This window comes from Rutilus rutilus (genome assembly GCF_951802725.1).
Source record: "Rutilus rutilus genome assembly, chromosome: 2".
In the NCBI taxonomy this organism is placed as follows: Eukaryota; Metazoa; Chordata; class Actinopteri; order Cypriniformes; family Leuciscidae; genus Rutilus; species Rutilus rutilus.
The window spans coordinates 45516218-45588306 of record NC_140210.1 but is presented as its reverse complement, the minus strand read 5'-3'; the positions used below and the strand labels follow the sequence as shown (position 1 = coordinate 45588306).

General features: G+C 37.8%; 3 protein-coding genes across 4 annotated transcripts; all 3 read right to left on the bottom strand.

The window, feature by feature from the left end:
- Positions 1 to 10812: 10812 nt before the first annotated feature.
- LOC311286594 (B-cell receptor CD22-like) lies at positions 10813 to 16696 on the bottom strand. Its single transcript, XM_084402825.1, has 12 exons — positions 16570 to 16696; positions 15890 to 15974; positions 15405 to 15450; positions 15209 to 15289; positions 13982 to 14891; positions 13094 to 13432; positions 12777 to 13010; positions 12364 to 12627; positions 12136 to 12232; positions 11945 to 11990; positions 11418 to 11560; positions 10813 to 11194 (listed from the first exon to the last, which is right to left on the bottom strand). Exons 5-12 carry the CDS (start codon positions 14022 to 14024, stop codon positions 11140 to 11142), a joined length of 1221 nt encoding a protein of 406 aa, XP_084258951.1. The 5' UTR covers positions 14025 to 14891; positions 15209 to 15289; positions 15405 to 15450; positions 15890 to 15974; positions 16570 to 16696; the 3' UTR covers positions 10813 to 11139.
- A 16121-nt stretch (positions 16697 to 32817) lies between these two features.
- On the bottom strand, positions 32818 to 35323 carry LOC311286665 (B-cell receptor CD22-like). The gene is made up of 7 exons (XM_084402928.1): positions 35047 to 35323; positions 34730 to 34963; positions 34346 to 34609; positions 34165 to 34267; positions 33973 to 34018; positions 33521 to 33762; positions 32818 to 33389 (listed from the first exon to the last, which is right to left on the bottom strand). The coding sequence occupies exons 1-7, from the start codon at positions 35309 to 35311 to the stop codon at positions 33356 to 33358; spliced, it is 1188 nt and encodes a 395-aa protein (XP_084259054.1). The 5' UTR covers positions 35312 to 35323; the 3' UTR covers positions 32818 to 33355.
- Positions 35324 to 40363: 5040 nt separating this feature from the next.
- Positions 40364 to 67582, bottom strand: LOC311286586 (sialoadhesin-like). Of its 2 annotated transcripts, none has more exons than XM_084402817.1 (14): positions 67226 to 67582; positions 66850 to 66912; positions 66324 to 66671; positions 55423 to 55668; positions 54909 to 55253; positions 46017 to 46268; positions 44861 to 45202; positions 44227 to 44472; positions 42172 to 42429; positions 41829 to 42092; positions 41655 to 41751; positions 41457 to 41502; positions 41005 to 41246; positions 40364 to 40873 (listed from the first exon to the last, which is right to left on the bottom strand). In XM_084402817.1, the coding sequence occupies exons 2-14, from the start codon at positions 66902 to 66904 to the stop codon at positions 40840 to 40842; spliced, it is 2775 nt and encodes a 924-aa protein (XP_084258943.1). In that variant the 5' UTR covers positions 66905 to 66912; positions 67226 to 67582; the 3' UTR covers positions 40364 to 40839. The 2 variants fall into 2 exon arrangements, with proteins under 2 accessions (XP_084258943.1, XP_084258942.1); XM_084402816.1 differs by having other exon boundaries at positions 66850 to 66926; positions 67226 to 67581.
- Between the last annotated feature and the right edge of the window lie 4507 nt (positions 67583 to 72089).

The following is a 72089-nucleotide window of genomic DNA, read 5'->3' as shown; positions in this document are numbered from 1 at the left end:
TTTCACTTGCCCCTTCAAAAAATCCACTTGTCCCGGACAAGCGTAAATGTTGAGCCTGTAATATTACATATTACATATTTTAAATATAATGTACTAATTTAATTATAGCACTCATCAGCCTGCAGCATCCAAGACGATGTTTACTGTAAACAACACAGAGACAGAACAGCACAAACAAACTATAGGGTCATAGCAGAACTCGTGTCTCCATTTGTGTTTAAAATAGTTACAGTTTATAGACTTTAAAGGGACTGTGTGTAGCTTTTTAGGTATTTTATTATCTAAAATCAATATTTTTATTAATAAATATGCCCTCAATGGTGTACAAATACCTATGCCAATGATCAGACTAATCCTCGCAAACGAAGAATTTATTATCTTTATATACATGGGACGGGTAGGTCCACGGAGGCTTCCATGTAGTTCCGCCATCTTGAAAAACTATAATAGCAGAGAGGGACAAAAAGTACTAGGCCAACGCATTTCCACAACGTGTTTTCGTTCAGAGCCAGCGTCACGTGACTGAAGCCAGCAGAAGCGGAGGCGCAGAGCAGTGAGAGGCGCTTGTCACTGCCCCGGCAAGTTTAAAAGGCTGCACTGCACGGTTATTTATACACCGTTCATTCATACATATGCTGAGTCACAGGATAAGGAGTCCTCGTCGTCGAAAAAGTCCAAAATAGACCGTAAAAGGAAATGTGACCGGAGATTACAAAAACAAGGATTAATGTCGGGATAGCTAATGCAGGAGAAAGCTTTCAAAAGAGACCCTGAAGTTGCCTGCTTTCTTCTCGACAGGTAGGCTAAGTCAATGTTACGGTCTTAATTACAAGCTTTTTTTTCATTGCTTGGTTGTGTACTTTATTATATAGACAGTAGAACATTTATAGTTAAAAGTTAAACAGGCTCTTTGATGTAGGGCTGCAGCTATCGATTCTTTTTGTAATCGATTAATCTAGCACTTAATTGATCGATTAATTGAGTAATCGGATAAAAAACAAATTGTGTGTTTTTAAACAACCAAAACAAATAATGCAAAACGAAAATGATGTGGCTGTAAAATGATCAAGCATTTGGCTTTTATTTCTCAAAAAAAACAAAAAAAAAAACAGAGGTATTTATTCCAACTCCAACATTTGGCTCCAAAACTAAGCCTATTTATTGCAATCTTTACCCATTTAGTGTTTATAAGTGCCAGTGCCAACAATTATATATAACAATACAGTTAAGTCAACTTACTGTTAAACATGTATAACATGTAAAACTATGAATACAAACTTAAATAGTAAAGGCCATTTGGCCTTAGTTTTGTCTTCTTAATACAACATTACAAAAAAAGGATTGCACCTTCTGCAAATTACCCACCGGAGAACAAAAATAAATGAAATGAATATAAAATATCAAGCCAAACAGGTGCACAATGTATACAATTTATAAAAAAAATAAGTGTAGCTTTGAAAAGGGGAATGTTTTATTGCAAATATGCATTTTGTTAAATAGAAAAAGAACAGCATTTTGTTTTTCACTTAGGCTAGTTGAAGTATATTAGCACGTTTTGTAGTATTATTTTTTTTGTTAATTGAAAATGTTCTATGCTCAATTACTTTGGTAGCCGATTATGTCTTCCCCAAAAGTACGAGTGGATTTGGAGAAGCAGGCTGGTGGGGAGTTTCATTTTTTGTTGTTGTCTGTAACTATTTGGCAGACGTGACATAGTGGTGTGTATACAGTGAATGCATGCTGAAATTATTGTTGCGTGGCTACATAAAAGTTTAAGCATATGTGATGCATTGCCGCAATTGGTCTGACTGGCGCGTGAGAGAGACGAGGGTGCGTGTGTGTGTGTGTGTGAAGGGGTTCTTTTTTTTAGGCTATACTCTCTTGCAATTGAACGTGAATACTTTTACTACTTAAAAACATCATATCTAGTCAAACCGCATCACGACATCACTACAAATACAGTATGGGATTAAAATCAGCGAACATCAATGTACAGGCTTAGGCATGGGCGGAAATATTGGCGCTGGATCAAAAAAAAAAAAAAAAATGCGGGAGAACAGAATCGTTAACGTTACCTTGTTTCAGCGACGCTGAAAGGAAGCGATCCCAAACTTTAGACATTCTCTGCCGTTTATGGACGTCTTTACTCTCGCGCCAACTAAATTCAAAATGTATCACGCGCTATGGTGTGCTTCCTGAACATTGAACAACGGTCTGTGTGAAACAATCAGATCCCTGCGCGTATAGTGCGCGTATATTTCACACGGACCGCGTCATAGGAATTTAACGAGGCTTCGAGGCAGAGTTTTTGCCTCGAGGAATTTTTGTAATCGAGTTAATCGAGTAACTCGATGAATCGTTTCAGCCCTACTTCGATGAATAGCAGCTATTGAGTAAAGTAACGTTAGAGAAGGCTCTGATGATGATGATATCTAACAATGCACGTACTTCAAAAAATATAACGAATAAAGAAGGCATTACTACTAATTACCATAGTTAATGTTTTCCACAGTCAGTAATTCATACTGTAACATTCTTTTTTTTGTTGTTTCAAGTTTCAGTTTGTTTTAAATAACAAACCTGTTCACCCGAAGAAAAACTCGAAGTGCTATTATAAGACATCCTGTCATAGCTTTTTAGTACATAACGGCTACCGTAGATGCAACGCGCAATTGAAAAAGTGAGAGCATTATTCGTTTGAATGCAAAATACAATTTCACCACTAGATGGGAGAAATTCCTACACACAGATAAAACATTTATCACCACTTGTGATTCACAAAGTGAAAAGAATTTTAAGAAGTTTGTTTCTATCCAGTTGGCAATTGGCTTTTACTGATAAAACAGACACTTTACTCTTGTTCTGAGGACATAGTTTAATCTGCTGTCTTATTTGACTTTTAATTTGTTTACACAACAGCTCTGAAAAAAAAAAAAAGTGATAATAAAAGGTTTTGGGTTGAACACCAAATTACAAAAACATTATTATGTGAAAGTGAATAAAGTTCTGTGTGTGTGTTCAGTTATAAATATAGCCTATATGCTGTGTAAGTTATATACTTTTGAAAATGATAGGCCAATAACTTAAACAGAAGGGGAAGGCTGTCTCCAAGCAGAGGTTAGCCCACTGGCTAGTGAATGCTATCGTCCGGGCTTATGAGTCCCAGGACGTGCCTTGCCCACCTAGGTTGAGGGCACACTCTACTAGGAGTGTTGCCTCCTCCTGGGCATTGGCTCAAGATGCCTCGCTGACAGTTGGGGATATTTTGGGGATATATAATTTTAATTTTATCAATCAATAAATTCCACTAGAGACAAACCTTGTTGTATTATTTTATTTTAATACTGTGAAGCTGCTTTGATACAATCTGTATTTTGAAAAGCGCTATACAAATATACTTGACTTGACAGACATCTGCGTTCGCTAGGTTTTATAGTCTTGGTTACCATCGTTTTTAAGTCCAAATAAATGCAGTTTCAAAAGTCTTTGAAGTGTTTAAACGGGCTGTACGCGATCACAGCTGAAGAAGAGGTTGTTATCTAGCGAAACGATAGGTCATTTGAAAAATATATATATAATTTATAGATTTTTTACCTTCAATAGTTCGGATTGAGCTGATCAACAAACGGACAGGGAACTATGTCATCACGTTGAAAGGTCATTCATTTAAGGGTCATTATAGAATACCATATACCATGAAACCATGATATTTTCTGAGACGATTATCATACCGTGAAAAATCTCATACCGTTACAACCCTAGTTCACACTGCACGATTTTAGGCCCGATTTTCACTCGCTGACAGGTTTTGCGAAACTGACAAATTTCTGACAAATGCCCGAAATCATAGGCAAATCTGTGCTCGTTCACGCAAGTGAAATATCATGCAGTGGGAATTATCAAAGACGCGATCTGAGAGAATCGCAGACTCAAAGTCCTGCTGTATGAATGTGTTCTGAATGAAAATGACATAGGTGATGACCGACAGCCAATGAGAGAGCAAGATACAGGACAGCGGGGAGTTCGGGGAGGAGTTATAGACCACAATATCAGTATTTTAATAGATATATTTACAATTATGTCAAACAGAAATAAAGCACAAACATTTGCTTGACCAGCAGCAACAGCAGAACATTACAAAATTATTTATTTACCATGAACTCTCTTTGCAGAACACACAATCCTGGCTCGCGTCTCCCCAACCATTTCCTCCTGCATAAACGGTTTTTCTTTTTCTCCTTTTCGCTGCAAATCAGCGCACAGACAGTTTGAATCGCAAGCTTCTTGCAGGCTATACATTTTAATAACAATTTCAGTCTCACACGCGTGATCCTGCGTTATTTCCTTATCACTTCTCGCGTGTTTGGTTGTGAAACGTAGTTTGCAGACAGAAGTTGTAGGTGATTCTTTGTTTTGTAAAGTCATGCAGTGTAAAACCTCCTGTCGCCAATCCATCGTGCAGTATGAACACACCAGCAGCTGAATGTTACCCCAGACAGTCATGCAGTGTGAAAAGAAACAGTGACCCGACTACTTTGAAAATCGTGCAGTGTGAACTCGGCATTACAGAACACACAATCCTTGCTCCCCACGTCTCCCCAACCATTTCCTCCTCCATATTTTTTTCTTTTTCTCCTTTTCGCTACAAATGAGCTCACAGACAATTTGGATCATAAGCTTAATGCAGGCTATCATTTTTAATAACAATTTCGGTCTCACGCACGCATGATCTTGCGGTATTTTTTTATTTTTTATTTATCACTTCTCACGTGTGTTTGGTTGTGAAACGTAGTTTGCGGACCAGACAGAGTTGTCGGCGACCCTTTTGTTTTGAGATTTTTTATTGTTTTGATGTAGTTTTACATGTTTGTTATTTAATCACCTCTATCTTTATTTTTTTTTATAGTGCAATCAATAAATTAATTGTACATTTTGAAAAAAAATTTTTTTTTTTTTATAAATCAGGGTTTATACTAAGTAAGCAAGGACTGATGTTTTTAAAATTAGGGTTAGGGTTACGCGTGCACAGTGATGTTTTACAGAGTCTCACTCCAGCCAAAGTCCCAAAGTTGGCAACCCTGCACAAAGACACCCAGCATATATTGCAGCATAAAGCTTTTGATCATCACCATTGTTGAGATTCATACACTGATTCTTGATTTCTCTTTGTGTATAAATGGCATAGGCTAGTAGTTCAAATGTTTGTGTGTTATTATCAAATTCCTCCATAAATGATCTTAACCCTGCTGGATCTCATAATGTCTACTCACCGGGCTATTATAATTTAAAATATAAAATTAATAACATACAACAAAAACTGCAAGATAAATCTAGATGATGATTATGTTGTTATTATCGATATCAAACCAACATCGCCTGGGTACATTCTCTTTGTGTTTGTGTTGTTTGATTTTTTTGCAATGTTCAGAATTTATCTTTATTATTATTATTATTATTAATATTAGTTGAGTGTCACCATTTTAGTGTTTTGTATGTCGAGTATTGGTGTCTGTGCATCATTAGCTGATGAAAAAAAAAAATCTTAAGTTGCAAGATCTCATCTTTCAAAGATGAATGTCAGTAGCTGTTTCTCTAGTGTGAAACATCCATCTACAAACAATTATGAATTTGAAATAAGATATATGTAAATTTTCATGCTGAAGAAAAGCTAATAATATTATAGTTACATACTTATAATCATCCAATAAGCTTATTTTATATTTTCGCTTGTCATTATTTTAACAAATGTTTCCATTTGTCACTCTCCTGACTAAATCACAAATATGAATATGAATTAACAAGGTCCAAGATCCCAAGTTAATGAAACAATAATGTAACAATAATCACCATTATGGTGACTTCAAATCAATTACAAATTGTTACATTGTCAGTCTGTTTTGATTTCTGTCTTTGTGTTCTGTCAATTAGTTCAGCCTGTTTGTTTCCATAGTTACTTATTGATTAGTTAGTTCAGTTCAGGTGTGTCTTGTTAATTTGCCTCTTTAGTTCTGTCTATTTATACTCTGTGTTCTGTCTTGTTCTTTGTCAGTTATTTTACGTTGCATGTATAGGTTGTTCTGGTTTTTGTTCTGAGTTTATTTTGTTTAGTTTGAGACTGTTTATTAAATATTACTGCTGCACTTAGATCCTGCTTCAATCGAAATTGTAACACAAATCAATTAAACAATATTATTTCTTACAGTGGCATGGATAAAGACAACTGGATCATGGGATTTCACAGTAAAACTAGAGCAGTAAATTACTGTGATGTCAGCATAATTTTTCTGTTGATTCTGTAATTTGACCAAAAGTTTGTAAAATGACCCAGCATGCATTAATTTCACTGTAAATTTGACTACATTAATTTATCGTAAAATAATACTCTTTAATCCTGTAAATTCCTGCCAATCTTTTACAGTGTACTTGAGTACATCAACAAGTCAATGCTCCTTTAATTGGAGGAAATAATCCAGATAATGACTATCTGAATGACTTTAATGACACAAAAATATCTTTCTATCTCTTCCTCAGCATCCTCGAACACTACAGTATACATACAATATGCTGTCGTTGGTCTGGTCATAGCAGTGATCATACTTGTGGTTGGATTGATCGCTGTTCGCAAGACATCAGCAAGTAAAGGTATAAATAAACAAGCCATGTCTACTATCAGCTTAATTAAAACAATAGAAAGATCTTGTTTTGATATTTCCATAGGCAGTGTGACGCCTGTCAACAAGCAAAATGAAGGCAGAGATGAACAGATGAGTGATGCCAAAGATTTTGTAAGTCACTGAATGACCTTAAAAAATAACCTAAAAACCCAACTTATTATTCTGTATGCAATGACCCAGCAGACATATTACTAGTGCACTTTTGTTTTCTTGATGCAGGAAGAGAGTGTGTACGAGAATGACACTCCTAACACAGACAAGAGCACTAAAGTGACACCTATCAACAGACCTGAAGTCCCAAAGAGACAAGTACATGCAGTCTATGGGAATGTACATCTCAGTGTGGGCCAGTCACATGAACTCTATGAGAACCTCTGATCCTTGTATTAAAGGGGTCATGAATATTAAAGGGTGTATTTTTAATGTTCAATGAAGTCCACTCGTAATGTTATCAAGATTTTAACACCACAACACATCCTAATGTAGAAGTATAATCTATTTTCTATTCTGTTTTTGACCTTCTCTTTGAAACACTCTTTAAGGCGCGCCGCAGTCAAGACTTGGAAGTAAACGGCCACTGCTATAATTGGGTAACAGTTTTGCATATTAAAATATTTTTCAACATTCCCGCTAAATGTGTAAATACTACAAATATTTAGTTAAAAATAAAGTTAATCTACGCTTACTTAATTTTAGGATCACAAGGATGGCAATGCAAAGACGTCTTGTAATCCTCAGAGGCGTCTCTATGGTTTTGTTGCAGGAGTAATCCTGTGTTAACATCTCTCGTATTTACTACTACATGACATGCGTGAATCAGTGGGCGGGGCTAAAGAGGCAATGATGTAGAAGTAGGAGTTGATTTTCTTCTGCAGAGGCGGTCTTTCGTCACACTTTTACATCATAATGTCACAAATTCCAAACCGAGTCGTTTTCTGAGCTTGGTTTCAATAAAAATGTACAGGATGTTTTTAATGACCTGGAATGATTGTCAATTAATTATATGTCAAAAGATTATGGAAAATTAGATTTCTCAATTCATGACCCCTTTAAGCAAGGATATTAAACAACCAGTGAAAACCTGATATGTATAAGATCAAAAGTGACAAGTATTTGTAACTTCCTCATATGACCACAAGGGGTGCCAGGTTGGATTTTGTTTATCTTCTTTTATATTAATTTTGCTATTTTTGTTGTTGTTTTTTTGTATCTTGGACAATGTCACTACTCCTAGACATCAGTTCAACCTTTATCAGTATGCAAACATTGCCAATATGCCACTGAAATTGTAAGGATGTATTTCCACTAAGACTGAATTTGAGAATCCTAACCTGTAATAAAACAGTAAAGCTTGCTAATCTGAATCTAATCCATCTGGCTCGTTCTTATCTCTTCTTCCCGAACTGAGCCTCGTCTCCCCACTCTCTCTTCCCTCAGGTCTCTTTCTACGTCAGAAGGGGAGTGAAATCTGATCGCCTTATTTTTTGACATGCTTGCAGAGAAAGGCTTACCAAAACAAAGTTACTGGGTTGTCACTTTTCACATTTTCTGGGTTGGTAGATGCACCGGGGACCCAATTATAGCACTTAAACACGGAAAAAGATTTTCATATGTCACCTTTAAAGGGGTGGTATGATGACCCTTTTTACAACATGTAAAATAAGTCTCCGCAGAGGTCTGCTACCTGACCCGAGCTTGACGGGTCCCGAAAAACTCACGGGTTTCGGGTCGAGTTCGGGTTAATGTTTAGTAAATAGTCTCGGGTTCGGGTCGTGTTTGGGTTTGTAAAAGAAAAACTATATAGGCTATACATAGCAAGCAGGCAATCACATGGCACGCAAACTGTGTTGTGACCGTAGCGCACACGAGAGAGAAAGTATGTGCGCATTATGAGAAAGTATGTGCACACACACACACACATATATATACATACATACATACATATATATATATATATATATATATATATATATAAATATAAATATATACATATAAATGAGTAAGTGACATGACATGTGCATATTTTTTGTGTCCAAGTGCATTATTTCCTTTTAACATAATTTGATAAATTCATGACATATAACTGTAAACCCTATTTAGTTTGAATTTACTTTTAGTACATTTAAATATTATATATTATTTTCTGTTTGGTTATCTTAAAGGCACAATATGTCTTTTTTTTTGCTTTAAAAATATTTAAAAAAATCACTATATCTATGTTATATATTTTTTAAAGTTGTGTATTTACATTATCCCGACAGTTCCAATTAACTTCTAAATCCAGATAAATTAATATTTTAATTCGAAGACACGGACCGTGTCTTTATTTCCGTTTTGTCGCCGTCAATGCCGTCATATCCGTGTTGTCTCTGGTTTCCGCTCGTGCTGCCATGGCAACCAGAGCTATGAACCAGAGCCCTCTGATAGTAACCAAACTGACGCGGACAACTGTGTAGTTCGCAATGTCTATTTGCACGCTGTTGTTGTTTCGTTCAAACATTATGGACCATGGCAAACAGACTTTGGATAAAAAAGGAGAACTAAACCGAGAATCAATATCAGCGCGGTGTTTTCGAGATGCCGAGAGCTCCCATAGACAGTATATAAACGAGAGCTCCACGTCCGAGACTTCGACAACTCCTACATGTACTTTATTAAACAGGTGAGCACATTAACATAAAACTAATCAATGTTATATAGTTCAACTATGATAAAATGTTAGAATATAATCTGTATGTTATTCTAATGTTCAGCTTACTGCTTACAGCTTACTGCTAGTCTCATACAGACAAACTAATGTTAACACATACATTTCAACACATTCAAATGCAGTTTAGAGTGATAGTGTAATGTTAGACCAAGTGAAACAGCGCTGCGTTACCTCACAAGTTTAATTTGTCTAATAAACTGACCTGTGAGTAGTAATTCTGCGTGTATTCGGTAGAACGAAATGTCCATATTCCTTTTATATCCGTGGGACTCGCATCGCGTTTGGAGCTGATAGCTGTCTCTTAGCAATCCCGAACTGCTTCATATCACAGTAATGATAAAGCATCGATGTATTCAGTAATCCATATACATTATTAGATCGGTCGGCTTGACGTTGACAACAAAATCCATAATTCTTAGCAAATGTTGCGTCATCAAACTACGCCTTTGTTATTGTAAATAGGTTAGCGACCCCTAGTGGAGAAAAATCCCATACTGTACGTTTAAACCTCCAAAATGGGGTTTAAAAACTAAATGTATACTATGGCATCATTTTAGGTTTAAAATTGTAGTCTCCACTATGGTTTTCAGTGCTGCATAAGGATGATCCAGTCGCTCAGAGAAAGCAGTATGAATGTATAGGCTATTTTTGTCTCACTGTCAGCCATTTCCTCTGTAAATCCCACATGTCCAATTACCGTAGGCAATTAGGATTGTAAAATTGTATTTTATTTTATTTTATTTTATTAAATTTTATTTATGTATTTTCCTTTTTTCAGTGATTTAAAAAAATATTATGTATTTAGTTTATTTTGGGAAAGTTAATTTGTTGTTGTTTTTATTATCTTAAAATGTATAAATAAATAAAATACACAAAGGCGCCATTTTGCCTCGTCCTCCTGACAGACGATCAACTTACCTCAATATTAACACTCGAAGTAACGTTCAAACTACTGACCCTTCCGTAGTCAAACTCAAGAAACCTAAACTTGAACATGATGTTAAATCAGCTCTGAAGCTTTACTTCGTTTTAAGGAGTTCACTATCATTTTAACCGGAAAAACTCGAACTGCAAATCCCAGTGAGTTGTGGAGGAGTGAAGCCGCGCGCGCTCTCAGTCAGCTGCTGTCACGCGCTCGGACGGTTTCAGCTCCCTCTAGTGGTTGAGTTTAACAAAACAGCAGTTTACCAACAAAGTAAAAAGAAATCGCTTATTATTATATAAGAGAATATGGGTTATGATCACATGACTAAATCAATTATGAAATACAATTAATTATTAATAAATCAAAGAACAAATCGCTCTTTCTTCATAGACGAGAATGGATTTAGCTTTTACACTTTTTATTTAGGTATTTCTCACGGTAGGCTAGGTTCATTTTTGACATGTTTTTAGTAATTTACTAAAGACTCAGTCACACAAGAAGTACCTGATATTAATCTTTTATTTAAAATGTATTAGCACAGGAAATGGCAAATACATTCTGTAAAGAGAGCTTTGCAGGACAGGTGGAGCCTCCTTTGCACCGCTATCAGGTTGTAACTTGTGTTTGCTTGTTTGGCTTTGGTTTACAAGAGATGCAAATGCATTATAGATTTAACTAATTTGGAGCAGCAAAGGCATAATAAACATTGTACACTCAAAATATAATCATGATTAAAAGAAACACAAATGCTAAAGCAAGAAAAGTTCTTATTATAGTCTGGTTTAGATATGTTTTCAGATGCTGTTTTAAAGAAAATATGTAAGTCTGCATTATCTGACGCTGCTGTAAATCACAGACAAATCCTTGTCTTGGCTTGCAGTAGATCTGCAAAAATGACAAATACATAATTAACTGAGAATGAGATCAACACATGCTGTAAAACATGCTGAAGCCGAAAATATATTTTTAAAGGTGCTGTGCAAGGTTCGGCTTTTAATACTTGTATCTACTTTATTAATGTGCAATTTTCTGTAAAGACATTGTGAAAAATAGGCTACTTTGCGAATAAAACTGACTTATAAAGCAGAATAATTCAGTTTTTGCTCACTTGGCTTCAGTAGCAGGATGGTGAACTGTAATGCTGGCATACTGAATCTCATCCTCCTCAGGTTTCTTTGTGTCTTTATCTCTGCAATCTTGAGCAGAAGCATTTTCACCAGCACCAGATTCAGAGGTCTTTTCTGTAGACGGCTGTAATATAATCATGTGGCATACATTTAAACTTACAGCAACCTGTAAACATTCATCCCTCCACATTTAATGATAATATGTACGATAAGTGAATCATAAGTGTATGATAATTAACATGCAACTCTACAGAACGTCATTAAATTCATGAGCTGATGTTACCATTCATGCATGTGAATTAATATTTTATACATTTTGATTGGCTAGTAAAAAACAAACAATATTCAAAGTATATCAATGTAAAGTTTTAGAGACATCAATGATCTATTGTCCATGTTGTACAAAGTTTACACAATCTTTTAGAAAGGGACAAAAAATGTCAGCAGAAAAGTCTGTGATACATGATCAATGAAATATGAAGTGATTTAACATCAGCTAGAATCTCACCTTTTTTTGGTCAAGGTCTTTAGGGTCATTATTTCTTCTCTTAACCCTGTTGTTAAATAGGATGCATGCATATATGAAAGTTAAAACCGTAACAGACTGCTTTTGCTGCAAAAAAAATGGCTTGCCAAAAAATATTCACATTTGTAGATAAACTATAAAGGCATATGCTTAAATAAATATTTCTCACTAACCATATGAACACAATGATGAGAAACAAGAGCCCAATCCCAGCTGCAATTGCAAAAGTGGCACAAATAGCAATGACATGCCAACCCGATCCCTGAACACCTAAGAGGAAAGACAATGTCAAGATCATTTATTTTCAGTAAAGTCTATGAACATGTAATGATAAATTAGGGGGTGAATGAACTTCACCCTTATACATTTAAACATGATGAGCACAGAAGTGTCTTGAATACCTTTAACAGTGAGTGAAACAGACGCTGATCTCTGAGATCCATGTTTATTCTGAGCCTCACAGTAGAAGCGTCCACTGAAACTGGAGTTAAAGCTGGAGATGCTGAAACTCTGTCCAGATCCAACAGCTGAGGTTTCATTCTCCTTAAACCAGCTGAAGTTCAGAGCAGGAGGGTTTGAGTCACTGATGCAGTTCAGAGTCACTGAATCTCCCTCCACTATTACACCAGACGGACTGACCGACACTGACGTATTTTGGGGGGGATCTAGACGTAAAACAACATGGTCTCTTTATTCATGTCATTTTGTGGACACCAACTACTGCTTGATATATAATGAATGTATGTATTTGTGATAAGAACTCCATCCATGATATTTGTAATCAGTTGTCTGATATAAATGAATATCTACTCACACATGACACTGATGCTGACAGCAGGAGAAGGCAGATGTTCATGTCCTCTGACGGCACAGCTGTATCTGCCAGAATCACTGCGGACTGACTGAAACTGAAGGATGTCGCTGGTTAAGTTTAAAGCCTGTCCATTTTTGTACCAGATGAATCTGTCTGTCAGATTGCAGGTGGTTCTACATGTCAGATTGAGCGTTTCTTTCTCCAGCACCAGCTGTGGAGCCTGAACCTGAAGGCCTGGAGGAAACACATCTTTCTGTCCTAAAAATAATCACTTTTTGTTAAATAAATAATGGAAATAAAGGATGAAAGTGGATTACCAGAAACATGAAGTTGAATTCCTGGTTTACCAATCCATTTTTCTTTATCAGTTGCAGTTACTAATCTGAAAAAATACTTATCCTCATCGGTTTCAGTGACGTTGTGCAGTCTGAGGACGGCAGTTTTGTTTTGTCTGTCTTCAATGTATTCAACCCTGTCTTTATACTCTGGATATTCTTTTAAACTTTTGATATCTTCTGTGTTATTGATCCAAAATGTATATGTGAGATTATGCTCCTGAGGGAATCTATATGTGCAAGACATGTTTACTGAGGATCCTTTGAGAGCACATATTGATTTAGTTTCATAAATCACACTCCAGTCTTCTCCAAAAACTCCTGAAACACAAAATACAGAAAATCAGTAAACTACTGCAACACACACACACACACACACACACACAGACACACAAACATGTGTTTTTGCACAAGTTAAAAAATATCAATCAGTTTTTGTGAAGTGAGTGAGTGTTTTAAAATGTCCTGCACACGACTATGAAGAGTTGATCATTACGACACAGAAAGGTAAAAACTGAAAAGAGCCACATCAACATGAAAGCCAAAATATGAACTCCAACTAAGACTCCACTATAATCAAAGGAGGAAAGAGAATAATCTTTAAATTTGTAAATGTCAACTGTTCTGCTAACTCCCACCATTACACTAACTTTAGCCACACCCCTTCTCTTAAGCCCCGCCTTCTAAAGACATGTAAGCCAATCTGATGTCAGCAGGCATTATAACACACAGTGATTGACAGGCTGAGAGAAATTCTGATTGGCTGAAAATGTCAAGCTCCCCAAGTGAGCTGCTGGAATAAGGGACATTTTATGTGTGCTATTACACAAAACAATATATAATAATAAAGTGTTGTAATCAGGGACTCACCAGAATTCATGAGTAGAAAGATGAGAAGAAGAGCAAGAGCCATTCTGGCCTTCACCACCACACCAAACTTCACAGACGATAACTTAGTTATTAAGTACAGTATAACAATCACTATGTTAGTATAGTTATGCACATTAGTATAATAATAGTAGGTAAACTCAACTCATTTATTTGTTGAAATGAATCTGTTGTCCAACAAACAGAGGCTTATGTGTTTGTCTGTTAAAGAGTTTTATTATATCAGAGATTCAATGACCTCTTCATGAATAACAGTGATCATATTTAATCCTGTACTGTGACTCTGTTGTGTTTAGCAATAAAGCTTTTAAACAAGTGTGCTATTGTCTACAAAGGACAAATCTATAATCATCATAACAGTTCTGCTGAATTAAAGCTTTTCAACTTCTTATGAAGATCAGCTACCAAATTATATTCATTACAACATTAAGTGTCTACATATTTACAGACTATAAATAGAATTTTAAAACTCTTTATTAATATGTAAAAACTCTCATACCTTGTCATTGTAGTTTTCATCACTAGTACACAAAGAGCAAATGTTGAGTTTGGAGACTGAACATGTTAGAGAAGTTACGCTGAACAACTTTGAATATGGTTATAATAACTTCCAGTTTCTGAGAAGTTACAATAACTTGCAAAGATAAACACTTCTCCATATTCACAAAATGACCTTCTGCCTTTACTGTAAATGTCACTTCAACACCAGTTTATTTGTAAGGCACTTTTCACATCACACATTGTTTTAAAGAAGCTTTACATGTTTGTCTTTAGACATCTAACATCCAAACAGGAGATCTGGGCTGTTTTATATGAGTTTGGGCCTTTTTAAGATACAAATGTGATTCTGTTTAACCATTAAGCTCATATTCTACAGCCTCTTCCTGTCAGTCTGAAAGAAAGAAAGAAAGAAAGAAAGAAAGAAAGAAAGAAAGAAAGAAAGAAAGAAAGAAAGAAAGAGAATACATTAATAAATAATTTACTTCAAATTTCTGCTTGGTATAATATGTGGTATAAAATATTAAACGGTAAACTAAAACAGTCAATTCAATTCTGTTTAAATGTGAAAACCTTTAGAGAAGCTTGTTCTCATGTGAATTTCCATATGATCAACAGTCATTTGATATTTTCACACTGACACTGAAGAGCATTTAATGACTTCGCTGAAGGTGAGGAGGGTTTAGTCTTTTATGAAGGAGGAACACTTACCTTTACATTCCCATACACTGGTTCACTCAACTCAACATCAGAAGCTTCACGTCTGTCACGACGAGGTCTGGAACGGTTCATCTTTGCCATTTAAAAACAGAATAGAGAGATTATAAATAACTACTGTCTAAATACAACACAATGACTTTTAGAGTTACCAGCTCAACTAATGTTGAACCAAATCCTTTTTTCTCACCTGAGGCTCCATTGTATTGTTTCTCTTGTTCATCAACCTGCTTCTCCTTAAAAACAATGAATAAGTTACATAAAAGCTGATAGAATTAATACCTTCTTGTAGAAGTGTTGTTTAGTTGGCGTTTTGATGCCATGCCAGAATCCTTGGCTATTTTCATAGTGAGTAACAAGTTAAAAAATATATATATATATAAAAGAGCAATTTAAAACCCTATTTGAGGACAGACACCAAACAAAGGCATTTATATGCCGCAAAAGCCTGATTCTGAGGGGTATTTGACTCAAGTCTGTATATTTTATCTGCACTGTATTTTGTATTTCTGCGGGTGTCAGACTTGTGGAGCATCATTGTTGCATTTATGAAGTTGGTTTTCCTTTTGGTTGTTGGAAAATCAATAGGTTATAAATGCAGTTAAATATTTGAAATCAAATACCACACACACACACACACACACACACACACACACACACACACACACATCTTACCAAATCAGCAACAGCATGACGATGATCACTGCAGCTCCACAAATCACTCCAATGGATATATATAATATCATCAGACGTCCTACAACTGAGACAAAATATGAAACATCCAAAAAGATAAATTTTGGGGGGAATCTAGAGGTAAAACAATAGGCTATTTTTTCATGTCATCTTTGTGTGTTGGGTCAAAAACTGATTAATTTGTGTACTGCACTGATTCACTTTCCCTGACTTGAAGAAAACAAAAATGTCATAAATATTTTTATTAATCTGGTATTGCAACAACTAATGACTGCATTTCAGCCACAAAACAACACAGTTTAGATGTAGATTTGAAATGTTATTGTAAGCCATTTTAGCTTTTTTAGATTCACACCAGGACCTTGAGAAAGCTATACATCCATTTTCATGAGCCCTCCAAAAAGAATTGGACTCCTCTAAAACATCTATACTATATTAAAATATTTGCAGTATGTGTTTAGTTAGATTACATGGTTAATGAATGTATAATTGTCTGTCAGATGCAGTCAGATCGTGTAGTTACAGCTTCCTCCAGCAGGGGGTTTACGAGACCAAGCTAAACAGATAAACTGCTCTCTGATTGGCTGGTTTTCAGGTTAAAGACATGCAGGCCACTCCCCTAACACTTTACTGCTGTTGTTCACAGACCTAGACCTACTCACACACGACACTGATGCTGACAGCAGGAGAAGGCAGATGTTCATGTCCTCTGACGGCACAGCTGTATCTGCCAGAATCACTGCGGACTGACTGAAACTGAAGGATGTCGCTGGTGAAGTTTAAAGCCTGTCCATTTTTGTACCAGATGAATCTGTCTGTCAGATCGCAGGTGGTTCTACATGTCAGATTGAGCGTTTCTTTCTCCAGCACCAGCTGTGGAGCCTGAACCTGAAGGCCTGGAGGAAACACATCTTTCTCGCCATGTCCTAAAACTACTCATTTTTTGTTAAAGGGTTAGTTCACCCAAAAATGAAAATCATGTCATTAATGACTCACCCTCATGTCGTTCCAAGCCCGTAAGACCTCCGTTCATCTTCAGAACACAGTTTAAGATATTTTAGATTTAGTCCGAGAGCTCTCTGTTCCTCCATTGAAAGTCAATGGACGGTATACTGTTCACGTCCAGAAAGGCAATACAGACATCATCAAAATAGTCCATGTGACATCAGTGGCTCAATCTTAAGATTATCAAACGACGAGAATACTTTTTGTGCGCAAAAAGTTTACAAAAATAACGACTTTATTCCACTATTCATTTCCTTCTCTCTAGGCCTTGAGCTATTTCACGCAGTGTAGTAGCGTAGCGCGTCTGTGTTGTACGCATCACACACGCATCAGACATGACCAGCGTCGGCCAATAGTGAGCCTATGTGTGACGTACAACACAGACGCGCTGCGCTAAAACACTACGTGAAATAGCTCGAGGCCTAGAGAGAAGGAAATGAATAGTGGAATAAAGTCATTATTTTTGTTTACTTTTTGCGCATAAAAAGTATTCTCGTCGTTTGATAATCTTAAGATTGAGCCACTGATGTCACATGGAATACTTTGATGATGTCTGTATTGCCTTTCTGGACGTGAACAGTATACCGTCCATTGACTTTCAATGGAGGAACAGAGAGCTCTCGGACTAAATCTAAAATATCTTAAACTGTGTTCTGAAGATGAACGAAGGTCTTACGGGCTTGGAACGACATGAGGGTGAGTCATTAATGACATGATTTTCATTTTTGGGTGAACTAACCCTTTAAATAAATAATGGAAATAAAGGATGGAAGTGGATTACCAGAAACATGAAGTTGAATTCCAGGTTTACCAATCCATTTTTTTTTATTAGTTGCAGTTACTAATCTAAAACAATACTCTTTCTCATCGGTTTCAGTGACGTTGTGCAGTCTGAGGACGGCAGTTTTGTTTTGTCTGTCTTCAATGTATTCAACCCTGTCTTTATACTCTGGATATTCTTTTAAACTTTTGATCAAATCTGGTTTCTTGATCCAAAATGTATCTGTGAGTTTATACTGCTGAGGGAATCTATATGTGCAAGACATGTTTACTGAGGATCCTTTGAGAGCACATATTGATTTAGTTTCATAAATCACACTCCAGTCTTCTCCCAAAACTCCTGAAACACAAAATACAAAGAAGATAGATGGTCAAGTATGAGTTATGTGTAAATGCAGCTAAAATAATATCTATCACTTGTTGCTGGAGAGATGACACATAGTGAGAGAAGTGTGAAAAGTCCTGCAGAAGGGTGTTGCAGAAAAGCATAAATGATTACGCTGACACAGATCTGTGAAAAGCGAACACATCCACAGGCACTTTAAGCGATTTCAGCCATTTTGTCAGCGTAACCACACACTCTCCCCAAAGCCCGTCTTCTACGCGTCAACCAACTCAATGTCAGCTAAAATGACTGACAGACTGAGTGTGTTTCTGATTGGTGGACCGTAAAATAGATAAATAATGCACTCTTTAAAAAACACAAAAATAGCTTATAGCTCTATAACAACTGTGACTCACCAGAAGTCAAGAGCAGAAAGATTGGAGAGAGAAGAAGAGTCATGCTGGCGCTCACGACCACAGGAACCATCACAGCTCTATAAACAAACATATAAATACACACATCCACTTCATACACTAGCAATAAAGCTTCTGAAAATAGTTTGTTTTAGTCTTTGGTTAGTACAAAAATAACAATTCTTAAGTGCTGCTCAGAAACAGTTTTAGTGACTCATCGACACCCAAAGGACTGGTAAGATCAGGGTGGCATGGAGGTGTTGCACTGCGGTCACATTGCTCATTCATGCTAAGAGTTAGTCTCAATCAAGATTAAACCTTTTGCACTGGACAACAATTTCTCTTCTTTTTGCAACATCAGATTGTTGTGTCTTTAGTGTTCCCAAAGCATGTCTACACCAGCTTGAGACTGTCTACACTGGACGTGACGAAGCGACCATTGCTAAAATCATTTGTCCTTCATGTCAGGAGTAGCACGTACTTGTCAGAAATAAAACGGGGCGTCAGTTTACTGTTGGAGATTTGTCGTGTCACGATGCTTCATGCCTCATCCAGTGTAGACAGTATGGCTGATTATTATGGGCCCACATCTGGTACACTTGGATTCCACACGGCCCAAATGTGGACCGGATCTGGGCCGACACGATGTTGCTGTCTGGGTTCTATTGGCTTTTGTTGCTTCACATCTGGTGTAACAGTAAGTCGACAGGACTCAAACACTAACAATGAACGAGGGCTTTACAGCTTCTTACATTGCCTAGCAGGCCTTCCACCAAATCATATACATCATAATACTATATATCTACATGTTTGCATACTTCACATTAATCAATTTAGTGTCTCCTGAACTTATTTACCAAGCTTAAAATGCAGCATCCTGTGAAATAAGGGTCCACTAAGGTCCTGTGTGGTATAACCTGCTCCAAGTGACCAACACAAACATTATGTCCCAAAAGCTATTCATTTCTTCTCTTTCATAGCCCTACATTTTACAAACTCATCAAGTAATATGTAAAAACTCTCATACCTTGTTCACAGCAGCTTTCTTTACTAGTACTAAGTGCAAATGGAGAGTTTGAAGACTGAACAGACATATTAAGCAGGAGTGTATATGATAGCATTTCCTGACTCTATGCAAGCAAGGGTCAACTTTCATGAGATAAAAAAAACCCTGTTCACACACACAATAGGCTTTTTACACTTGAACAAGTTCATTCTGGGTAATTCTAAACCCCGCATAAACTGAATCCTGAGTTATCTTGTTTAATGTTTAAAGCCAGAGCACTTTTCCTCTTCGGTCCCCCTACAGGTTGGAAGCGGAATTGTCCATTACTGCTGTCGTAAATAATTTAGCCTACCGTCGCACGCACGCTATTTGTTTATCCAGCACCGGCTTTGGAAATAACGATGTCCACAGACAAGGTAGAGTATGTTGCATGATTTTATGAAAGTATGATGTATTGTGACAAAATAATGACATTGTTTGCTATTCTTTTTTAACAACAAAGCCAAGTGACCATCAGTCTTGCATCTTGTAGCCTCCTTCAGCTCTCGCCAACGAGTGTAAGCCGGTCCAATGTTCACTCTAGTTCGAGCTCTTTCTCTTTCATGCTCACGTTTTCTTTTCTTCGCCTTCTCCGACATCAAACCCTTCCTTTTATTTGCAGACTCTGTCATGATGACAATTCAAAAGCTACCTGGCTGCTAGGTATCTTCCATTTATATGTACCTGCCGAGTACACTATTGTAACGCTTGCCGTAAAGCAAGTCAAATTTGTAGTTTCTTATGTCTCATTCAAACTACAGATCCGCTACCCGATCTGGCAAACTTGCATAGTGCGGATATAGCCGATAGAGGGCCGCAAAGCGAATGCAGAAGTGCCGTTCACCCTGTTACGAGTTGATGAACCACTGAAACGATTTTGGAAACATTATTTTAAGGTAAAAAAGAATCTTTGGTGTTGCTTTAACAGTGCTCATACTGTACCCGGAGTTAACAATTAAGATTTTTTTTTTTTTTTTTTTTTTGCATATTTGTGGTGTCAATGTCTTTGAATGCTATAGCATTGTGCATCTTCATGTTACACATGCTGCATTTCGGGATGACAAAACGTGACGTTCTTGGAGCTGTTCACATCTCTATAAAGCGCTATAAAGACGTGAACGCTTTTTAGGGGTTCAAGTGCTTAGCACTGAAACCCTATTGTAATTGTTAGGATTTTCAAAGATCAGCATCCTGCCCTAAAAGTGATCGGGCAGATCAAACCGTAAGTCGTAGAGACATGAAACTTCGAGGGATGGCAGTAACCACCCCATCTACAACATCACTAAAGCTCACCCTGATCAGCCTGATGGTGGCGCTACAGCAAACAAAAGTATGAAATCGCTCATAACTCCTAAACCGTTAGTCGCAGACTCAATTGTCTTATATCTTTGGAAACATTGGTTCAATACGAACAAGCGTCTCATGTTCATGTCTTGAATTCGATCGTCACCCTTTCTGGGTGTATTGGAAATTCCAGAAAAAACTACTTTTGCTTACAACTACAAGGATTTTCGCCCGGCTGGAACCAAACCAGTGCAGAAAGATTTTCTGGAGTCTGATTGTCCTTAATAAAAATAAATAAAAAAAGTAGCTATTTCGATTCACATCCTTGATGGGACGACAAAACATGCAAAGTGGGTACGGCTACTTTTAATAAAACGGCAATCACTCTTGAACAGAATGAGATAATGTCACCAAACTCTGTACACCTGCGGATTGGCTCAGTCTGTGGTCGTGTGAAAAAGGAAACTGCGACTGCCCACTTGGTGGTGCTATAAAATTATTATTTTTTAAACATGAAAACGTCTATAGCTACAAACAACAGTCAGTCCGATTGACTTGAAAACTGACAAGACTGACATGTCTTGGTCCAAGGAGCCGTGATTGGTCCGATGAACCGATGAAAGCCTGCCCTATCAGAGCCATAGAGGCCATCTCAGAACTTTATGCCTGTCATGTTGTGAACACGGAGGCCGTCTATGAGCACTATTCCTTCCCTGTCACGGCCCTAGAGGCCACCATTAACCTTTAACCTCTATATGTTGTATTACAGATCCGCCGTGGTGGTTTGCAGTCCCTCCCATACCGCCATGGTTGTTATCAGTTTCGTCTGCTGTGGTGGTCTTCTGCTCCACCGTGGGGGTCGTCAGTTTCACCTACTCCGCTGAAGTGGTCTTTGGCTCCATGTGATCGACTGTGGGGGTCTCCTGCTGTACCTCAGTTCCCAGACCACCTTCTACCTCAGGGGATTGGGCCTTGTAAGAAAAAATTATGTGGACGTCGAAGATCTCAAAAATGAAGTGTATTTCAGCATAGCACTGGCAAAGTCCACGAAGCACCTTGGGTTCACCGGCATCAGAATGAACACAGAACATCCAAATCTCAAACCCTTTATCCTGTTACAGTTCACCACTCTTAATGTAAATGAAGTTGCTCTGTTATAACAGCTGTAGTCTGTATGTTGGGTGTAAAATGTGCAAAATATTCATGACAATGAAACTAAGGACTTTCTGACAATGTTCAGATTTAATGTATTTAGCAATAAAATCACTCAGTATGACAAGAGAAGAGGAAACATCTGTTCTGCATTGACTGTACAAAGCGAGAGATAAAAAGCCTTTGACTATTACAGGTATCAGTGTGTTCTGGCGCGGATTAATGCACAGGCTTGCCTAGGCTGCAGCCTAGGGGCCCCACGTGTGCAGGGGGCCTCGGATTGGCCAGACAATTTTTTTATATATATATATATATATATATATATATTTATATATATATTTACTTAAGCGCGAACCAGGCAGGGAACGGCGCTAGGATTCCAGTTTGGATGGGCTAGACCAATTGTGAACGTTAAATTAAAAACGTTATCCAATCACTGTTTAACCTAATAAAAATTACTGACTAATATACTGTTAAATTATCTGTGAGTATACAAAATAGCTTGATGCTCTTTAAATATTTTGTTGCATTGTAAAAAAGTTCGGTGCATAGGACGGACCTATCCGCGATCGCTCTCCATGGTTCTGACCAAAGAAGAGCGCTTTGGAATCTCCATTACGCATCATACCTGGGCTGCGTTTCCTGATAATGTTGTCTCTTAGCGCACTACGAAGACTCTTAACTTAACTAAAGGTATACTACCACTAAAGGTACACCATTGCTAGGCGTCTTCAGGGCTATCATCCACTCGCGAGGCAGAGGCGCTGGCGCCCTCCTAGCAACGGCGCTGGTCGCGCTAGCTGCGCTTGCCGCGCTAGCACCCTGGGGTGGCAGAGACGAAGATGTGCTAGGTGATGTGGATCTCAGCTCTCCTTCATCTCCTGGTTGCAGCGATGACTCCGAGACTGTACGTGCGCTTTTAAGTTAGCCTACCTAATTACCTAAACAACGACTGTTGCAACAGGGGTGAGGGCTGGGTTGAAAAATATGTGACGTCATTGTTTTTTAATTTAATTAATGTTGATTATGAAAGTACGGAAGAGTATTAGGGCCAAGCAATAATAAAAAAATTAAACCATCTCGAGATTAAAGTCATTATAATGCGAGATTAAACTCGTTAAATTTCGAGAAAAAAGTCGAAATACAATCTTGAGAATAAACTCATTACATTTCGAGATTAAAGTCGTTGTGTTTCGAGAAAAAAAGTCGAAATGAAATGTAGAGAATAACGCATTCGACCAGAGTTCATTGCATACGAGGCTGAATCCAGTTACTTATTCGTTTGTTAGGCTATTGAAGCGCGGACCTCCCCTTTAAATGACGCGACGCTTCCTTTTAAGCACCCTGTGTGTATGGCATTGCTCGCACCAAGCTCTGTTAGAAATGAATGAAGAAATTCTGCATTTCTCAGCCATTTGTAAGGGCGCGTTAAATCCGACTAAAGGGAGTAATAGAGCATATATTGATCTAGTGGAAACCGAAATATTGGCACAAATTTCTGTAGGCTATCATTTTTATTTTATTTTTTTTTTTATGGACCGTTAAAGTTTTAAATGGGACAAACAAATTCAGAGTCGCCTTATTGCGCCATCATTCCTATAGTTGAGCATTTTCTAGGCCGCATCAGAGGGTGCGTTAAAGTGGACATTATCCCATTATAGAAGAGCTGTTGTCTAACGAAATCCAAATTTTAAGCAGTTTTTACTGTGGAATTATTGTTTTATGAAGCTTTGAACTTGACACATTACACAATGCGCAAAGAGCAGTCTTGCATTTTCTGCATAATTCATGGCGCTGTTTCTCACCCGCCTATAGGGTGCATTAAAGTGGACATTATTCCATGAAAGTACAGCTCCTCCTCTAGCCGACCTAGACGGCTTTGTTACTGAAAGAAAGTCTAAAATATAGCTTGACTAAGTGATCCAACTCTGCCATGTCCTCTATCAGTAGGCTATGCAATGAACACTGATCGAATGCGTTATTCTCTACATTTCATTTCGACTTTACTCTCGAAATTTAATGAGTTTATTCTCACGATTATTTCGACTTTTTTTCTCTATATTTAACGAGTTTTTTTTTCTCGAAACACAACCACTTTATTCTCAAATTTAATGAGTTTATTCTCAAGATTGTATTTCGAGTTTTTTTTCTCTCGAAATTTAAAGATTTTTTTTTCGAAACACAACGACTTTATTCTCGATATTTAATGAGTTTATTCTAAAGATTGTATTTCGACTTTTTTTCTCGAAATTTAACGAGTTTAATCTCGCATTATAATGACTTTAATCTCGAGATGGTTTTATTTTTTTATTATTGCTTTGCCCTAATCCTCTTCTGTATGAAAGTGAGCATGCAGCATGAGAGAGATATGATACATCATGAGATGCGCAATATGTCTGGAGACATGGGTAAAACATTTTGACCACTTCATTAAGTTTTGTTTTGTAGTCTCTTTTTTAAAAGATTTTCGTTTTGTATAAATTGTATCTTAATTTTGATCAATGTTTTATCATCCAATTGCCTGTATTTAATAAATAAGAAGCAAATATATAACAGACAATGTAATAAGGGGCTGACACGATCACTTGCATTGCACGTGAACTGAGGCGCCGAAACTCAGCTTGTGCCTCACAGATTTGAGAAATATAGGCTATCTATTATAGAAAGCTTGAAATGTCTACTTCTGAACGAAAATATTCAAAACAAATACCCAGATAGCACACGTACGTCGGGCCGACGTTGGCCCAACATCGAGCGTCGGCCTCCCTCCCTATAACATCGCAAAGGCGTCGGCCAGGCGTAGGCAGATCTCTTGTCAGTCAGTGCTCTATTTCCCAGCTCCGTTACGTCGGCTTTAGGTCGGCCCACTATACGGGAGGCCGATGTCGCGTTGTGCTTGTGAACTTTCAAGTCGCTTTCAAACACTGGAGCGGCCGCGGCGCAGAGTTGCCATGGAAACGCCGCGGGACCACTGCGACTGGTAAGCAGGAAAACTCCCTCTCTCGCTGTTGTTTTCAAATTCACTGCTTTCAGGTGATATTAGTCTCTAAAATCACACGGATAATACACACAACTGTCTTGACACTTCTCTTACTTGTAATTGATACGCTTATGTTGAATATTTACTTTTATAGACATGGCTTGTGTCTTCGGAAAAAGTCCGTTAGCATCTCAACCGTTTTCAGAAGAGGTAACGTAAGTTAAGTTAACGTTAACTCGGTTGAGCTTTTGTTTATGAAAGTTTGGGCTTTTAATCACCTCTTATGTGTATATGAGAGGTTTTGTAAAGGTTTTACTTGGAAGTGAGCTAATTTATTTTACACAAACGTAAACATAAACGTATGTAATCGGTGACGTCACTTATATGGAGAAGTTACACTTAAGTTACATGGTTGAAACTAGCTCAATGGTAAACAAATATTGATTAAACAAAATGTTCTGTGCAAATTTCAGCAGGAACAAAATAACCCATAACAGAGGGAAAGCTCCACGACTTCAACATTTCTGAAGAAAGCTACTGCCGGAGAAGTAGGAAATACAGGTAACGTTAGGTAGGTAACGTTAGGAAATCCAAAACTAAAGAATTAATTACTGATTTTAGGAAACAGAGTCCCCCTCTTCCCCTTACTATCATAACCTATTGAGATAATACAAGAATACAACTTTGGCACAATAATTGATAGTAAGCTATGTTTTGAATCACACACTGATGCTGTTTGTGCCAAAGCCCAGCAGCGAATGTATTTTTACCGTAGACTGAGGAATTTTAACATTGACCCCACTTTGATGAGAATGTTTTATTCTTGTTTTATTCAGTCTGTTTAACCTTCTGTTTTATCTGCTGGTTTGGTTCCTTGTCTACAAAAAAATGATTAGAGAGTATTGTTAGGACGTGTAGCAAGATTGCAGGCTTTAACTTTCCCCCTCTCTCACACATTTAGCCACTACTCCAACAGAGTGGCAAAGAAGGCACTATCTATTGCAGCTGACCCTAGTCATCCTTTGTCCTGCCAGTTCAAGCTACTTCCCTCAGGCCGTAGTAGGTACTCCATGCCCAGATGCAGGTCAAATAGATTCAGAAACTCATCTCAGAAAAACATTTCACCTCTGCTGTAGCTTATATATAATATAGCTTAGCTATAGCTTCTTACTTGTAATAAACCTGGCATTATATAATAATATTGTTGGCTCTGTGACAAATGGTTTGTTGTGTTCCTAGATCCTTCAATGTTGATGCCCTGGCCTCCACCTTAGCAGAGTTGGGCGGATCATCATCTCTAAGGCGCTATGAACCATATGATTAGTAAGTAAAACTTCAAACATACACTAATGTCTAACATGCACTAATTGTGTTGGTAAAAAAATTATGTTTTGAAAGAAGTCTCTTATGTTCACCAAGACAGCATTAAAAACAATAATATTGTGAAATAACATAACAAATTTTAAATAACTGTTTTCTATGTGAATATATTGTAAAATGTAATTAATTCCTGTGATCAAAACTGAATTTTCAGCATCACAGCTTCATATGATCCTTCAGAAATCATTCTAATTTGATGATTTGACGCTCAAGAAAAATGTATGATTATTACCAGCTTTCATTTTCTCAAAGGCGTAGCAGGATACCCAGGGCTTGGTTTACACCTATCACAATTTCTAGCCACTGGGGGACCATAGGCAGGCTAGGGGAACTCATTAATGTTAAAAAACCTCATAAAGTGAAATTTTCATACCATGCAACCTTTAAGTGTTTTATACCAGTTTTCTATGTGAGGAAAATGCTTAACTGTACATAGTAGTCTATTTTTAATTAGTATGGTGTTTACAGAGTTATCATTTATTTATTTTAATATCACTGTCTATGCGTTAAGTCACGTTCTGCAAGTGCAAATCTCTAAATTCAACTTTGAACTTTGGTATTTTACAGGGGACAAGTTCTCAAATTCACATCTTTATGCTCTTGAGTTTTGCTACTCTTTTACTTTCATAAATAACCTTCCTGATATGTTCGGGGCTCAGACACACTCTCCCAATTTAAATCTAGACTAAAGACACAACTCTTTAGCCAAGCATTCAATTAACACATCTCATAATCTTGTTTTACAGTTAATATGTGATGAAATAGTAAAAAGTGCACATGATCATCCTTTGCCTGAAATAATATGAACTGCAGCTATGCTAATCTTTCTCCTATTGCTTCCCTGTTTCTATCTCAGGATGCTCAGCAAGTTCACTAGAGATTATAGCAGCTCCAGTTTGGATCCAGCCTCACTTGTGAAGACTTCAGATGATGGCAACTATAGATGGACATAAAAAAACTGCCAGATATTAAGGTGGGGTAAGCGATATTTCAAAAACGCTGTTGGACACTGTTGATATTTGGAATTAACCCAAACAAACACACCCCTCTCTTCAATGCTCCACCTCCAAAACTCACCAGATTGCCCAGCAGCCGCATCACCTTATTGGTGTAAATAACTAATTTATGTTATTGCATGACCTGCTCAATAAAAGCGCAACACTAAGAACGTTTCAGGAAACACGTTTTTAATTATGATAAGGGCTGGATTTCCCGAAACCTTCTTAACGCTACATCATTCCTAAGTTATACCTTAAGCTGTACCTTATCGTTAATACGTGTTTCCCGAATGTTCTTAGTTAATTGTACCTTCTGTAAGTCATACGTTCGGATATTTCCCCACTGGTTAATCAAAGTGTGACAACACCGGTAATACCATAATAGAAGTGACGTGCATGCGATGCGGCGTGCTCGTTTTTCCAGGCACGCATATGCCACAGCGAGATGAAAACATCTCAACTTTTCAGAATGCCACAAGCGCACCGCGGGTCATGTGACAAAAACCAACCGATCAGCTTTGGCCTTTCCGTAACAACATGGAAAACTCGGCCGAACAGCTGATCATAGCTGTACAGGGCGAGTTTTAATTTCTCATCTCCATAAATATATCTAGTAGTAAAGCTAATGCTAGGGCTGTCGCGGTGAAGGATTTTCCCTTGCGGTAATTTTGAGTGGCTCAATAGCGCGATATGCGGTTTTACCGCATTTATTAATTTATTTTGAATTATTTATATTTATTTGTTGCTATATAAATAAGTGTCACGATGTGGTCAGCATGCACAAAAACGAGTACATTTTAAGTAACCAATAAACCGAAACAAAACCGCGTCTCTCCACATTGAAAGCCTGTCACTCAGCGCGCAGTTGTTATGGCAACGGACTGTCTTTGAGTGAGTCATAAACCATTCATTCAACAACACGTTCAAAAACGCTGACTGATTCATTAAAAGATAGTAATGAAACAAGGTTAATTATTTTTAACTTTGAGCTCCACTTTTCAAGGCTCAGCTGACCAGCAATGCGTCGCATGGGTAACGCTGAAGCTTCACTTAATAGAGACAAATGGCATTGATTCAATGCGTGACTCACTGAGTTTTGTTTCCCGCGGCCGCGACCGCGAGTTCCTCGGTAAATCCATGGTAAATACCCTTTATTTTAAACGTTAAAAGGATGACAGGACATATATTTAACTTTCCTTGGCCACACGGCAACCTTTTCACGAATATAACTTGACCTCAAAGACAGACGCAGGTAATCGCACGCGCTCAGTCGATCTCTCTCATTCACTGTCTGTTTAGGCTTAAGTGCAAATCCACGAAGCCTCTGTACAAATCACCATGATAAAACCACGATCACCACGTCGGTCTTATTATCATTATTAACTTATTTAACATTCAATACACATGCACGAAGTTCAAAACAAGGAGGGAATAGCCTTATGAAAAAGAAAACACGCGAATATCGCGGTTGCTGCGGTAACTTGAATTCCTCTGTGGTTGGCTTGTCAGTAGCGCGGTACTGCGATATTGCGGTTATCGCGACAGCCCTAGCTAATGCAAGGGCTAGAAATCAATTAATCCTTTGCTGATACTTCCTCGTCATCATGGAGAGCGCAGTTCATGGTTGCATAGCAACGACATACGCCACAGGAGGGCAAGAGCTTGTAGAAAGGAGAGAGCGCTTTCCACACGTTTTAGACGCGATATGTGAACGGCTCCTAATTCAGGATAAACTGAGAATCTATTTGGTTTAAAATCATTTTTGTTTTGTTTAAAATGGAGATCACGATAACATACATCAGAATAACATGTTTCAGTCTACTTAAAAAAAAGATACTCAATTGAATCATTAATTCAAACACTTTTAAAACCAATTAATTCAGTGTCTCATTCATAAACACCTGGGCTGGGTTTCGCGATAACGTTGTCTCTTAGCGTGCTACGAAGACTCTTAAGGTATAACTTAACTAAAGGAATACCATTTATAGGCGTGTTCCCCGGACCATACCTTAGAAAGCTGCTAAAGATATTCCTTCTTACGTGTGACGTTACCCAGTGCTACCCGTGGCGATGGTGCTGAATCTGCTGATATCGATGGCTCGAGAATCAATTATTCTCTCGTGCAGGGGCTGCTTCACTGCGTTAACTGAGAAAGCGGTGTTCTTTATAAAAGCAATTAAGAAATGTATGCGGGTTGGGTGAAAATAAACACTGACATTATGGATTCGGATGGCAATAAAATCACAGACTTACCCCTGTAAATGTTTAAAATACCATACGAACCCATGAGAAACAGTTAGCGTCTACTTACAACTTTAACTGACAGTATGCTTTCATTGGCCTTTGAAAGCACTCCGCGGACGGCGCCGTCTTTTAGCACAACTATTCGCTGTATCGCTGCCATAGTTTGAGCAAACTCCCCACAACAATCATTCCCTTTAAATAGACTATTAAACCTATTAAACTATTAAATGGTTTGCCAGCTGATGTACCTTTGATTGTTGTTAGATTTTTAATTATATTATCCAGTGTAATGACAATTTTATTCTTAGCTTTAGTCCTAACTGCATTTTCTCAATGTTTTTCACTCTGTTACAGGTTGCCAGGAAGAATCCTTCTCTACATTGTTGCAGTTCCTTTTTGATCCCTTTTCTCCTGGAGTTCTTTCTGGTGTCATTAAAATGTCTTAACTTGAATTGTGTCTGCTCATTATATACTAGAGACAGTTACACACAACATTAAGAAGATATTTTTCAATGTTAGTATAGCCTACTTTTTTCATATTGGATAGTCAAGTAACTCCAGGGCTGTATATATGTACATAGACATTGAGGGGGACAAGTCCTACACTGCAAAACATGCTTTTCTTACTTAGTATTTTTGTGTTGTTTCCAGTCCAAATATCTAAAAATTCTTAAATCAAGAAGCATTTACTAGAGAAGTAAAATGACATAAGAAATTCTATTTTGTTTTCAGATAAACAGAGTAATTTAAGTAATTTTTGCTTAAAACAAGCTAAATTATCTGCCAAAAAATAATCTTGATTCAATTGGAAAACAAGATTATTTTTTTCTTACCCCACTGGCAGATAATTTATCTTGTTTTAAGCAAAAATTACTTAAATTACTTTATGTTTATCTGAAAACAAAATAGAATTTCTTATGTTATTTTACTTCTCTAGTAAATACTTCTTGATTTAAGAATTTTTAGATATTTGGACTGGAAACAACACAAAAATACGTAAGTAAGAAGAATAAGTAAGAAAAGCATTTTTTGCATTGTATAATTATACGTCAATAATAACAATAGTATGTCAATAGTTAGAAATGGCCAAACTGAAAATTCAATATTGGAAATTCTTGCTCCGCTCTGTTTTTAGGATGGCAAAAAGGTTTAAAAGTTACATTTTAGGCTGGTCTACCTTACAGAGACCATCCAAATAGATAGCCAATCAAATCATAGAAGGCGGGGTTTACTGTTCACAGAAGCAGAGCATGTATTTCATCGGTTTAACGTTGAAAGAGTGCGAGGTAAGATGGAAGTGTAAAACTGCTCCACTTTTTTTTCTTGAATATGGCCATTTTGAGGGATGAAAGTTGCCTGTGTTCAGTATCAAAGCTATTTTATCAATTTAAGTCTCGGGGCAATGTTGACAGTTTATGTGCTGCTGAGTGAGTGTTGCAGCGCGATCTCCGCGCTCTGTGTGCAGTGGCGTAGCGTCAGGGCATGCAGGGTATGCACGTGCAAATGGGCCCGGGCCAATAGGGGGCCCGCCCATGAGGAGCTTTTAATTAAAACGAGGAAATTAATTTTAAATTCGTGGCCACCACAATAAATATATTTCATTATTTTTTGTATGCTTGTCATCTGTAGTAATTTCTTGTTTCTCCCTATGTCTACTTTCTCCGACATTTAAGGTGTGCATTTTTTTTTTGCACCCTGCAGCTGACGTAGAAGAACTACGCTGTCATTTTTTATATGACGCACACTACATCGCCGCGCCAAATTAAAAAAAGAAAACACAGAGTGAGAGGTTACTATCGGCTAGCTAATTGAACATTAAAGGGTGGACAAATACAAACATAAAAGTGGGGCATTAAAGAGAAAAAGGAGGGTGGAGAAGTTATAGTCGCGACACAAAAAGTACCCAAAATAGACCGTTTTTTTGTGCAAACCTAGTGTAAATGACAACGATGTCGAAGGTCCCTGTTACTGTTGACATCGTGGATGAATTTGCCGAAAGAAAGGCCCGGTGAATGCAACTAAAATGAGTGAGTAGTTTTATGTTTTTACATTTTGGGCCGCCGTGCCAAGATCAGTAGGCCTAGTTTATTATTGACATTGGCAGTGCCTTGGTTGTTTTAGATTTGTTTTTGTTCCGTTCTGGTTGTGAAAAATTGTTGGGTAGAGTGTGTTTTTTATGGTATTGTTTAGTATGGTATTTTCTTGATACACTACAGTGAACGTCTATATATGAACGTCTAGCCTATCTATATCTTCGATGTACTTGTGGGCGGGGGGGCCCGTAAAATTTATTTTGCATATGGGCCCGGGACTGACTTGCTACGCCACTGTCTGTGTGTGTGTGTGTGTGTTCGTAAGTGCGTGCGTCAATGAAAGCAGCGCATGGTGTCTAATGTAAAGAGTAGCCCGAAAGGTCCGACCTATAAATAAAGGTCCTATAAAACCCATGCAGAGCTGCCAAAAGATTTACAGCTTTGTATCGTTCAAACATCGGCCGGAGATCATTTGCGATCAAAGGCCGACGTCGAGGAGACATATTGCCGATGAGCAAACGATCTCTGAGCGACATCGTGCCGATGGAACTTTGTACATCGGGCCAACGTCGGCCCGACGTACGTGTGCTATCTGGGTAGGCTACTCTCTGAATATGTAATCCATATGAAATGTGCATTTCTCTCTGGCGTTCATGGCGAGACCGCATCGTCAACTTCATCTTTGCAGCGACACAGAAAACACCAGTTTATTAATAAATAATTAAATGTCTCCTTGCTATTTTAGACACATTCATAATCATTACTTTTACCGGTTCTTTGTGGCAAGCTTTATGCGTGCGGTCGTGCGCTTGAGTGCAGCTATATATTAGGCCTACGTAAACGCTCATTATAGCCTAAGTAATTAAATTAATATAAAGGGGCGAATTTTCCATGAAGGCTTAAATGAACAACTTCTAGTCGACTAGAAAAAAATTTAGTCTGAGGCAGCCCTTATTCCACATATTTTCGAACCAGTCTCAGGCCATTCTGGGTTGAGCGAGCGACCCTGCGGAATGAGCGAGCGGAATGAGCGAGCGGAGCGGGATATTCAGAAATGCGCTCTCCGCTCAAGAGCTCTGATCGGAACAAACCCGAACCTCACTGTCTGCCGAACTTGCGCAGAAACATCAAAATAGACATAACCAGCTTTTTAAAATTGTTTTTAAAACTAAATATTTACACTATTTTACCACAAATTATGAGCTTTTGTCGATTTTTTATAATTTCTGCCAAAAATAGAATATATTAAAAGTTTTTTTTTTTTTTTTTTTGAAGGAAATTTTTGGATGGGCCTGTTGAAAAGTGGGTGGGCCTAAGCCCGTCAGGCCCACCCATAACGCCGTGCCTGGCGCAAGCAAAAAACCTCTAACAATTACACCTCTGTTTATTATGTTAGTTTTGGTTGTACTGCCAGTGTTTCTTGATCATAATTAAATGGTTGATTCTAAGCACTGGGTCTTGTTTGTATTTGTGGTTTGTTTGTAATGTTCAATTTTTCAGTAGGGGGGGGGGCCTCACACAAAGAGCAGCCTAGGGGCCCCTGACCACCTTAATCCGCCCCTGAGTGTGTTCATGTGTGTGTGTAGAGTGTGTGTGTGTGTTTATAATTGTGATACTGACAATCAATTCAGATTGTAATAAAAGAGCTCGTTATAAACTGAAATTTCCATTCATGTCTAAACAGTAAAACAGTCCCATAAATGTGTAAAGGTGAAATCAAGAGGACAGTGAGATGGGAACATGACCTGAGCTGGACTCAAATCCAGGTCTCCCATCAGCATCAATAGGAAGCGGCTCCGATCACGTTCTTTACTTGACTGAGCTGTAGATCACATCCTCAGATCTGGGGACAAATTAAACAAAAATAATGTGGCATTTCAAGAGGTGACAATCCATCATCTCAACAACACAAAACAAGAGCTCTGATTAAGAATTGAATATGTTTTATTTGAGTTTAAATGAGTCGTTTCTCACCTGTTGGCTTCAGACGGATGATGCGTCTCAATGCAGTCGTACTCTTCAGTCTTCATGTCTTTGTTCTTGAAGTGATGGACACTGGCATACTGAACCTCTTCAACATCTGCAGAGTCTGTTTCTGTTTGTTTCTTTGCTTTAATGTTGGAATACAGATCATCCCTCTGATTGGCTGATACTAGTGAATACAGTGGATCGTCATTGGTCGAAGCCGTTTCTGCTGATCTGTCAATGTGATCCTCCTGCAGTTTCATCAAATAAAATATCACACAGATATAACAACAGATCGATCATTCAGAAACACAGTGACTGTGAGTTACATGCATGATGTTTTCCAGATTGTCTTCATGTCAAATATTTGTCAGTACATGATCTTGTAAGTCTTGTATTTTCTAGTTAAATATAATATCCATGTCATTGTAGATTCAGGTATGTATTATTATCAAACTTGCCTGATTTTGTCTGATAACTTCAGCTCCACCGTCTCTCCTCTTCTTCCTGGAGAAAACATGTTTGTTAGAAAGTAACGAAAAGTAATTTATTTTAAGAAACATTTATTTTTTGTTAGTGGTTTAAGTTCAACAAATGTTGCATTTATGTAATTTTTTTTTAATTAATGCTGGATCTTCTCAACATTCACTCACCTTATGAACACAATAATGATGATGATGATGATGATGACGAAGATCAATCCTCCACATCCCGCCACAATCCCAGAAACTGTGAGCAGAGCATCTCTCTGAACCCCTGAAACAAGATGATCATGAAGATCATTTCACACGTGAGACAGATGAAACTGAAAGAGTGTCTGATTATAGAAAATACCTTTAACAGTGAGTGAAACAGACGCTGATCTCTGAGATCCATGTTTATTCTGAGCCTCACAGTAGAAGCGTCCACTGAAACTGGAGTTAAAGCTGGAGATGCTGAAACTCTGTCCAGATCCAACAGCTGAGGTTTCATTCTCCTTAAACCAGCTGAAGTTCAGAGCAGGAGGGTTTGAGTCACTGCTGCAGTTCAGAGTCACTGAATCTCCCTCCACTATTACACCAGAGGGACTGAACGACACTGATGTATTTTGGGGGGGATCTAGATGTAAACAACATGGTCTCATTATTCAGACTACTGCAAAACATATAATGTATGTATTTGTGATAGGAACTCCATCCATGATATTTGTAATCAGTTGTCTGATGAATATCTACTCACACACGACACTGATGCTGACAGCAGGAGAAGGCAGATGTTCATGTCCTCTGACGGCACAGCTGTATCTGCCAGAATCACTGCGGACTGACTGAAACTGAAGGATGTCGCTGGTGAAGTTTAAAGCCTGTCCATTTTTGTACCAGATGAATCTGTCTGTCAGATTGCAGGTGGTTCTACATGTCAGATTGAGCGTTTCTTTCTCCAGCACCAGCTGTGGAGCCTGAACCTGAAGGCCTGGAGGAAACACATCTTTCTGTCCTAAAAATAATAACTTTTTGTTAAATAAATAATGGAAATGAAGGACTAAACTGGATTACCAGAAACATGAAGTTGAATTCCTCCTTCCCCAGTCCATTTTTGTCCTTCAGTTGCAGTTACTAATCTGAAACAATACTCTTTCTCATCGTTTTCAGTGACGTTGTGCAGTCTGAGGACGGCAGTTTTGTTTTGTCTGTCTTCAATGTATTCAACCCTGTCTTTATACTCTGGATATTCTTTTAAACTTTTGATCAAATCTGGTTTCTTGATCCAAAATGTATCTGTGAGTTTATACTGCTGAGGGAATCTATATGTGCAAGACATGTTTACTGAGGATCCTTTGAGAGCACATATTGATTTAGTTTCATAAATCACACTCCAGTCTTCTCCCAAAACTCCTGAAACACAAAATACAAAGAAGATAGATGGTCAAGTAAGAGTTATGTGTAAATGCAGCTAAATAATGTCTATCACTTGCTGGAGAGATGACACACAATGAGAGAAGTGTGAAAAGTCCTGCAGAAGGGTGTTGCAGAAAAGCATAAATGATTACGCTGACACAGATCTGTGAAAAGTGAACACATCCACAGGCGCTTTAAGTGAGTTCAGCCATTTTGTCAGCGTAACCACACACTCTCCCCAAAGCCCGTCTTCTACGCGTCAACCAACCCAATGTCAGCTAAAATGACTGACAGACTGAGTGTGTTTCTGATTGGTGGACCGTAAAATAGATAAATAATGCATTCTTTAAAAAACACACAAAAAAAGCTTACAGCTTTATAACAACTGTGACTCACCAGAAGTCAAGAGCAGAAAGATTAGAGAGAGAAGAAGAGTCATTCTGGCGCTCACAACCACAGGAACCATCACAGCTCTATAAACAAACATATAAATACACACATCCACTTCATGCACTCCATACCTATAATAAAGCTTCTGAAAATAGCTTGTTTTTGTCTTTGGTTTGTACAAAAATAACAATTCTTAAGTGCTGCTCAGAAACAGTTTTAGTGACTCATCGACACCCAAAGGACTGGTAAGATCAGGGTGGCATGGAGGTGTTGCACTGCGGTCACATTGCTCATGCATGCTAAGAGTTAGTCTCAATCAAGATTAAACCTTTTGCACTGGACAACAATTTCTCTTCTTTTTGCAACATCAGATTGTTGTGTCTTTAGTGTTCCCACAGCATATCTACACCAGCTTGAGACTGTCTACACTGGACATGACGAAGCGACCATTGCTAAAATCATTTGTCCTTCATGTCAGGAGTAGCACGTACTTGTCAGAAATAAAACGGGCGTCAGTTTACTGTTGGAGATTTGTCGTGTCACGATGCTTCATGCCTCATCCAGTGTAGACAGTATGGCTGATTATTATGGGCCCACATCTGGTACACTTGGATTCCACACGGCCCAGATGTGGACCGGATCTGGGCCGACACGATGTTGCTGTCTGGGTTCTATTGGCTTTTGTTGCTTCACATCTGGTGTAACAGTAAGTCAACAGGACTCAAACACTAACAATGAACGAGGGCTTTACAGCTTCTTACATTGCCTAGCAGGCCTTCCACCAAATCATATACATCATAATACTATATATCTACATGTTTGCATACTTCACATTAATCAATTTAGCGTCTCCTGAACTTATTTACCAAGCTTAAAATGCAGCATCCTGTGAAATAAGGGTCCACTAAGGTCCTGTGTGGTATAACCTGCTCCAAGAAGTGATCAACACACAAACATTTTGTCCCAAAAGCTATTCATTTCTTCTCTTTCATAGCCCTACATTTTACAAACTCATCAAGTAATATGTAAAAACTCTCATACCTTGTTCACAGCAGCTTTCTTTACTAGTACTCAAAGTGCAAATAGAGAGTTTGAAGACTGAACAGACGTATTAAGCAGGGGTTGTATATGATAGCATTTCCTGACTCTATGCAAGCAAGGGTCAACAAAAAAAAAAAACTGTTCACACACACAATAGGCTTTTTACAGTTGAACAAGTTCATTCTGGGTAATTCTAAACCCCACATAAACTGAATCCTGAGTTATCTTGTTTAACGTTTAAAGCCAGAGCACTTTTCCTCTTCAGTCCCCCTACAGGTTGGAAGCGGAATTGTCCATTACTGCTGTCGTAAATAATTTAGCCTACCGTCGCACGCACACTATTTGTTTATCCAGCACCGGCTTTGGAAATAACGATGTCCACAGACAAGGTCGAGTATGTTGCATGATTTTATGAAAGTATGATGTATTGTGACAAAATAATGACATTGTTTGCTATTCTTTTTTAACAACAAAGCCAAGTGACCATCAGTCTTGCATCTTGTAGCCTCCTTCAGCTCTCACCAACGAGTGTAAGCCGGTCCAAATTTCACTCTAGTTCGAGCTCTTTTTCTTCTCCTTCTCCGACATCAAACCCTTCCTTTTATTTGCAGACTCCGTCATGATGACAATTCAAAAGCTACCTGGCTGCTAGGTATCTTCCATTTATATGTACCTGCCGAGTACGCTATTGTAATGCTTGCCGTAAAGCAAGTCAAATTTGTAGTTTCTTATGTCTCATTCGAACTACAGATCCGCTACCCGATCTGGCAAACTTGCATAGTGCAGTTATAGCCGATAGAGGGCCGCAAAGCGAATGCAGAAGTGCCGTTCACCCTGTTACGAGTTGATGAACCACTGAAACGATTTTGTAAACATTATTTTAAGGTAAAAAATTATCTTTGGTGGTGTTGCTTTAACAGTGCTCATACTGTACCCGGAGTTAACAATTAAGAACAATTAAGAATAACATTTTTATTTGCATATTTGTGGTGTCAATGTCTTTGAATGCTACAGTGCATCTTCATGTTACACATGCTGCATTTCGGGATGACAAAACGTGACGTTCTTGGAGCTGTTCACATCGTCGGACAGGGAATGATGTGTTTCTATGGCAACATTACGAGCTCTATAAAGACATGAACGCTTTTTAGGGGTTCAAGTGCTTAGCACTGAAACTCTATTGTACTTGTTAGGATATTCAAAGATCAGCATCGCTGATCGCTGACATCGTATGATATCGCTCATAACTTCTAAACCGTTAGTCGCAGACTCAATTGTCTTATATCATCGGAAACATTGGCTCAATACGAACAAGCGTCTCATGTTCATGTCTCGAATTCGATCGTCACCCTTTTTGGGTGTTTTGGATTTCCAGAAAAAACTACTTTTGCTTACAACTACAAGGATTTTCGCCTGGCTGGAACCAAACCAGTGCAGAAAGATTTTCTGGAGTCTGATTGTCAATAATTATTTTAAAAAAGGAGATATTTCGATTCACATCCTTGATGGGACGACAAAACATGCAAAGTGGGTACGGCCACTTTTACTAAAACGACTATCACTCTTGAACGGAATGAGATAAGTTCACCAAACTCTGTACACCTGTGTATTGGCTCAGTCTGTGGTCGTGTGAAAAAAGAAGCAGCGACTGCCCACTTGGTGGTGCTATAAAATTATTATTTTTTAAACATGAAAACGTCTATAGCTACGCAACAGTCAGTCCGATTGACTTGAAAACTGGCATGCAGTGTCTTGGTCCAAGGTGCCGTGATTGTCTCTGAGGACGTTTGCGTATCATGAAAAACACGGCCGCCATCAGCCAATGACGTTTGAGCACCATTCGGACAAGGTTAACAGAGGCCGACTGGAATGAAAGTCTCAGGGCTTGTTTGACTCGCGGTGACGGCAGTTCCAGTTCCTGAGCTTTCAGTATGTTCTGTTGAGGCCAATCAGGCCATTAATGAACTCTCGGTCTCGCCGACTGCCTTTGAAAACCCTGTCTGTCCTGCCACGAATATGGAGGTCATCTTTGAGAGTCCTGTCTGTCCTGTCATGGCCACAGGGGTCGCCATTGAACTCTTTGCCAGTGCTGTTATGGCTATGAAAGCCTGCCCTATCACAGCCATAGAGGCCATCTCAGAACTTTATGCCTGTCATGTTGTGAACACAGAGGCCGTCTATGAGCACTGTTCCTTCCCTGTCACGGCCCTAGAGGCCACCTTTAACCTCTATATGTTGTATTACAGATCCGCCGTGGTGGTTTGCAGTCCCTCCCATATCGCCATGGTTGTTATCAGTTTCGTCTGCTGTGGTGGTCTTCTGCTCCACCGTGGGGATCGTCAGTTTCACCTACTCTGCTGAAGTGGTCTTTGGCTCCATCTGATCGACTGTGGGGGTCTCCTGCTGTACCTCAGTTCCCAGACCACCTTCTACCTCAGGGGATTGGGCCTTGAAAGAAAAAATTATGTGGACGTCGATGATCTCAAAAATTAAGTTTATTTCAGCATAGCAGTGGCAAAGTCCACGAAGCACCTTGGGTTCACCGGCGTGAGAATGAACACAGAACATCCAAATCTCAAACCCTTTATCCTGTTACAGTTCACCACTCTTAATGTAAATGAAGTTGCTCTGTTATAACTGCTGTGGTCTGTATGTTATGAAGTTCTGACACCCCATTGTCTGAGACGGTTCTCTGTGTCCCACACCCATTCCCATTCTACAACTGATGATGACCATTTGCTCAGGATGTGATCATCCAAATGGTGAAGAAACAATATAACTGTTGACTTTCTTCTTCTCTATGATAATTAAGCCACTTTGGGGATGAACTCTAAAATATACTTTGGAGTGGGATGAGTCGGGGCAAACTATAATATCTTACACCCTTCATCCCTCCCCCTGTTCCTCCTGGACTGTTTTGTTGCGTCTGGAAGCCGCTCTTTTGAGGGGAGACTATGTCACGATCCCGGTTCTGTGTCTTTTGTTTTGTATGGACTTTTATGTTGAAGTGTATTCTCTGTTCTCATTGTGTGTGTCATTCCCTTCCTGTGTTTGGTTTCAGTTTCTCCTGGTTTATGTGTATGTTTCTATAGTTACCGTCATTAGTTCCAGCTGTTATTAATTGTCTACTCATTGCTCTGTGTGTTTAAGGTCTTTGTTTTCAGTCATACTTTGCTAGTCGTTGTTTTGTGTTGGATCATGTTCGTGTTTGTATTTTGGATTAGTTGTTCTTGGCGTTCCTGTATTTTCATGTGGAGTGTTTTTATTGAAGTGTGTGTGCATGTGGATTTTCTCTTTGCCTTGTCCCTCTAACACACGGTTTGGAAGATGGTTTTACATTGTCTTCCCTCATTACTTACATTTTTATAATTTTGAAAAAAAACATGTGTCAGTGTAGCTTTAAATTTAACAACCCCATTGTAAAAGAATATTACAGTGTTTTAACCAGTAATGAAAAACATTATGAAAAATACAATACCCGGCACATTACAGTAATGAGAGTTGGGTGTAAAATGTGCAAAATATTCATGACAATGAAACTAAAGACTTTCTGACAATGTTCAGATTTAATGTATTTAGCACTAAAATCACACAGTATGACGAGAGAAGAGGAAACATCTGTTCTGCATTGACTGTACAAAGCAGGAGCTAAAAGGCCTTTGACTATTACAGGTATCAGTGTGTTCATGTGTGTGTGTGTGTGTGTGTGTGTGTGTGTGTGTGTGTGTGTGTGTGTGTGTGTGTGTGTGTGTGTGTGTGTGTGTGTGTGTGTGTGTGTGTGTGTGTGTGTGTGTGTGTGTGTGTGTGTGTGTGTCTGTCCTTGTGATACTGAAAATCAATTCAGATCATCATAAAAGAGCTCATTGTAAATCCAAATCAATTCATGTCTAAACAGTAAAACAGTCCCATAAATGTGTAAAGGTGAAATCAAGAGGACAGTGAGATGGGAACATGACCTGAGCTGGACTCAAATCCAGGTCTCCCATCAGCATCAGTAGGAAGCGGCTCCGATCACGTTCTTTACTTGACTGAGCTGTAGATCACATCCTCAGATCTGGGGAGAAATTAAACAAAAATAATGTGGCATTTCAAGAGGTGACAATCCATCATCTCAACAACACAAAACAAGAGCTCTGATTAAGAATTGAATATGTTTTATTTGAGTTTAAATGAGTCGTTTCTCACCTGTTGGCTTCAGACGGATGATGCGTCTCAATGCAGTCGTACTCTTCAGTCTTCATGTCTTTGTTCTTGAAGTGATGGACACTGGCATACTGAACCTCTTCAACATCTGCAGAGTCTGTTTCTGTTTGTTTCTTTGCTTTAATGTTGGAATACAGATCATCCCTCTGATTGGCTGATACTAGTGAATACAGTGGAACGTCATTGGTCGAAGCCGTTTCTGCTGATCTGTCAATGTGATCCTCCTGCAGTTTCATCAAATAAAATATCACACAGATATAACAACAGATCGATCATTCAGAAACACAGTGACTGTGAGTTACATGCATGATGTTTTCCAGATTGTCTTCATGTCAAATATTTGTCAGTACATGATCTTGTAAGTCTTGAATTTTCTAGTTAAATATAATATCCATGTCATTGTAGATTCAGGTATGTATTATTATCAGACTTGCCTGATTTTGTCTGATAACTTCAGCTCCACCGTCTCTCCTCTTCTTCCTGGAGAAAGCATGTTTTTGTTAGAAAGTAACGAAAAGTAATTTATTTTAAGAAACATTTATTTTTTGTTAGTGGTTTAAGTTCAACAAATGTTGCATTTATGTTAATTTTTGAAAATAATTTAATGCAGGAGCTGCTCAACATTAATTCACCTTATGAACACGATGATGATGATGATGATGATGAAGATCAACCCTCCACATCCCGCCACGATCCCAGAAACTGTGAGCAGAGCATCTCTCTGAACCCCTGAAACAAGATGATCATGAAGATATTTCACACGTGAGACAGATGAAACTGAAAGAGTGTCTGATTATAGAAAATACCTTTAACAGTGAGTGAAACAGACGCTGATCTCTGAGATCCATGTTTATTCTGAGCCTCACAGTAGAAGCGTCCACTGAAACTGGAGTTAAAGCTGGAGATGCTGAAACTCTGTCCAGATCCAACAGCTGAGGTTTCATTCTCCTTAAACCAGCTGAAGTTCAGAGCAGGAGGGTTTGAGTCACTGATGCAGTTCAGAGTCACTGAATCTCCCTCCACTATTACACCAGACGGACTGACCGACACTGAGACGTTTCTTGGTCGGTCTGAAAGAGACAAAAATAAAACATTATTGGATAACTTACTATAACCAGATGATTTACTGACTCACATTTATTAACTCACACATGACATTTAGCTTCACAACTTCAGAGTCTTTCTCTCCATGTTTATTTCTGGATCTGCACTTGTATTCTCCACTGTGATCAGAGCTGATGTTTGAGATGCTGAAGATTCTTCCAGATCCTGCAATCGTTCCTTCTTTAAACCAGCTGAAGTTCAGAGCAGGAGGGTTTGAGTCACTGATGCAGTTCAGAGTCACTGAATCTCCCTCCACTATTACACCAGACCGACTGACCGACACTGAGACGTTCTGTGGAGGATCTACATGAAATATATATAAAATATGAAAATAATTACTTTATTCATGCCATGACCTTCAATTATCTTTATTATATTACACAAGTTTATCTTTAAAGCAGCACTCAGTAACTTCGGGATTTCTTCGCTGTATTCTCGCTTTTTGCACGCAGGTTTCTCTCTAGAGCTCCCCCCACAGCTTCGGAATAGATATTTGACAACACTGTTGTAAAAACTTGTTGGTGATTCTCAGACACCAGAGGCTAGTAGATCAACGACATCAAAGCAGATGGGACATTCTTTAAAACGTCTTCTTCATTCGGGTTCGAACAGCGTGAGGGAGCGCAATAATGACGGCATTTTAGCAGATTTCTTTTGGCCGTAAAGCAATTGTTTACATGGCGAGACCTGATATCACGCGATACTTCCTGATGCGGCGGCCCGCCGGCTCAAAGTTGCAAGTGTGAATTTTCCGCTCACGGGCACCAGGGGGGTGCGAAACGACCACCATTCAACCCGAAATAAATAATATAACCATTCCAATGACTCCGAAGCTGTTCAGATAAGGTAAAAAAGTTACTTAGTTCACCTTTAAGTAGAAATTAATAAAACAATATTATATTTACAGACGAATCCACCAATTAACTGAAGTCTTTCTAGAAAACAAAAAATAAGCATATTCTTGGGACCTTATGTGAATTATATAACAAATTAGATTATGGAATAAAAGCTCCTGGTGTGACAGGTGCATTAGAGCTACAATTAGCATCAAGCTTCATAACACAATTGAACAGATTACTAATATTACACTTTAACTCAAAACTCACTTTAAACAACCACTGAGTTTTTGTATTAACTTCCGATCGCGATCTAATGTGGATTTTAATCATAATGATGTTGAAATATGTTATTTTAGCCTTTTATATGCATGTAAGCAGGCTACATCTTAGCATTTATAATGTAAACACATGAAAATACCCCAAATTGCATGAAAATCACACACAAACCATAATCTATTGTGATCGTGTGTTTATTAGCTTCTTGTTTCACGTGTAGAAATGTTTCTTTGGGTTTGTTCTTCCCGGAGCTCAGAACGAGGAAGTGTACAGGACAGTGTCATGCAGAAGAGCAGAGAATATGGTCACGTAAGATGATTGACAGCTGTACAGCGAATGAGAGAGCGCTGAGATCATAACTGACACAAAGCAGAAAGAGGAGAGACAGAGCTCGCTCTAAACGCTCTTCAGATCACATAATTCAGTGGGAAATCAATAGAAATGGTATTCAGTATGAAGAAATATTTTGCAAACGTGAGAATAAGTCAATATTTCTCCCAATATACGCACTTTTGGACTAAGAGCCGTAACAGATGCTGTTCAGTGAAGCTGTGAACACAATAAACCAGAGCAGACGTGACTGAATATGAGTGCGTGTTTTTATTCTGTTCAAAATATCAAAAAAATTACAGATCGATTACTTTGCACTCCTGACATAAATTAAGAAATGAATGTCATTGCAAACTAGTTTTATTATAAACAGTGGTCAAATATCGAAGCTGGAGTCTTTAATCTCTCTAATGATACTCAGTTTGTCCAGATCAAGTAAGAGTGTTTTAGCGTGAGGTGAATGTTGAACAATAATCTGGGGCCGTCAGAGATCTTTGTACGTAAAGGGGTTAATAAGAATAAATCATGTCTATTAAAAAACAAAAATGTCATGCAGTCTGTATGATTGGTCCTGAAATAACCAAACAAATCTGAAGTTAACTCTGAATAATCTGTGAACTATTTCACTAATATTAATGAATCAGTTTGTACTCACATTCAACATTAAGATGAACAGCAGGAGAGATCAGATGATGATGTCCTGTAACGGCACAACTGTAGTATCCGGTATCAGAACGACTGACTGACTGCAGATGAAGCTGATTCACTGTTTGATCAGTTATTCTCTGTGTGTTTCTGTACCAGATGAATGTTGTTTGTTCAGGCAGAGAGCAGCTGCTTTTACATGTCAGAATGACTGAATCTCCCTCTTTCACTCTCTGCTGTGTCTCCACCTGCAGGTCTGACACAACAACAACAACAACAACAACATCAACAACAACATCATCATCATCAACAACAACATCATCAACAACATCATCATCATCAACAACAACAACATCATCATCAACAACAACATCATCAACAACATCATCATCATCAACAACAACAACATCATCATCAACAACAACAACATCAACAACAACATCATCATCATCAACAACAACAACAACATATTTACTGTCATCACAACATCAGCATCATGGTGATTATAATACAACAATATTATTAAAACACTAAACTGAAGCAGTTATATAATAAACATGATGTTTCTGTGGCACAGATGGTAGTTTATTCAAAAGCTAATAAAATGTTTCTGTGTTTTATTTCTGAGAGTTCACTAGTTTTACCTGTGACATCAAGCCAAGATCCAGGAATCACTGTCCATCTATTATCCTGATGATCTGTAAATCTGCAGTAGTAGATGTGTTTATCAGCTTCTGTTACAGCCGTCAAAGTGATGCTGTGAGTGTTTATATTTTCACTCAAACACTGAACTCTTCCTCTCTTCTGTGGATATGGACACAGATTCGGTGATTCTCCATAAGCTACAACAGGTTTAGTCCAGAAACCTTTTACGAGTTTATCACTCGTATATGTTAAAGCACAGGATATTTTCACTGTTGATCCCTTTAATGCACATACATATGAAGGGCTGTAATTCACTCCCGAATCCCACAGACCATAAACCCCTGAAACACAGAAATGAGGAAAATAATAAAATCTTTCGTTTTCTCCTGCACTTCATAACACACTATAAAGATTTCAGTTGGTGTCTAGTAGGGATGTGCCTGAAGCCGAATACTGTTTTCGGAAAGGAAATGACCTACTCTACAGAACCTCTAAAGGGACATGATGATGGAGAAATATATGAGATGGGAGGAAAAAATATGTTTCAATGCTTTTGAGTTCAATCCTAACTATATAGTTGGATAAATATGTTGTATATTACGGGCATCATGGAGTCGCTATATCAATATGCAGATTATTGAGATAGTTTTTGAATTAACGCTTGTTACTTTCGCATTCACGATCACAAGTAACGTTACTGTTTATAGGGAGCGCCGGAACTGACACACATTTTACAACATAAGATATTTGTCAGTGACACTCAGGATCTGCTGCACCAAATCCTCCACCATCCGTCAGTCATCTCTCCTTACTCTCGTCACCAGATCAGTGAAATCTGATGTGCTGGAATGTGACCGACCACAGCAAGACTAACCATGTCCCATTAGGGGCTCCGTTGAAAGCATTACTCATTTTCCGTGCCTTTCTGAGTTCAGCGATTGAAAGTGTTTGAATGAAGATTCATTGTATATTAGTAAAATTACTTTTTATAGTAAACTCTGAATGATGAAATAAATTCACAGTACTCGTGTAACTAATGGTTAAAGGGATCGAGGCAATCAGCTTCCTCAATTAAAATGAGTTATCTTGTTGTGTTTTAGAAATTTAAAAAGTGTGCAATATTTCATTACTGTTAATGAATCAGTTTGTACTCACGTTCAACAGCAAGATAAACAGCAGGAGAGATCAGATGATCATTTCCTCTTACAGCACATTTATAGTTTCCTTTATCAGAACTTCTGACTGACCACAGATGAAGCTGATTCTCTTTCACAATTCCTTTAGTGAATATCTGTGTGTTTCTGTACCAGATGAATGTTGTTTGTTCAGGCAGAGAGCAGCTGCTTTTACATGTCAGAGTGACTGAATCTCCCTCTTTCACTCTCTGCTGTGTCTCCACCTGCAGGTCTGACACAACAACAACAACAACATCATCATCATCATCATCAACAACAACAACAACAACAACATCAATAACAACAATAACAACAACTGTCTGTCATCTTATTGTCTTAATAATAAAAAAACGTATCGTCTTAATGAAATTCTGTCATCACATCATCAACTGTATATGGTGATAATACTAAAATGACAATAATGACGACACTAATGAAGCAGTTCTGACAGCAGTTATATAATATCCCAGCTAACAGGGAACGTTCTCATAACTTTAGCTTACGTTCTGTCAAGGTTCTCTCAAAGTTATGAACTTCCAGTAACATTAATAGAGTGTCTGTTCAATGTTTTCTGGTCTTTAATAATGTTCTCAGAAGGTTTGCACAAAAACATTATTTATACATTGTTTGTTGAAGGTTTTTGAAATGTTGTCTTTATGTTGGGAGAAAACATTCTTAGAACAACATTCTTGAAAAATGTTGAGACACTGATTTACTGATCACATCTGAAGTCTAATCACTCATCATGATCATATACCAGTATCACAGTAGTATCGCGATACTAAAGCTTCAAAATTCTGGCAATGTCGTCGTATTTTTTAAACGGTAGAATAGAATAGAATAGAATAGAATAGAATAGAATAGAATAGAATAGAATAGAATAGAATAGAATAGAATAGAATTGAAACGCGGGACGGATGTTTGTTTTTTTAAACGGTACTGTATGGCATGTTGCATGTGCGGCAGGTACATTTTTAAAACGTTCATTTGACCACGCATGCCTGCAAAAACAGTAAAAGGTCATTTTTTTGAGTGCCGTTGTCTTTTGTGCTCGGTGTAGTAAATGCTGTGTAGAATTAGTGCATTATTGAGTGTTTCTCGATGCTTCAGTTCATTTTGCAGTGAGTTGCGATTGCACGTCGTTGTTCACGCTGCAGTTTATCAGGAGAAAGGGCCTGAAATGATTTACAAAAATAGCAGCTCAAGCATCACTTAATCAACATTATAACAGCTTTATATAAGAATGTATTCTCACAGTGTTCTGTTGCTCATTTGACCACTTCTGGAACAAGTGTAATAGTTCATTTTTAGAAACATCTTTGCGAAGACAATTCAGACGAATGCAATGCCTTTAGTGATGGGTGCTTTCGAAAAACTGCTCGTCTGCTTCATGAAGCTTTGAAACTTTAATCTTTTGTTTCGAATCAATGAGGCTTCGTTACGTCATAACTGTTTAGAAACTTTCGAAATTTCAATGGTTCAATGAATCATGTGGATTCACTGAGAAACATTGAACAAACGTCTACAGGTTTTACCTGATCTCTGATCAGTTTTATACATTTGTAGTCGTTTTAATGAGACAATAGTATAATTAACCCTTGTGCATCAATTTAAAAAAGTTACTCATAGGTCCAAAGAGGACAAAAATGTCCATGTCAAAAAACGGTCATAAAAAGTTGAAGCTTGGGAGCACAGACTTAACTTTGGTATCATTTTAAAGAATACCCTTGCCAGATTATTGCTGAAGTTAAATTTTTTTTATAAGTAAATCCAAAAAAAAGTTATATAGGTTTAAGTTTATGAAAATTATTTATGAATATTATTTTATATAAAATATATATTTTATGAAACAAGTTGAACTCTAAAACGGCTAGAAAATCAAAGCCATAAATCTAAATAAGTTGTGTTCCAAATTTGAGGTTGATATCTCAAAAAATGAGCTTTCAGTAATATTTTGTTTGGGCGCAGTACCAAACTGTCCCCATTGGATCCCAGCAAAACTCCTCTGGTCACACAGTGATTGGCTTTGTTATTTGCAGTTGAGTTTTTCTCTCTCAATACTACAAACACACACATGCACACAAACACCTTTTTTTTTTTATAACACACATACCAACCACACTCTGATATCCATACCAACACACCCACACAATTATCATTGCATAATTTATCCAACTGGCTCTATAATAGCTCAAAATTCATGCAGTTAACAGTAACAAAAAAACAAAAACTTACTCATAGGTCCAAAAGGGACAAAAATGTCCAAGTCAAAAAACTCTCATAAAAATGTTATGCTTGGGAGCAAATACTTAAGTTTGGTCTCATTTTAAAGAAGACCCTTGGCAGATTGTTGTTGAAGTGAAAAAAGTGAAAAACGTGCAACCAAATTTTTTTTATAGAAGTTTAAGTTTATGAAAAATATTTATGGACATTATAATCAATATTTAATATAAAATATATATAAGTATTTTGTGTAACTAGTGCAACATTTTTTTTTTCAAATGAAATGGGGGTGAAATAGTAAAATTACAATAAAAATAGACACCTGTGCCAAAATTAATGCAGTTAACATAAAAAATAAAAAAAAACTTACTCATAGGTCCAAAAGGGACAAAAATGTCCAAGTCAAAAAACTCTCATAAAAATGTTATGCTTGGGAGCAAATACTTAAGTTTGGTCTCATTTTAAAGAAGACCCTTGGCAGATTGTTGTTGAAGTGAAAAAATTGAAAAAAAGTGCAACCAAAAAAATGTTATAGAAGTTTAAGTTTATGAAAAATATTTATGAACATTATAATCAATATTTTATATAAAATATATATTTTATGAAACATTTGGAACTCTAAAACTGATATAAATTCAAAGCCATAAATCTAAACAGGTTGCGTTCCGAATTTGAGGATGATATCTCAAAAAATGAGCTTTCAGTAAGATTTTGTTTGGGCGCAGTACCAGACTTTCCCCATTGGATGCCAGCAAAACTCCACTGGTGAACACAGTGATTGAATTTTCGATTTGCAGTTGAGTTTTTCTCTCTCAAATATTACAAGCACACACATGCACACAAACACATTTTTTTTTTATAACACACATACCAACCACACTTAGACATCCATACCAACAAACCCACACAATTATCGTTGCATAATTTATCCAGTTGGCTCTATAATATGCCGAAGCAGAAAACAGGAATAAAGCGAGTATTTGCTTTATAGGCCTAACCTGAAAAAATGGCACCATCTGATAAAAAATGGTAAAAATGTCAATTTTGAAGCCTTGCCAACAGAATGAAAGCCTATTAAAAAAGATTGCATCATTTTATAGTTAAACGGCACAGGGATTAAAAAATGCAGTTTTAATGGGTTTCAATGGGGACATTTTTGTCCTTAAGGTCCTAAGAGGAAGTATTTTGTGTAACTAGTGCAAAATAGATTTTTTAAAGAAAATGATGATGAAATAGTAAAATTCCAATAAAAATACACACCCGTGCCAAATTTTATGCAGTTAGCATTAACACAGGCAAAGTGATCAAAAAAACAAAACTGAAAAAGCCAAAAATGTCCTCAAGGATGCACAAGGGTTAAAAGCAATAATAGTAGTAATAGTGTCTTATTGGCCTGTTTAGCTGAGCAATCCATTGGACAAACAAAACATGCCGTGAATTATTTTATTTTTTTTAAATCACATGTTATACAGACACTTGATATTTAATCGTATTAGATGAGTAGGTAATTGTATTTGATCGATTTTACTTTCAATAAAGCGTTTGCAATGGTTTTTTAAAAGGTGTTTTTTCTGCATGTTTGGCCTGAGTTTTTGTTGCATTTACACTGTTCTGACCAGCAGGGGTCACCAGAGTGTGGCGTTCGGTTTAACGATTCAGCGACTCAATCATTACAGTTTTTTTGGATTGCTTACACACTAAAATTAAAAGTAGTACACTATTAGCAAAACCTTACACTCAAGAAGCAAAACATCAGCCCATATTTGCACAACTATAAGCACATTGTCAACCTCACACTTGTTGCAAAACTCTACACACAGTGATTTGCAAAACACTAAACACACTTAACATACATTACACACAAAAATCTATCATGAAGTCACTTCCTTGCAATACCAAAGCACTGACTGTCAAATTACCGCACCGTCCAACCAATTGGTTCAACACAGTCATCAGGTGTGCAAACACTTGTTTGCTTAATTGTAGACACACCAATCAGGTGTATATGCACTATAAAAAGCAGCAGGTGAGTTCATCAGTCTTCAAGCACAATGGAAAGAGTCAGAGAAAGAGTAAGACGAGGAGGAGAACGAGGAGGAGAACGAGGAGGACAACGAGGACAACGAGGAGGAGGAGGAGGAGGAGGAGGAGGAGGAGGAGGAGGAGGAGGAGGAGGAGGAGGAGGAGGAGGAGGAGGAGGAGGAAGAGGAGGAAGAGGAGGAGGAGGAGGAGGAGGAGGAGGAGGAGGAGGAGGAGGAGGAGGAAGAGGAGGAAGAGGAATCAACAGAGGAGGAATCAACAGAGGAAGAGGAAGAGATGGAGGCCATGCTGGAGGTAGAGGAAGAGGAAGAGGAAGAGGAAGACAAGAAGGTGCTCAAAGAGGACCGAATCTGACAAATGAGATCCGCGCAACACTGGTTGACCACGTTGTCAACCACGGCCTGACGCTGAGGGAGGCTGGACTGCGAGTACAGCCAAATCTAAGCCGATACACAGTGGCAAGTGTGATAAGAACATTTCGACTGGAAAATAGGTATTTGTACTGTATTCTATGCACTCAGCAATTCTGTTACCTTTTCCTGTGAAATTACTGTACTATTGTATGCTGTTTTTTTTTTTTCTACATAGGATTGAGGGTCAGGAACGACAAGGGGGAAGGCCTCCTATGTTCACAGAACAGCAAGAGAGGGAGATAGTAAACATGGTTTTGGCCAACAATGCTATAACACTCAATCAGCTCCAAGCTAACATTGTCAATAACCACGCCACTTTCAACGATATCCATCAGGTCTCAACATCAACACTGGCACGCATCCTAAAAAAAAACCATATTCAAATGAAGCAAATTTATCGAGTGCCTTTCGAGCGCAATTCTGAAAGGGTGAAACGACTGCGGCATGATTATGCAGAGGTATGTATTCACTTTAGCAGTGTGATCTTGCATACTGTCTCATAATCTTTTACTGTACTGTAATATGTATACTAGATCTACACTGAACTACACAATTTTGCCTGACACTGTTCTTCAGAGAGTTTTACGAATGGATGGAGAAGAGATCCAGCATGAGTTCATTTACGTAGATGAGGCTGGGTTCAACCTGACGAGAACACGAAGGAGGGGAAGAAACATCATTGGCCACAGGGCTATAGTCAATGTCCCAGGGCAACGTGGGGGTAATATAACACTCTGTGCAGCCATTACACAGAATGGGGTCCTCCACCGCCATGCCCATATGGGCCCTTACAACACAGCACTCATACTTACATTCTTGGACCAATTGCACAACATAACAGCAGCAAATCAAATCAATCATATGCAATACATTGTTGTCTGGGACAATGTGTCTTTCCACCGCTCTGCTCTGGTTCAGAACTGGTTTCAGCAACATCCACATTTCACCGTCCTATATCTTCCACCATACTCTCCATTCCTCAACCCTATAGAAGAGTTTTTCTCGGCATGGCGGTGGAAGGTATATGATCTCCGTCTCCAGGCTGAGGTACCCCTCATCCAAGCCATGGAGGAGGCCTGTGACCAGATGGAGGTAGTAGCAATGCAAGGATGGATTCGTCATTCAAGACGTTTCTTTCCAAGGTGTCTTGCTAATGACAACATTGCCTGCGATGTTGATGAAATTCTCTGGCCAGATCCAGCTAGGCGAAGAGACAATGTCTAGTTTTATTTTTTTTTTTTACAGTAAACTTACAGTACAATACGTAAAGTGACATTTTGTTACAGTATTATGAATCTCCAGGTCAACATTTTGGGCGTGTTGAGAAATAAATGAGTTTCTTCAGTCTGCAACATTGGTCTTGTGTAGTGTTTGGTGAATTTACATTATATTTGTACTTTGTTGATGGTAGCCTACTCTAATCATAGGGAAGTAGAAGTGCTAAAAGTGTTTTAGGTTTATCACAGCAGAGTGTAACTCGTGCAAACAGAGTATAGTAATGTGAAACGTGTGTGTTTCATATGGTAACAAAGTGTGGTTTTTAAACAGAAGTGTATAGTTTTTACAAGAGTGTTTAATTATGCAAAGGATCTGTAGTGTTTTGCTAATTGGGTGTGTGGTTGTGCTAATTGTGTGTAGTGTTTTGAAAACACGGGCCCTGTTTTGAAAATTGTGCTTAAGCAATCCAAAAAAACTGTAACATTTGCTGCTATCTACTCACGGCTTTAGTTTCCCATCTAAAATTAGGCCCATTCATTCATTTTCTTTCAAACATTTAATTTTTCTATATTCAGAGATTTATATTTAAGACATTAATCTCATAACATTGTTTATGCAATTGTAATTGCAGTGCAAATAATGTAGAGAGGTAGACTGTTCCCAGGTTTTGGGCCTGCAGTCGCAAAAGCGCGATCGCCTCGTTTTCTAAGTCTAGATCTAGGCACAATGAGTCGACAGTGATCACTAGATCTCAGAGTTCTAGAAGGAGTGTATGGATAAAGTAGATCAGTCAGGTACTGAGGGGCCAATTTGTTGAGGGCTTTATAAACAAATAATACAATTTTAAAATCAATTCTAAATTTGGCAGGTAGCCAGTGCAGTGTGGATAAAATAGGGGTGATCGACTCGTACTTGCAGGACTCAAAACATTCACCTCATAACATTGTTTATGCAATTGTAATTGCAGTGCAAATGCATAAATACCACATTGGTGTGTGTTCAATACTCACTGCTGTATGTGTGTGTGTTCAATACTCACTGCTGTGTGTGTGTGTGTGTGTGTGTGTGTGTGTGTGTGTGTGTGTGTGTGTGTGTGTGTGTGTGTGTGTGTGTGTGTGTGTGTGTGTGTGTGTGTGTGTGTGTGTGTGTGTTCAGTACTCACTGCTGTGTGTGTGTGTGCACTTGGATGGGTGAAATGCAAAGCACGAATTCCAAGTATGGGACACTATACTTTGCTACATGTCATGTCACTTTCACTTATCTAAAGTCACTTCATGCAGCTTCTGTGCTAATATGAATTTTGTTTACACTGATTCATTTAATTGGTAACGATAGTGAAGTGACGTGACGTTAGGGGTGTGCGATATTGATAAAAAGTGTGTTTATTGTCCTGGTACCTCGGCAGGTTTAGGACTGCCATGGACAGCTGACTCTGGTGGTCAGTTCACAGCAGTGACAGAAATTATTTTTCCCAGTACATTTCAATTTATTTTTACCTTTTATGGGATTTTTACCTTTATAAATCCATTTTTTAAAACTAATTATGTGCATGCATCATTTTATGTGTCTATTTCATAAATTTAATCAAATTCAATTTTAATAATAAGGCACAATAGGGCTGTTATCAATCAAATTAAATAAGTATCAACAAAATTAATCTTTGCAATGGAGAGGAAACAGAAGCTGCATTTGAAGTGGCATTTAGATGCATTTACACAGAATCATTAATGCAGCTCAGAGGTGACAAATGAATAATCTGCAGTTACAAATGCATAAATAATGTTTTGATGTTTTAAAGATAAAACGTTGAATATTGGTATTTGAAATGATTTAAAAGATGAAAAGATACTTTAAATGTGAAATTAAAACCGCCAGTAGGTGGCAGCAAGACACTGTTAATGAGTGAGTCATTGAGATTCAACCAATTCATCCTAACGGCTGATTCATTCAGGAATGTCTTAATCCATTTTAGTCACTGATTCAACAGATTTGCTCAAAAAGCTGATTCATTCAGTAAGGAAACACTGCCATGTGTTGCTCAGAGACGCGATTACAGTGCTGTGGCTTTGTTTTGAACTATTTTGTTTGGCGAAATAGAGCAAAAACAGGCAATATGGTGTCTAAAATGTAAGTCACTTAATATTAACTTCTTGTTTATTAAACTTGTATACAATCAATGTCACATTTGTTACCATACTGATATCTGGAGAAAAACACTCTAGTCTAACACTAGTGTAATCTACTAGACTACAACACGTAGTGTATGCATGCTCTCTCTGGGTGTGTGTGAGGGATAAACTCGATAATGTCAGATCGCACATCATTAAAACAACAATTACCACATTATCGCAGACAAAATATATCGCACACCCCTACGTGACGTGTAGCCAGGTATAGTGTCCCATACTTGGAATTTTTGCTTTGCATTTCACCCATACAAGTGCACACACAGAGCAGAACGTACTGAACACACACATACAACGTGAACACACACACATAGTGAACAGCCATTTTTGCATGCGGCGCCCAGGGAGCGATTGGGGGTTCGATGTCTTGCTCAAGGGCACCTCAGTTGTGGGTAAAGAGAGTGGAAGAGTTCATTCACTCCCCGACCTACACTTCCTGCAGGAACCAATCAACGTTCCTATAATGTTGAGTTGTTCATAAAAGTGAAGTTGATAGAATGTTTCAGGAACATCATACTAATCTTGAAAAAAACGTTCCACTAACATTAAGAAAACTGGACATGTTACCGTTTCCAGAACCAAAACAATGTTTGGAAAACGTTCTTAGAACAATAATTCGTTAGCTGGGATAATGCTTCATGTTGACAGTCTCATCACACCTGACAAACACAGCTGATATAAAGAGCTGTTGTGCTCTGGATCATGTGCTCATCTCATTCCTTTCTGTTTATCCCTGAACTTTCCTGTCATTTATGCACTACTTTATAATAAATGCAAAAAGATTAGTTTTACCTGTAACATCAAGCCGAGCTCCAGGAATCACTGTCCATCTTTTATCCTGATCATCTGTATATCTGCAGTAGTAGATGTGTTTATCAGCTTCTGTTACAGCCGTCAAAGTGATGTTGTAAGTGTTTATATTTTCACTGTAACACTGAACTCTTCCTCTCTTCACTGGGTCTGAACACAGATCAGGTGATTCTCCATCAGTTACAACAGGTTTGGTCCAGAAACCTTCTACGAGTTTATAACTCAGAGTATGTGTTAAAGTACAGGATATTGTCACTGTTGATCCCTTTAATGCACAAACATATGAAGGGCTGTAATTCACTCCCCAATCCTGCAGACCATCAACCCCTGAAACACAGAAATTAGGAAAATAATTAAAGAGGCTTTCAGAAACAAATACAGAAATCTTTCATCACACCAAAGATTTTTGTACCTTTATATATTCACCCGAATGAAATGTAGAAATTCCAAGTGTGTGAAATATTTCACTAATATTAATGAATCAGTTTGTACTCACATCCTACTTTAAGATAAACAGGAGGAGAGATCAGATGTTGATGTCCGGTAACGCCACAACTGTAGTATCCGGTATCAGAACGACTGACTGACTGCAGATGAAGCTGATTCACTGTTGGATCAGTTATTCTCTGTGTGTTTCTGTTCCAGATGAATGTTGTTTGTTCAGGCAGAGAGCAGCTGCTTTTACATGTCAGAGTGACTGAATCTCCCTCTTTCACTCTCTGCTGTGTCTCCACCTGCAGGTCTGACACAACAACATCAACAACAACATCATCATCAACATCAATAACAACAACAACATCATCATCATCAACAACAACAACATCAACAACAGCAACAACATCATCATCAACAACAAACAACAACATCAACAACAACAACAACAACAACAACAACAGCAACAACAACATCATCAACAACAACAACAACATCAACAAGATTCACTGTCAGCTTAAACCTCTGATGGTCTTTATTTTTGTCTACACTCGTGGTCTTTGGGGTCTCCAGAGACCCCAGACAATAACATTACATTTTGTAACAAGATAATAGTTTTTTTTTTTTTTACAAATGTAATTTTATTCTGTTTGTTAATGTTTTTACTCAACATTTGTGCAGTTTTTGGAGAATTTATGATATATTTTACATTTCTATAAATAAATAAATATTTATTTAAATAAGCTTTTTACAAAAAAACTTCTGAACTTCTGAAAAACATTTGATGTAAAATTCACTTTATAAAAGACCCAGATTTCTAACTTTCGTTCATGGGGATAACATGGATCATTTTAAATGGTTTAATGTAACATTTATGCCCATTTTTTGGAAAATGCAGTTTTAAAATAAAAAAAAATCACTTTAACCACTAGATGGCTATAGAGCTCCACTATATGCTATTTGCTATTTGACTACCTGAAATATATCTTTTCACAAGTTGGATTCAGTTGGATTCATATCTAAATATTATAAAATCACAATTATAACAAAAAATATATATTTTTGTCAAAGTTTAGCATTTTTTTGTACTGATGTTCAGTTAAGGTAAAAAAGTTACTTAGTTCACCTTTAACAACCAGATTTAACATTGACGACACGAAACACAGAAATGAGGAAACTAACGCCGGTTTCACACCGCAAGCGTCAGCGGCACGTGAGCAGCGCGTATTTTTTTCGGCGTCCATGTTATTCAATGAGTGCATTCACACCGCACGCAGAAGCGGCGCGGCAGCGCGTAGCAGGAGCAGAGCAGGAACAGCAGTGCCGCGATAGTTTCGGCGCCCAGTCTATTTTTAACGCGCCGCTTACGCTGAATTAAAGTGACAATGCATTGATCATGGCCAAAATACACCGCAGTTTTATCCAAAAAACGCATTGATGATATCTATTGTGTTTTAAACAGTCAATCAAATGACCAACAGCAATTTAAAAAGAAAACAAATGTCCAAAAACAAACTTGTTGCCAGAACAATAAAAACAAAGATGAACCAAAAGTTATATAGGCCTAAATGAAATTATTAATAAAATAAGCTTCCTGACAAGTCTTTTCTCTTAAATGTAGGCTATTTGAAAACGAAATAAAGCAATGCCAACTTATCCATTATAGTAGCCTACTCTGTCTGTACAAAACCAGCAGTTCAGGCGCGCATGACAAAAGCTGCCAGTGTGAAAGCAAAACGCGCGTGTCCTGCTCCTGCTCACCATATGCACTGCTCCTGCGCTGCTTACGCTCTGCTAATGCATGCAGTGTGAAACCGGCGTAAGGGTACGTTTGTAAACACGACAACGATATGCTTAAAACTGAGACGTTTTTCCTTTGAGTTTTCCACGTACAGACGACATCATTGTCAAAACGATCCCCATTCACACAGATCCGTGAAAACGACTAGACCCTGTTTTCTGCTGCCATAGATAATATACAATATCACTCAATATTACTATTAAATATTATGGTAATATGGCCGTAAATGATTCCTACCTACGACATTCCCTTCTCTTATAAAAGACCAGTAACTAGACAAGGCAAACTCGGAATAGGCAGGGCAAGACACGAGGTATATTCGACGACGAACTGAACACTTGAGGTGCATGTGCACGCCGTCTGCGTTTTCACGAGTTTGTGCTTTTGAGGTTTGCTCAGAGATAAACTTTTTTCCCCAAAAAATGTTCAAGGCTTTGCGTTCTTGAGCCTCAGGCACTGTTTTGTGCAGATGAGCGGGCCGGAGTGCGTTAAAGGAGAACTCCGGTCAATTTTAACATTGAGCTCATTTTTTTGTACATTTGGAGTGCTGTCAGTACAGAGAACAATATATAGTCAATATATAGTCGACAGTAGTCGATTGTCGAGTTCACGCGCGTGATCATAGGTACTAAACCTATGCGCGTGAACTCGACAATCGACTACTGTGGACTTCGACCGAAAACAGGATGTAAGTACAGGTATGTGCGCTGGCTGAATAAACATCATTTTTTATATATTTCTTTCACATCTACTGCAGTCAGATTCACCCGCGTTCACTCCAAAGGAATCACTCATATGACCTGTGCACTTGTAATGACACATCAAGGATGTTAAGAGGCTAAAAGCAGGTTTAAAACTTGCCCCATTGAAGTCAACAGGGTGCAAATTTTAAAAAGAGGACAACACGGTGTAGGTAACACCGATTTTTGTCGTTGTTCTCTGTACTGACAGCACTCCAAATGTACCAAAAAATGAGCTCAATGTTAAAATTGACCGGAGTTCTCCTTTAATGGGTTTCTGTTATAACGGTGTCGTGTTAGCGCCCCCTAAATTAATAATGATCATTGCAACGGAAGTGAACCAATCAAAACTAACTTTAGCTGGACAGTAACTTTATTCTAGAGCTGATGTAAAGCCAAAACAATCTCTGTTACTGTCATTTTCTATTATCACTGTAAAGCTGCTTTGAAACAATCTACATTGTTAAAAGCGTTATATAAATGAAGGTGACTTGACATGATATTTCATGACTCTTGCCGCTAGATGGCCTTATAGCACTATTTGGAGCAAATGAGCTGTTCCTCCGGGTCCCAAAGTCCGTTTTTCTTCAGTATGCATTCAGACACACATGTAGACATTATTAAAAAAAAAAAAAAAAATTGGTAAAGTTTTAGCATTTTTTGTTTTAATTTTGAGAATTTTTAGGTTTTTCTGTGTGTACTGAAGCATTCCTCGCATTCCATTCATTCCTATGGGGGTCAATTTGACACGAGGGAAGGATTACTTTTTTAAAGGTGACCTATTATGCCCATTTTCACATGATGTAATATGAATCTCCTGTGTCCTCAGAATGTGTCTGTTAAGTTTCAGCTCAAAATACCACCCATATTTTTTATTATAGCTTGTCAAATTTGCCCCTATTTGGGTGTGAGCAAAAATGCACAGATTGTGTGTGTCCCTTTTAATGCAAATGAGCTTCTGCTCCGCCTCCTTTCAGAAGAGTGTTCAAATCCAGCGATGTACTGGCCCTCGTTGATGAACCAGTCATGTGTAAAATGATTTGCGCAAATATATAACATTTTACATTCGCATTCGATTGTCGCATTTTGCCCCCTGGTGTCAGTTGAAATTGGTCGTGAAGCAACTGTTACCCTCGGCTATTTACAATGGTAAAATGAATCATTTTAATGAATGTAATGCATGCATGAATATATCCACACAAAACAAATGACCCTCAATACATCTAAAATAAAATAAAAGTCGATTTTATAGAGCTGATCAATATAAATATTGATTTAATAATGATAAAAAAAAATTTCAGCCATAATTATTAATAACCGCCATTTTGCAGGAATAGCGTTTATGTTAAAGTATTCAAATATTGGTAATTCTAGCTTCGCGCTCATAGTTTTGATAAGAATACATCACAACCGGTCGACCGGTCTCATATGGTCTAGCCGCAGAAGTTCTGCCTGTTAACAAAACGCCTACTTGTTTCACGTTAATGTTTTTTTATTTATTATTATTATATTTTTTTGGAAACGCACAGAGAAAAAAATTTGTTGTAACTGCTCGCACACCTGATTATTAGGGGCCAAGCCCCGAAGGGGATAGCCCCTATTGTATCTGTTAGTTTTCTTCTTATTATTATTCCGTAAATGGAAGTCTATGGCAGCCCTATGAACCGTACATAGGAAAATGATGAAATTTGGTACACTTCTAGTGATGCTAATGAATAGTAATTGGACCAATTTTTGAGCCTCTAGGACCAACTCTATAGCGCCACCACCAGTTCAAAATTTCAACATTTAAATGGTTATAACTTCTGAACCCTGTGATCTAGAGACATGAAACTTAGTACATCTGATTCCTCTCATCATCGTGATCACAACCAATACCTTACATTAAGACTCCGCCCATTACAGTAGTGGCCATTTTGAAAAGTACAGTATTCAGTTTTTTCGCTACTCCTCCTTCAAAATTTGTCCAATTTTCTCCAAAATTTGCTCAAACGATCATTGGACTGAGCCGCACAGAAGTGAGTGAACAGATTTTTTTTTATTCATTTCTGTTCAAAAGTTACGATGTCGCAAACTTAACAAGGTCCACCCAAAATCGGCTAAGAGGCTGTATCTCGGCCAAACTTTGATCAATCGAAACGAAAATTGGTACACTTCATGAGAAGCATGATCTGAGGTTCCATGCCAAAGTTGGGAACAGCGCCACCTACGGGTCATGAGATCTGGAAAATTGCTATTTTGGCCAATAACTTTTGAACAGTTTGTCAGAAAATCATAAATCTGGTATCTATGGATTCCTTGCATCATGCCAAATCTGTGGATACTGAATTATTCAAGATCGGATGAACCACGTGTCCGCCATTTTGAATTTTGTCATAATTTGCAATAACTTTTAAACTATTTTACATATCTTCACAAAATTTAGTATGGATCATCGACACAATGTCCTGAAGGTCTATGAGAAGATTGAGCACAGCGCCACCTAGTGTTCTAGAGATATAAGGTCTTTTGCAAAAACACTTATAACTCTTGAAAACATTGTTCAAATTTTGATTTCTTTATGTCATTACGTTCTTTGGCTTATGCCGGTTCCGACGACATCTAATTTGTCATTTTCCAACAATGTGACTGTCCGCCATATTGGAGCAAATGAAAAACTGTTTTTTCGCTACTCCTCCTTCAGATTTTGCTCAATTTTGCCCAAATTTTGATCAAATGTTCTTTGGACCAAGCCGCACAGAAGTGAGTGAACAGAATTTTGATTTTCGCTACCGTTCCCGAGATATTCATCTTCAAATTTGACCTAGCCTGCATTTTTTGCCTTATGCTAGTTAACTTAGCATAATAATTGGTTAGCATGCTAACCAGATGCCATTCTTTCTAATGTGGCTCTTCAGCTATCAGGATAACCATAAGCTACATTAGCATTAAGCTAGCTTAACATGCTAATCTCGTTAACATGTATTTTGTCTGCTTATTCTTACACTGAAACCTCTCCTCTGCAGCTTTGTAAAACATGTCCTCTGGGTGGTGCAATCTGTTCAACCATGTGTCATGAATCCCGAACCATTCTGGTCGTGGGTTCGAGACCAGTGTGGGGCGACTTTGAAATTGTGTATAAATTGTCATTTGAGCTCCTTTATTATCTGGGTAAGAGCTGTACTAATGTTTCTTACACTGGGATTAGAAATAAGTGTGTGTTTTTTTCTACATTATGTGTTTGTTCTAATCAGAACTTCTGTTCATTTTGATTTCATCTGTACTTCTGAACCCATCAGTTCTTCATGTACATTCTATGTCTGCTGTTTTTGCTCTTCTGGCTCTGCATTGCGCTACAGCCCTACTGTGCTACAGTGGCTTGGCCCCGTATTGCTGCTTGCAGCTATATTTTTTTCCTTTGATTTGTCGTCTCATTCGTTTCTTTGCCAGATTTCTCACAAATGTATGACTTTTGGAAGTGCAATTTGATAACCATATGCAGTTTTAATAAAGTTGAATAACCTTCTATGTCATTTTTACTCTTCAAAGTGTACACTTGCAGGTGTTGATTATAATGAATTTACTGTTAGGCCCATAAATAATAATAAGGATAAACAATATTTAAAAAGTATATAATTTTAGAACATATGACTAATTAAAAATTAACCACAAAACACAACATGCTAAATGGGGGATATCTATAGGCCTATCTAGCATAAAAAAAAAAAATGATTGTCAGAAGGTTATCTCTCAGTTGCTGAATGTTGCATAGCAACGTTGTTACAGCCCTGTCACGTCGTACAATTCTATGTTGTTACAATGTTGCGAGCACGTAGACAGCGACGTTGCCATAGCAGAAATGCAACGTGCCACAGACGTTGCCACAACGTAAATGTGTTTGCTGGGAACTGTCTTGCTCTCTCTCGCTCCCTCTAGCACAGCGGTTTACAATAGGTGAGGCGCGCCTCCCCTGGGGGGCGCCAAAGAGCCACAGGGGAGGCGCGACACGCAAAGAAAAAATAACTTTGCAGCTCTATTGATATCGGTAATTGTGTGTGCGAGTATTAGCTTTAAAATGCGTCGTTTCCTTGTCCCAAGTCAACAGAAGTCAGCATTAAGGGAGGATACGGAGCCCGGGAAGTCACCTGTGTGAGTAAAAAAACGATCCGTGGCGACGGTTTTGCAATCCGTCCGCTCAGTTTATTAACAGTAGCCTATACTCACGAATTCTCAAACTGTTCTCTCGGTTTAACAAATCGTGCCCACGGATTAATAAACCGTACCCACGAGTTTCTAATACGCGCTCTCAGACTTGTTAACCGTTCCTTCAGTTTTTTCAAATTCATAAACCGTGCCCACGCTTTCGCAATCCATTCCCACATAGTATTGCGTGACCAGTTCATAATGTATCAGTGCACCTTATGAACCATGGCGTTAACTCTGCGTTTCTGTCAGTGCGTGACTACAGCTCGTTAATAAACTACAGCTGTTTTTATTTATTTTTTTATTGATCCATTTCATACAATCCATCTTCATTTGTCAAGTCCACTTGCGCAAAAACGTTTTTCATGTTCAACTGTTTTTTTGTGTGTGGATGCTGCTGATAAAACAGCTTCGCCGAGACTACAAAGAGACATGCATTTGTGTGTGTGTGTGTGTGTGTTTGTTTGTTTCTTTAGTTTCCCGGATATAACTTGCCTATTTAATGCACAATTTTCCTTAAAAATGATATTATCAGCATTACAATGTAAGTAAATGTAGCCGTGTAAAATGTAAGGGATGATGCCACCCTTCTACAACAATGTGCATTTACGTTTAGATTGTAACATATTTAATGGCATGGAATTACAGTGTAATTAGTGTTAGCCTACTATCTTAGCCTTTTTCAGTTCATTAGGTGAGGTAATCTGATAATATTAGTGATTCTCATTTAATATATAAATTATAGTGCACAGTGTTTATTATCAGGGAGTAGAATCTGCAGCTCAGTACTCACTACTCATGAGTACTTTTAAATAAGCTACTTTTTTACTCTTACTCAAGTAGTTTTTTGGACAAGTACTTTTTACTCTACTCACACTACATTTTTTTGACATGTAATGGTAGCCTACTTTTACCTGAGTATGTTTTTTCAGTACTCTTTCCACCACTGATTTAGTTCGAGATGATGTGCATCTTCTTCAAATGTGCGCTTAAAGCCCAGACACACCGTGCCGATTTCAGCCGTCAGCTGTCGTCGGCGGTAGCTTTGGCACCGATTGCACATGTTAAGCATGTTTAGTTGACTTGTGGTTAGGCCTACTGATGTTCAGTGATTATAAAGTAGCCTCAATTAGGCCTGCATGAAGTTGGAAATTATTTGCTGTTGCAAAGAATCGTTTATGAATGCACTTTTAAGAAAGTTGTGGAAATAAAATAATATTTACATTTTATCAGTTGTTATTGAAACTCATCATTGCCTGGAACACACAAAAGATGGCATTTACTGCAGAGGCGTGTGTGGGGTAGGGCAGGCGGATGGGATTTTGGGGAAGGGGGGGCTCGGCTGTCCTTACTTACTCTAAGGGGAGGCTCACATTCACCCAATTTGAAAACCCCTGCGTCTAGCATATGAATCAAAATCAATTGAGAATTGACACAATGGTAAAAGATCGGAAGACCGAAGTTTCACATGGAGCATTCGGATATTTTTTCCCTGAATTACAGCTGGGTGTGAATTGTGAAAAAAAAAAAAAAAAAATTACGTTGCCTTATCTTCTCTGAAAAGCGTTCCGCCCATTCAGCTGACATAAAAAACACTTTCAATAAACAAAACAAAACCTATCCAAAGATGAAATGTTTTCTGTGTTGACAAATCTTGTGCGATGTCCTAACTGCCGAAATAATCACACAACGCATACAAGTTTGCTAATGACACGTCCGATTCGCGAACTAATGACTCATTTGAACCGATTCCATTTAATGAATGGTTAAAACATCTGGGGTCTCATTTATAAAACTGTGCGTAGGAACCTTACTAAAAGTGTACGTGCGCCCGAAAGCCAAAAAAAATATTCAGACTTATAAAACCGTGCGTACGCCAGAACCTGCGCAGAATTCACTTTATAAATCCCAGTCAGCAGAAGATTGTGCGTACATGCGTCTCCACCCGAAATAACCATATATGGAGCTTACAACGCCTAGTTTTACTATGCAGATCCTCATCTACATATCATTTGCATATGATTATTCATCCACGTGATAACTTAAACGTTATCACGTGGATGAATAATCATATGCAAATGATATAAACGGTACAAGAAACATTACATTAATACAAATCAAGTAGTTGTCTATCCTTGCCTTGTTTTTGAATAGCCTACATAAATCAAATAGTGTAAAATACATTTCAGAGAAAGTTTTTCTCAATCTTTTCCACTGGCCGAATTGTATTTTTAATTGATTTATATTTTTAATGGAAACAGATAGGCCTTGGGCATTATTTGCACGAAACTATTTTCTCAGACAATCTGGTATTATCATGATAAGCAATTATCTCTGTGGTTAAAACATTAAAGCACGCCACAGGAAAAGTGTTCAAAAACAATCGCATCCACAACAAATATTTCTAATGATTGAATTTTAAAAAATGTTGTAACTTCAGTAATGATTTCATGTTTAAGTGTTTAACTCCATTAATTTGAATGGCATATTTAATATAAATGTTTATATCAGAAGTATTTTATTTATTTAAACTGTTATTTGCGTCAGTTTCACTAAACGGCTCAACACGCTCGCTGCCGCGGACATTTAAGAAGGAATGGATATTTGCTTCAAGTGACAGGCTAGGTGATTGAAATTGTATTTGTATTATCTTTCTGTATATGTTTAATTTTCTTTAGATTTTCTGTATAAAAGTGACCAAAAATACATTTAACTCCAGCTCACCATCGGTGTCGCCAAAGTGCTCCATCTCCAAAACGTTCGTACGCATGGGTCAGAGTTTGCGTGCAGGTGCGCAAATTTTCCCGTCAAGTTTTTCTTTATAAATCCCACCTTTTGCGCAGGAACTGGCGTACGCATGTTTTCAGCCCCGTTTTGTGCGTACGAAAGCTTTATAAATGAGGCCCCTGATCTGTCCAACACTGAATCGTATAATGATTCGGTGTATAACTAATCGGTAACACTTTACAATAAGGTTCCATTTATTAAACTCTAGTTATAGATCAGTTAACATTAACTATTAATAAACTGCACTTCTACAGCATTGCGTCGCCGACGCCAGACAAATATCTAGCATGCCAAATATCTGGAGCTGTCGGCCGACTCGATATGCCTGTGGTGTCACGTGTCACGACGAACAACAGCCAATGATCAGCTTTTTATGACATTACAAAAAAGCCTTTTGTATTTGTAACCATCGTTGCCAAACCACAACAGGCCGGCAGCTGCTTTTTCATTATAATGTTTTACTCACCTCCAACTCTCTCTGACAGACAATCCCTGCTGCCCCTCGTGTGCTTATCCATCCTTTCACCCATATTCCATAATTCTAAACAGATCATTGCGCAAACAATATATATATATATATATATATATATATATATATATATATATATATATATATGTATATGTGTGTGTATATGTGTATATATGTATATATATATATATATTTCTTGCGCATGTTTTCGTGACATAATGTGGTTTTGGGACCGGATAGAGTCGTTGGGTGACAGAGTTGTTGTCAGCTCGTGTAGTGTGTAACCCCCTGTTGCAGAACATTTACGTAGTGTCACATAGTGTGAACACCACAACGACTTCAAGACTCCAACGTCTTGACTGACGTTGACTGCCGACGTTTAAAGTTGTGTAGTGCGAACTAGGCATTAGTTAGCATAATACATTAACTAATGTAAACAAATCAAACCACATTTAACACCTCTTAAAATGAGAATGTAAGTGTGCTTACCCCATTTTGGTGTTAGCAAGTGTTAGCAAGATAAACCTTAATAACCTTAATAAACTACTGTATTTTCAGGTTATCTATAACGATGTGTAGAACAATTACCAAAACAATCTTTTAGTGTAGACTGTTTGCGGTAAATGCAGTTGGGTTGTCGAGGTCAAAACTCTAAATAAGCTAAATAACTCAAATAAACTTACTATAATGTTATGTCATTTTTTTACTCTTACACTGAATGTTTGGATTTGGTGAAGGTGTGAATCATTTTTGATTAATATTTAATATAATAAAGTTCTGTGTAAGGAATTATTAACGAAGGAACACCCCCCACCCCACCCCCGCCCCGCCCCGCCACCACAAATTGCTTTCTAATCTGTGGGAAACACTGCCTTTTGTGTTCCAACAAATAAAGGTCATCTGGCAGATCCAGTAACATAAGAAAGTGTGTGATGTGTGTGTTTGTATGATTCTGTGGTCTATTTCTGAGAGTTCAGTAGTTTTACCTGTGACGTCAAGCTGAGCTCCAGGAATCCCCGTCCATTTTCCCTCCGCTTTATCTGTAGTAAATCTGCAGTAGTAGATGTGTTTATCAGCTTCTGTTACAGCCGTCAAAGTGATGCTGGAAGTGTGTTTATCTTCTCTGTTACACTGAATCCCTGCTCTCTTCTGTGGATCTGAACAAAAGTTAGGTGGTTCTCCATAATTTACAACAGTTTTGGTCCAGAAAGCTGTTCTGATCTTATAACCATCAGGATATATTAAAGTACAGGATATTTTCACTGTTGATCCCTTTAATGCACAAACATATGAAGGGCTGTAATTCACTCCCCAATCCTGCAGACCATCAACCCCTGAAACACAGAAATGAGGAATGAAGAGACTTTCAGGTGTATATACAACAAATATCTTTTCACTTTTGATCATTTTTATGTTAGCTGACAGTAAAACACTCATGTCTGTTTATAAGTGTGAAGAGCTCAATCATCTTTTGTTAAAATATCAGTATAGTGAGTGAAACTGAAGACTCACCCGCAGTCATGATCACTACGATCAGAGGAAGAGACTTTATGAGAGACGACACCATAGTGACTTCTGCAATCATAAAACTGACAATTATGACATTATGAGCATCATCTATATACAACATCACAAACTCTATTGATAAAGCACATGATGATTAATAATTCACGGCTCATTGAAGGCTTGATGTGAACTGATGATGTTTCTCATGTCAGGCCTCGTGTGTCTAAAGAGCTTCACACAATATTTACACATGAATCTACAACAGATATTGAGCTTCTGGAGTTTAAATCACTTCATCAAATCAACATTCACCTAAAACAGTTTTACAAACATCAATCGTAGCTCTACTGAACTATTTTAAATAACAGTAAAATGGTCTTACCGCTCTGAAGTGTCAATGTTTCAGTGTCGACGCCCAAATGAGGGAAACATCCGCAGTTTAAGGCGTCAAACGCTGCAGTTTTCACACTTTATAAAGTTCATCTAAATGTTGGTCTTCCTCTTCCTGGTTATGAGTGACCGTCATCTCAACTACACAAGAACAACTGGAGAAGAAAGTTAACGTCTCAGATGTCAAACACACATCAAGCTTTACATGTATCTCTGTAGAGCTCAGTATTGTAGATCTTTGTGAGAGAATATGTGAAAGATGTTTGCTTTGAGAAAGAACAGTGTAAAGATGCTCATCATGTCTGCAGGAGCGTCTGAGCAGCATCTTTACAGCTCTTAGTTTCACTTCCTCTTTCTGACACAGACTCTGTGTTTAACACGAAGCGCTGGACGACACACACACACACACACACATGCACACACACACAGTCATAACCATCAGCAACTACACTGAGTTTAAGTGGGTCAATGCCAGTTTCTGGCAGACGACACAAGCACTCAGAGACCAGACCGACGACAGATACAGGAGAAATAGTTTTAATGGTCTTCATAAACACTAATACATCACTGATGGATCTATTTAATAACTCCTAATAATGGAGCAGTAATGTTCACTGCAGAGCCAAATGACGTCCAGCTCCTCCTCAGTGGATCTAATGGGTGGAGGGAGAGAGCTATGGGTCGGTTAGGGTGTTGTTGGACCGTCTCGCTCCACCCATTACACCCAAATTACATCCAGAGAGAAGAGCTGGACTTCTCTCTCCACCCACGACTCTGCAGTGAACAGCCTCTCAAAATAGAGGAATTACATCCATTACTCAAATCTTTCCTGCACTTCCATTGACTTTACTGTCATCTAGTGGTCAAAAAGATCCAGTGCACTTTACTGCCATTACAGCAGCTTTTACATCTGACTCTTGGACATGTTTGACAAAAACAGTGCAAATGCATATCAAACACACTGACTTGTTTAAGCAGTTTCAACGTAATGGAAATTGAACTAAGATCATCTAAGTCCACTTATGAGGCCAAAGACAATGAGAAACAAAAACAAAACAAACATTTAATTCAGACTCAAAACCAACTGAGTGACTGTAAAATCTGCTTATTATATAATTAATTGGATGATATCAGTAACAGGGAGGCTTGCAAAAACACATTTAACCCTTGTGTGGTGTTCAAAACCCTATATAACACCTTTGATGTTCCCGGTCAAAAATGACCGGCCTATAAAAAATAGCTTAAACTTGTTATGCTATATTATCACCCAATATTGTATTCAATCTTTTTGTCAACTTGTTCTCTTTCAATTAGGACTGGTTTTATATTTATATTTGCATCTGATTAATCGTAGGCCTCATGTATCTGAAAGTAGGCATCTCATTTTTTGAGTTAAAAAAGCATTATTTTTGAATAATTTTAGAAATATTAAATAAAATATGAAGAAAATTGGCACTGTTGATCACACTAGTCTACTTTAATTTTTCACCATTTGTTTTGAAAAACGCATATTTTTACATATGTGCATGTGCGTTTGCAAACATTGAGCCCTTGGACGTGTGCATGTGTGGATACATGCATAAGGTCATTGACGAATAAGGTTTTTAAAAGTGTAAAAAAAATAGAATGGAGATATAACTATATTTGAAACCATTGTTTAGTTTACCTAGGTGTTAACAATAAGATTGTGTGGTTTGTACAATCAATTAACACTGTTTTTTGTCATTTTTTACAAGATGGAAAAAATTTGTCACCAAAAAAGTCATTCGGTTTAACCACTGATTTGAAAGTTAAAAACTGATTTGACATTGATGTTGAGATAGTGTATATAGTGTGTACCACAGAAGAAATATTACATAAAATTATCACTGATCTCATAAATGTAATCATTTATTGGACTACTCTAAACACTCCAACATATTCAAGTAAAACATTGCACAGGGAAAGGAGAAAAGGGGAAATGTAAAAAAAAAAAAGAGCCTTATCTGCTTTATATTTGTATTATTGTAGTTCCTTTAGTTATTAAAAACAACATTATTCCATTTAAATATTTACTATATCGGTTTTACCGAATGACCTTTTGACACTTCAAAATCTTTAAAATACCTTTACATGTAGTAAAATATAATTAAAACCTTTTGGATTCAGTAAAAGAGATCAAGCTGTACTACCTTACATACTTTGGATGTTATATATTTGTTTTTTTATTATTATTAAGGCCTTTGGGCAAAAAAATGACCCGTCACGTCATTGACCCATACATGCAACCCAAACACACTGAGATCATATTTCACAAGATCCATGTTTATTCTGAGCCTCACAGTAGAAGTGTCCACTGAAACTGGAGTTAAAGCTGGAGATGCTGAAACTCTGTCCAGATCCAACAGCTGAGGTTTCATTCTCCTTAAATGGTTAACTTTTAAAGAATTAATTTGATGAATTATTACTCAATTCTAATTTGTTAAATTTAATTAATAATATTGCTTGTAATCTGTTGCCTCAATTTTATTGATTAGATATCAATAAAATCAATGTATTCTTTTTTACAGTGCAGAGACGTCTATTTGTTGTCCGTGTTTTCATCTGGAAGACGTAATTTTAGTGTTATAACTCTTTGAAAATTATGAGAAAATGTTAGTTGTAAATGTGGTCATTTTGTTCTGAAAGTTCAAAATACTGGAAGTGAAAATGAATCCTAGTGACTTGAAACTCAGTTTTACCAAAGTCAAAGTCTTTGGTTTTACCTTGATTTGCATAAAACACACTAACAAGATCAGACACTGGTACTTTATACACACAATGAACATAATATTACAAATAAGTCCAGGTGTTTTCATGCAGCCACCCCTGTGCTGGAGTGTGACGAGGGAAGATTTCCTCAATTCTGTGTTTCAAACCACATGTTTTGTCTGTCAGTTCTCTCTGTTGACTGGTTTGTCTGGAACTTGGAGCAAATCCCAAACGTTTTTTTTTTTGCCCCCTTGAAGGACACTTCGGGAAGGGAACGCCATCAAATATTGATTTGAACGCCATATTTTTCAAATAGAAGTGAACAACTGGATCCCTTCACTGAAGAGCCCTTCCACAAGGCCGTTAGTGAAGGGAACATGCAATGGTCATTTCAAGGAAGTAATTTTTTGTTATTTGTGGTCATGTGACCCAGGGAATACTAAATCATTTTAAAACTGAGAGTTTGAGTTAACTAACAAACAGAGCAATTCAAGTTGTTTTGTTCTGTTCTGTCAGTTCTTTCCATTTGTAGCAAAACGTGGCACGCTTAGTAGCGACGGGAATAACGGGGAAAACAACCCAAATAAAAAGGACACGCAAGTACGTTCCACTTAGAAATAGACAGAGGCGTGAGTTTCCGTATAGAAATAGTAGGTTTTATTAAAGTTACAATGGTTGGCCAATAGTCATTTAAGACCAGTACTCAGCACCATTGCCAGCGGTCGAACGAGATAGCAACAAAACAGAAATGAACAATAATAATTGCAGGGGGTTTAGGCTTTCTTGTTGAAGAACGGGCTGGTATGACAGAAGACCCTCACGAAAAGAAAACATATTTCCCAATATATGAATGATCAATATCAGTGTTTCCCCTACCATTATATAAGGGGGGCGCCCCGCCCTCCTAACGGCTCCCCCCGCCCCCCTTGGAGGTCAAGTAAATTTGATTTGATTTTCTTTATAGCGACAGATTACAATTTGTTATTTTATAAAAAAAAAAAACTAAATGGCCCTTAAGTAATATGTTATTTATCTTATTTCCACGATGGCATGTCTTTTCTGTCTGTGTTTACAATTATCCCAATGAGTGCGCACACTCACACACAAACAAACACTTGCGTCACATACAGTTGAGCACTAGCGGACAGAGAGCGCGCGGCTGGAAATGTGTCGCTGAACTGAAGATGGCAACACTCGCTCTACTGCGAGTAGCAGCCGGAGTAGCTCTCCTGCTCCAAGTCTAACGCCCGTTTCACATATATTTCGTTTGCGGTGAGTATTTTTTTTCCGTACCCATGTTAACAGAGCTTTCACACTGCACGAGGATGCAGTCCGTCGATGATCGATCTGTTCCAGTTGCGGTGCGTATACAGCAGTGCAGAGATCGTTTCTGCACCGAGTCTATTTCTGCTGTGCTGCAAACGCTGAATTAAAGTGACAGCGCATGTTTCGTGGTCAAAATGAACACCGATTGACCTGAAAATGTAGTAATTTCACCATAAGTGCGATTAATTAAATAAAATGTAGTAATCTCACCATAAATTTATTTAATTAATTACTACTTTTTTCACTTTAAGACTGAGTTAAAGCAAGGAAAACTACAATTTACCTCAACAAGGCGACATAATGAACAACACTCGTCTTATTCGTGGAGGTGGAAAAACAAGTTCTTTGTGACATGCAAGATTTATTGTATTAAAATTCAAATACAAAAGATTTTAATATAAGTACATGGTTAAATATTTTACCACTTGCTTGAGCAACTTAATATATAATTATATCGAAGTAATGTATTGAATAATACATTGTTTAAATTGTGTTTACGTGAACGCGCGTTCACAGCAATGGTGCGTCTGACAGGATTATTCTCTCCAATAAATGCATCATAGAAATAAAAACTTCTCATAAAAAAAGCCCATTTAAAATTTATATATATATTGGTTAGTATTTATAAATCTTTTTTTAGTTGTTAGTTAAAAAATAAAACTATTTAAGCTCTGGTCCATTAATATTAACAAATACTTCTATAAATTTAACAAAGGTTATTTGCAAAAGTCAATTTTAAAAAGATTTAAATATGTTTATTTATTTTTTTAAAGAGATATCTTATGTTAACATTTTTTAAC

Excerpts from the sequence above, each read along its gene's own strand:
- LOC311286594 (XM_084402825.1), bottom strand. The coding sequence starts at position 14,024 with ATGGCTCTTGCTCTTCTTCTCATCTTTCTACTCATGAATTCTG. Across the intron at positions 12,628-12,776 it reads TGTCAGCATCAGTGTCATGT|ATCCCCCCCAAAATACGTCA; the intron begins GTGAGTAGATAT and ends TTTTACGTCTAG. Across the intron at positions 11,195-11,417 it reads CATCCTGCTACTGAAGCCAA|ATCTACTGCAAGCCAAGACA; the intron begins GTGAGCAAAAAC and ends TCATTTTTGCAG.
- LOC311286586 (XM_084402816.1), bottom strand. The coding sequence starts at position 66,922 with ATGATTGCAGAAGTCACTATGGTGTCGTCTCTCATAAAGTCTCTTCCT. Across the intron at positions 46,269-54,908 it reads AGCTCGGCTTGATGTTACAG|ACCTGCAGGTGGAGACACAG; the intron begins GTAAAACTAATC and ends TTGTTGTGTCAG. Across the intron at positions 45,203-46,016 it reads TGTTTATCTTGCTGTTGAAC|GGGTTTATGGTCTGTGGGAT; the intron begins GTGAGTACAAAC and ends TCTGTGTTTCAG.
- LOC311286665 (XM_084402928.1), bottom strand. The coding sequence starts at position 35,311 with ATGTCTTGCACATATAGATTCCCTCAGCAGTATAAACTCACAGATACA. Across the intron at positions 34,964-35,046 it reads AATTCAACTTCATGTTTCTG|GCCTTCAGGTTCAGGCTCCA; the intron begins GTAATCCAGTTT and ends TGTTTCCTCCAG. Across the intron at positions 33,763-33,972 it reads AAGTTATCAGACAAAATCAG|GAGGATCACATTGACAGATC; the intron begins GCAAGTTTGATA and ends ATGAAACTGCAG.